Source organism: Garra rufa, chromosome 10 (genome assembly GCF_049309525.1).
Source record: "Garra rufa chromosome 10, GarRuf1.0, whole genome shotgun sequence".
NCBI classification, from domain to species: Eukaryota; Metazoa; Chordata; class Actinopteri; order Cypriniformes; family Cyprinidae; genus Garra; species Garra rufa.
The window spans coordinates 12,259,055-12,331,143 of record NC_133370.1 but is presented as its reverse complement, the minus strand read 5'-3'; the positions used below and the strand labels follow the sequence as shown (position 1 = coordinate 12,331,143).

The 72,089-nt window shown below is 36.0% G+C and overlaps 2 protein-coding genes across 3 annotated transcripts in view; both read left to right on the top strand.

Annotated features, from left to right (window-relative positions):
* klhl24a (kelch-like family member 24a) overlaps nt 1-14,091 on the top strand; it is a 30,777-nt gene extending 16,686 nt beyond the window's left edge. Inside the window, exons 6-8 of the mRNA XM_073849316.1 lie at nt 6,812-7,000; nt 13,214-13,402; nt 13,497-14,091. Of these exons, the coding sequence (XP_073705417.1) occupies nt 6,812-7,000; nt 13,214-13,402; nt 13,497-13,697 (579 nt within the window). The 3' untranslated portion in view covers nt 13,698-14,091. The remainder of the gene's footprint in view (nt 1-6,811; nt 7,001-13,213; nt 13,403-13,496) is intronic.
* A 6,798-nt stretch (nt 14,092-20,889) lies between these two features.
* On the top strand, nt 20,890-70,298 carry yeats2 (YEATS domain containing 2). Of its 2 annotated transcripts, none has more exons than XM_073848489.1 (31): nt 20,890-20,969; nt 21,381-21,498; nt 21,575-21,672; nt 21,912-22,004; nt 24,442-24,669; nt 26,020-26,132; nt 27,537-27,698; nt 28,865-28,976; nt 29,488-29,532; nt 30,459-30,663; nt 30,980-31,204; nt 33,678-33,839; nt 37,753-37,847; nt 43,479-43,661; nt 45,529-45,769; nt 47,041-47,202; nt 47,300-47,418; nt 47,704-47,838; nt 49,597-49,779; nt 49,895-50,231; nt 52,588-52,722; nt 55,160-55,246; nt 55,359-55,536; nt 56,873-56,949; nt 57,256-57,335; nt 57,427-57,628; nt 64,248-64,486; nt 64,578-64,652; nt 66,658-66,731; nt 67,357-67,434; nt 69,052-70,298. In XM_073848489.1, exons 2-31 carry the CDS (start codon nt 21,399-21,401, stop codon nt 69,092-69,094), a joined length of 4,266 nt encoding a protein of 1,421 aa, XP_073704590.1. In that variant the 5' UTR covers nt 20,890-20,969; nt 21,381-21,398; the 3' UTR covers nt 69,095-70,298. The 2 variants fall into 2 exon arrangements, with proteins under 2 accessions (XP_073704590.1, XP_073704589.1); XM_073848488.1 differs by having other exon boundaries at nt 47,704-47,850.
* Nucleotides 70,299-72,089: the final 1,791 nt, after the last annotated feature.

Genomic DNA, 72,089 nt, shown 5'->3' with positions numbered 1-72,089 from the left:
TTTGTTTTGTTTTAGCCATCCCCATCCCTGTTTGTTCCGTTGTTTTTCCTTATCACAGTTAGCCCTGTATTGAAATTTCCTCAGATTTTTTCTTCTTAGTAATTATCTTGATACACTTAGCGTTTGCTCTGCTTTCAAAGATAATTTCATTCTTAGATGTTCTTTAACAATCTCCCATTGCAACTGGTCTTATTCCCTTATTTATTTGAAGAAAACAATTGTACAAGATACATACATAAACATATGTATACCCAATTGACAAATTGTTGCAGTTCTTAAGCATACCAGTCAAAAGTTTTTGAACAGTAAGATTTTTAATGTTGTTTTAAAGAAGTCTCCTCTGCTCACCAAGCCTGCGTTTATTAGATCCAAAATACAGCAAAAACAGTACAATTTTGAAATATTTGTACTATTTAAAATGGCTCTTTTCTATTTTAATATATTTTAAAATATAATTTATTCCTGTGATCATTACTCCAGTCACATGATCCTTCAGAAATCATTCTAATATTCTGATTTGCTGCTCAAGAAACATTAAATATTATCTTATTGAAAACAGCTGAGTATAATTTTTTTTTTTTTCAAGTTTCTTTGGTAAAGAAATATTGATGAATTAAAATATTTAAAAAATATTGATGATGATGATGATGATGATGATGATAATAATAATAATAATAATAATATAAAAAAAATGTTTCTTGGAAAACAGAAAAACTATGTTTGATAGCATAACTTACGTGATTTCATTCCATCTACCTGTGTGTCCATCCATCATTCTCTTAACTTGTTTGTGTAGTTCTGTATAAAATGTCGTGCAAAGAAGATGTGGTTCCAATTCCAAGTCTGATTCATTTATTTTTTGTGCCAAGCAAAATTGCACCTTGAACTAGACTAATCACAATATTTTTATCATGGGAGGAAAAGCACGTTTGACATTTTGCTACGGATACAATTACTTTTCTTTTAAGAAAAGTGAAGTCAAAAGTTTGAATACACCTTGCAGAATCTGCAAAATGTTATTTTACCAAAATGTTATGTTGTTATTTTACCAAAATAAGAGGGATCATACAAAATGCATGTTATTTTTTTATTTAGTACTGACCTGAATTAAATATTTCACATAAAAGATGTTTACATATCATAGAAAAAAATAGTGGAATTTATAAAAATCAGAAGTTTACATACAATTGATTCTTAATACTGTGTTGTTACCTGAATGATCCACAGCTTTGATTTTTTGTTTAGTGTTAGTGAGTCCCAGTTTAACTGCCTGCTGTTTATCCTCCAGGTCCCACAAATTCTGTTTTTTCAGCATTTTTGTGTATTTGAACTCTTTCCAGCAATGACTGTATGATTTTTAGTTCCATCTTTTCACACTGAGGACAATTGAGAGACTCCTATGCAACTTTTACAGTAGGTTCAAATGCTCATTGATGCTTCAGAAGGAAAAACATTGCAATAAGAGTCGAGGGGTTAAAACTTTTTGGATTTGAAGATCAGGGTAAATGTTACTTATTTTGTCTTCTGGTAAACATGTAAGTATCCTTGTAGCTGTATGATATTTAGGCAAAATAAGAAAAATGTACACATCTTCGTTTGGTTCAAAAGTTTACACCCTTGGCTTTTAATGCATCATGTTTCTTTTTGAAACATCATTTTCTTCTTATTCTTTGGTGAATAAAATGTTCAGAAATCTTTTGTAATATTATAAATGTCTTTATCATCACCTTTAATCAATTTAAAGCATCCTTGCTAAATAAAAGTATTAATTTCTTTCCCCCCAAGCTTTTAAAATTGGTTTATTTTATAATGTTACAAGAGCTTTTTATTTCCAATAAATGCTGAATCCTGAAAAAAAATGTTTCTTGAACAGCAAATCAGCATATTAGAATGATTTCTAAAGAACCATGTGACACTGAAAACTGGAGTAATGATGCTGAAAATCTAGCTTCGGTCACAGGAACAAATAATATTTTAAAATATATTCAAATAGAAAACAGTATTTTAAATAGCAAAAACATTTCAAAATGTTACTGTTTTTGCTGTACTTTAAATCAAATAAATGCAGGCTTGGTGAGCAGAGACTTTTTTAAAAAAACATTAAAAATCTTAGTTCAAAAACTTTTGACTGGCAGTGTATGCAGTAAGTTAAGCAAGATAAATAAACTTTAGGTTTTTACAGCACAAAACTTTCCATTATAATAAGTGCAACAAATGTAAAAAAGCGTGCAGATGCCACAATTTAGTAGCCAGGCTTTTAGTGTGATTTTTGGACTGTTATTATGATCAGATGTTTACAGCTGTAATCAGATTGTGCTGTTGCCATTTAACTGATTATTACGTAAAAACTAGCTGCCCCAATTATTGTGTGTTTTGTTTGTCTTACGCAGAATCATGCTTCACTTCCTTTGAATTGTTTATGGGCTTTTCATGTTTCATAATTTATGATGGTCTTTTGTTGTTTTAATTTGAGAGTTTGTAAATCTCTTGAACACATGCATTTTATTACACATGCAGGGGGTACAGCATTCTGCCTGCTTGGATGTAAGACATGTTTTCTGTTCATACACAGAGAGACACGCACAAAATGCTCTCTCGAGACTTTTTTTTCTTGGAAAATAGTTGTTGTAATTCTCTCTTCCTGTGTGTGTGTTCGCCCAGTGCCCATCCTCTTCTATAGTTGTTTACAGACACATTTGCTTGGTTTTCAGGATGTTTGTAGCTCTTTAGAAGGAGGATTGAAATTAGTTTCCATTTTAAAGAAAATAGTTCACCCAAAACTAAAAGGTTTGCTAAAGGTCCCATATTGTCAAAATCGAAATTTTCTGGCTTTTTTCATGATAACTGAGGTCTAGGGGCTATGTAACTACCATATGAGTTTCAAAACAGTCAATCCACAGTAAACTGCACACAGCCTGCTTAAAGTAGCTGTTCATTTTCACGAGCCGCTGTGACTTCCGCAAAGATGTGACGTCCGATCTACTCAGTCACCGCCTTCAGTCACCACCCCCAGCACCAATCACGTCCCACCCTCCTTTTGTCAAACCCAGACAATATCGTGTCCATAACATTGCTAAGCAACAACAACACGAAAACAAGTCGAGAAAACCCTGTTCAGTCGATAGATGTCGAAACTACATCATTGCACAGGCTTCAGAACAACGTGAATATAAGAGACCAGTGGCACGTCAACTTCAGCCTCTTTCACACAGCGATTCCGGTAAATACACGGATAATGTGTCCCATGATTTGTTCCGCAGTTGTTTGATTTGGTTCATTCACAGTTGTTTTCCGGAATCTGTGCGTGCTTTACACACAACCCGTAAAGACATGTGACGTTTGGATGTGAGATGTAATGCGACGCGTACGTTTCACTAAACTGAAACTAACCTGAACAAACTGTGCTTCAGCGCTGATAGTGAGGAGCTGGCTCTGCCTGATGATCGCTGCTTCATTCCACTTTGCACGTATTTTTTTGTTGTGAAGAGTCGCATGATAATGTGCATCATCACTACAACACTGCCTTTATGGTTCTGGCTTTTGTTCACATAGCGCTCGTTCCCGTAATTTTCCAGAATCAGCGCGCATTGTGAAAGGGGCTTTACTAAAGCAACAGTTATGTAGCTTACTGCATTCAGTGTTTGAAAAAGAAAAAACATTAATGATCGTTCTGAAATATCCTGTTGAGTATCAGCAGGTTAGGCTCTGGGCTCGGCTAAAGCATACATGACCGTAGTTAACTGTGGTTGGCCTGGCTGTGCGTCACTCAGAAAACAACAGGCCAATCAGAAGAGAGGCTCATGAATATTAATTAGATGGACCAAAATCAACCTGTTTTTTACAGATCTCCTAAAAAAGGAGCTGTAAAAATATATTGAGATGGATTTTGGCACTTATACTGCAAATATATATTCTTAAGGACATCAACAACTAAAATAAACCTCCAGAAATGTGTACAATATGGGACCTTTAACATTTACACCCTCATGTTGTTCTGAACCTGTTTGACACAAAGACATGAGGGTGAGCAAATTATGCTGCAGAATGTACATTTCAGTGAACTATCCCTTTAAATACTTTTTTCTTTTATGCATTTCAGTGTGTGTGTGTGTGTGTGTGTGTGTGTGTGTGTGTGTGTGTACCTGGTATTCATCACATTGTGGGGACCAAATGTCCCCACAAGGATAGTAATACCAGTAAATTTTGACCTTGTGGGGACATTTCTTAGGTCCCCATGAGGAAACAGGCTTATAAATCATGCCCAATGAGTTTTTTTGAGGAAGTAAAAGTATGCACAATCTTCTGTGAGGGCTAGGTTTAGGTGTAGGGTAGGTGTAGGGCGATAGAGAATACGGTTTGTACAGTATAAAAACCATTACGCCTATGGAATGTCCCCATAAAACATGTAAACCCAACGTGTGTGTGTGTGTGTGTGTGTGTGTGTGTGTGTGTGTGTGTGCCCATGTTTGCATTCAAGATACATTGCTAAGTTCAGGTGGTGACCCCTTGATGAATGATTCTCTTTCTTTGACATTTCAGTTTTAGTGTTTTGCTGAAACATGATCACCTACACACAGGGTAACAACTACAGTTCAAGCAAGATAAGAGAATGATGAATGCATGCACAGGAAAACTGTTTGATAGCATATCTTACGTGATTTCATTCCATCTACCTGTGTGTCCATCCATCATTCTCTTAACTTGTTTGTGTAGTTCTGTATAAAATGACTTGCAAGTTTTTAATGTGCAAAGAAGACGGGGTTCCAAGTCTGATTAATTTCTTTTTTGTACCAAGCAAAATTGCACCTTGAACTATACTAATCATAATATTTTTATCATGGAAGGAAAAGCACATTTGACATTTTGCTACGGATACAATTACTTTTCTTTTAAGAACAGTTGAAGTCAACAGTTTAAATACACCTTGCAGAATCTGCAAAATGTTCATTATTTTATTATTATAGTGATAGTGAGTTCCAGTTAAACTGCCTGCTGTTCTTCAGAAAAATCCTCCAGGCCCCACAAATTTTTTTTCAGCATTTTTGTGTATTTGAACCCTTTCCAACAATGACTGTATGATTTTGAGTTTTATCTATTCACACTGAGGACAAATGAGCGACTCATATGCAACTATTACAGAAGCTTCAAATGCTTACTGATGCTTCAGAAGGAAAAACAATGCAATAAGAGCCGGGAGTTTAAAACTTTTTGAATTTCAAGATCAGGGTAAATTTAACTTATTTGGTCTTCTGGTGAACATGTAAGTATCCTTGTAGCTGTATGATATTTAGGCAAAATAAGAAAAATGTACACATCTTCTTTCGGTTCAAAAGTTTACACGCCTGGCTTTTAATGCATCGTGCTTCCTTCTGGAGCATCAGCGTTTGAACCTTCTGTAATAGAAAGTGTTGGAAAGTGTTTAAATATACAAAAATGCTGAAAAACTAAATAATTTGTACCTGGTGGACTTTTCTGATTAACAGTGGGCAGTTTAACTGTTCAGGACAAACAAGGGACTCATGAATAACTATCACTAAACAAAAAAAAAAAATACAACTGTGGATCATTCAGGTAACAACACAGTATTAAGAATTAAGTGTATGTAAACTTCTGATTTTTATAAATTCCACTATTATTTTCTCTTGTGGACTATATGTAAATGTCTTTTGTGTGAAATATCTTATTCAGGTCAGTACTAAATAAAAAAAGAACATGCATTTTGTATGATCCCTCTTATTTTGGTAAAATTAACATTTTGCAGATTCTGCAAGGTGTATGTAAACTTTTGACTTCAACTGTAAGTATATGTTTATGGATTACAGTGAAATTAATGCCATTTAGTCAGTAAAGGCAGGGTGGGACGGGGTTTAAATCATCAGAGAGTGTGAATAGGGGAACTTTAGCCTCTCAGGTCAGAGGTCATCTGTCTATATGTGTGTTTACCATACACATGATCTAAGGCCTTAGGCAACTGCGATCTGTTTCTCCTCTCTGTTGAACAGGTTTCCTGTTGAACAGCTTCAATGTGGGTCAGTGTCATTATGTTGTTATCGTGGCCCCTCCACACTTCCTCTGCTGTGTCAGTTTAAGGATGAAGCTGTATGTGGAGAGGATACAACGAGTGTTTGTCTTTGAACGGCTGGAGAGAAACACCAGCCATGAGCTAGGGAAATGTGATTCTTATGTTAGATCTCTATCACTGTTTATTGTTCTGGTAATATAATGATTGACAATTAAGTGCACATTAAAAAGAAATAGATCATTTCAAGTATGAACATTATGACCCACACCCAGGATATCCATGATATAGTTGAGTTTGTTTCTTAATCAAAACTTGGATTTGGAGATATGTAGCATCATATGACTTGCTCACCCATTGGTCAAACTGTTGACAAAAACATCACATTAAAAAATTACCCACTAACCCTTAAGCCATCCTAGGTGTGTATGACTTTCTTCTGTCCTGGCTCTCCCAAGCTTTATAATAGCAGTGATGGCTGTTGAGATTTTGAAGTCCAATAAAGTGCATAAATCCATCATAAAAAGTACTCTACATAGCTTCGGGGTGTTAATAAAGGCCTTCTGAAGTGAATCAATGCATTTGTGTAGGAAAAGTATCCTTATTTAAAACTTTTTAAACCATAATCTCAAGCTTCCGCTAACTGATATGTGCGTGTTTACGAGAGAGTGGTGTTCTAGCAGATCTTGTCTGAATCAGGAGAGAAATAAGCACAGATCAAGCGCTGTTTACAAGATTACCATTTTCAAATATATACATGTATACGTACTTATCTATGTATATATCTTGCAGGTGTATGCAGTTGGAGGTTATGATGGGCAGTCTTGTCTCAGTAACGTGGAGGTGTATGACTCATTCTCCAACCGCTGGACTGAGGTGGCCCCCATGAAAGAAGCCGTCTCCTGCCCGGCAGTCACTAGCTGCGCTGGAAAACTGTTCATCATTGGAGGAGAGCCCTATGAAAACAGCTGCTCCAATAAGGTGAGTAAGAAATGGTGCCAAACACACACACAATGTGAAGTTAGACAAAGCTCATCTATGAAACTAAAAGGCTTTGTGCTTTGGTCTTTGTTCTGTATCTAAAGCACAATAATGCACTTAATGCTTTGGGACTTTTCAATGCTGGCAGAACCTTCCTACAATAGTGCTCTTGAGTAAGGTGTCTTGAAAAGGAAAATCTTTATTTATTTTTTTTTTTTTTGTTTATGAAAAACAGACGTAGGTGAGGCATTTCATCAAATACAAACTGCTTTTTTGTAGTGCTGCCCCTTAATATTTGACTAACCAGTAGTTGACAAAAAGAGGCTTGGTTCGGCCAAAATTTTATTAGTCGCTTAGTCACATAAAAAAATCCAGTCACGCAGTCTGTGACAGACAAATCATTAACGGCTGGTCTATGTGGAAATACAGTACATCTGGCAGGACATGCAAATGCTCACCTATCGTTCAAAGACCTCAAATATGGCTTTCTATCTGAAATATGTAAGTAGTAGCAACTTGGCAGAAAAATGTGCGCTATTGAAGTGTCTATGTGGAGTGTGGAAGCTGAGCAGTAGCATGATAGATGGAGGCACCGGTGTGGTCACTAGCTCCTAAAATACTTCGTCATTTTTGCTCATACAGATAAGAGTAATACATCTTTCGAATCTGTAAAGATTTGTTTATTTATGTGCACTCACAATAACAACGAAACGTTGTGCTTTTGTAAAATAATGAAAACAAAGAGCATACGCTTTCTACCGTCTCGGTCTCTGTGAACTTGAGTACGACACTTTGAAACTCTGTGTATACTTAATTAACATATATAAAAAATATATATATCTATATCACTACTGCGGAGATGACGAGTCAGTGTCTCCAACTTTAAGCCAAAAACAAAGAAAGCACTAGTTTATCAATAAATTATTAAAACGTTAATGCATTCTCCTTACTGTTTTTACCTGACACACTCATAATTATTATATCTGTCGGTTCCCTGTTGCAATTTTTTTTTTTTTTTTTTTGCATGCTCTTGATTGCTTATTAGGCTATGTAGGCAGTTAAAGGCTCATTTTTATGATTTACAGGGTTTATTAATAAACTAATAGTCGACTAATGCTTAAAATGAATGACTACTAGTTGACCAGAAAAATCTTTAGTCGAGGGCGGCAAATGTACTCTCATTTCTCATTTGCTGAAACCTGTCCATCTGTTACATGCAATAACAACACGTTCAACTTCACGAAGTCTAAATGATACTGTCATCTGATTTTCCTGTTTAACATGATGCCTGTATGGAGCAAATAGATCAGAGCAAAAGAAAGTTTAACCAACCTGTCACACAGGCTCTACTCTGAGGGGTGTACGTAGACTAGGCTGAATTGGTTTGTTGGTTTGGCTGGTAAAGCTGTTTTCCCAGCCTGACTAGCTGAAATATGCACCGAAACCAGCTAACAGACCAGCATGATCAGGCTTGGAGACATTTTTGATTTGGTTTCATATAGATAATTTGTCACTTGAGTTTTGTTTTGGTTTTTGGTTGCAGTGCTTTTTTAGGAAATGGCTACCCATCTAAACATATCTTATATGTGACCATGGACCACAAAACCAGTCTTAAGTAGCCTTTGTATATTTGTAGCAATAGCCAACAATACATTGTATGGGTCAAAATGATCTATCTTTCTTTTATGCCAAAAATCATTAGAATATTAAGTAAAAATCATGTTCCATGACGATATTTTGTAAATTTCCTACCATAAATATGTTGAAGGTTAATTTGTGATTTAATAAATATGCATTGCTAAGAACTTCATTTGGACAACTTTAAAGGCGATTTTCTCAGTATTTAGATTTTTTTGCAAACTCAGATTTCAGATTTTCAAATAGTTGTATCTATACATCATCTATACAGTATCTATACCAACCATACATTAATGGAAAGCTTATTTATTTTGCTTCAGATAATGTATAAATCTCAATTTTAAAATAAATTGACCTCTGGTTTTGTGGTCCAGGGTCACATATTTGACATTTGACTTTAATTTAATATTTTTTTTTTTTTTTTTTTTTTTTTTTATTAATTATGAAAGAAAGGAAAATCTTACTCACCCCAAACCATTGAACATTCGTTTATGAGAGGGGTCTTGCTGAACTCACCTGTAACGTCTCTCGTTTGTAACCCCTTAAATATGGGCATCTTTTTGAACAGAAGGGCTTCAAACGGCAGATGGGTAGTGAATGAGTTCGTTTGTGCAGGTGGTCTATAAACTAGTGGACAGGTGGGCCTGCGTGCTGAGCTTATTGTCCTCAGACACTGCTGCCATCTCGTGTAACATCTCACATGGGTTTTTCTCATTGATTTAACAGTGCTCAGATTACTGCATTCTTTACTTGCCATCTGGAAGAGAAAGAGAAAGAAAAAGGAAAAACATGAAAGGGAAGGATCTGATATAGTTTAATACAAAGCTCCCTTATACAAAATGTTGCATGTTCTTCCATATAAGTGCTGCATCTGTCATCTGAGAGTTTTCAAATGGTGTCTCTTCGACAATATATCTTTACACTCTGTCAGTGTGCTTGTCTTCAGTGACATCCATATTGTCAATCTTTCTTGAATCTATACATCAGCCAGCACACAGAAAGATTGTTTGCACTGACGAATGCAAATATTAGATTTAGTTTGTTCTGGTTTTTCGTCCTCAGGGTCTGTTCTCTGGTTTCAGCTCATTAAATAGGACGCTGTGCTGATGACTGAGGAATTTTCAAAGAGATTCTGACTATGGTGTTTGATCAACATTATATACCTGTATATTTGTGTATTCAGGAATGTTCGTGTTTAATTTCTGCACATCGAAACAAGAATATATACACTGTTGTTCAAAAGTTTGGGATCTGTAAGGTTTAAGCTTTTTTTAGAGACTTTTCATATGCTCATCAAGGCTGCATTTATTTGATCAAAAATCCAGAAAAAAACATTTCAATGTAAAATAACTGTTTTCTAAGGGAATATATTTTGAAATGCAATTTATTCCTGTGATCAAAACAGAATTTTCAGCATCATTACTCCAGTCTTCAGTGTCACATGATCCTTCAGAAATCACTCTAATAATCACTGCTTCATATTTAGTTGGAACCTGTGATACTTTTTTCAGGATTCTTCAATAAATAAAAGGTTAAAAAGAACAGAAGTATTTTTTTAACAATATAAACTACCATTTAAAAGTTTGTGGTCAATACTTTTCTTTTTTCTTCTTTCGTATTAGATTGCTGAAAAGTGATAGCAAAGACTTTGTTATATTTTTAGAAAAGATTTAAATTTTGAATATATACATTTTTGAATACTTTTTTTCCCCCCCTTTTTATTCATCAAATAATCCTGAAAAAACAATCATATGTTCCAAAAAAATTACATTGCATCACAGGAATAAATTATATTTCAAAAATTGGTCACACTTTATATTAGGTGGCCTTAACTATTATGTACTTACATCAAAAAAATAAGTACAATGTACTTAATGTGGTCATATTGCATTGCAAAATACTTTTGCTTCTATTAAGTTGGGATATGGGTAAGGTTAGGGACAGGTTTGGTGGTATGGGTAGGTTTAAGGGTGGGTTAGGGTGTAAGGGATGGGTCAACAGTGGTAATTACAGAAATTAATTACAAATGTAATTACGTAGAGGCTTTTAAAAAAATGTAAGTACAATCTAAAAACATGTATGTACACAATAAGTGCATTGTACCAAATGATTAATTTAAATGTAAGTACATAGTAGTTAAGGCCACCTAATGTAAAGTGGGACCCAAAAATTAAAATAGAAAACCATTATTTTAAACTGTAATAATATTTCATATTTATATAATAATATTACTAAGTGAAAGCAAAATTAAGGAAATGCAGCCTTGATGAGCATAAGAAAAAGATGATTCTGAATAAAGAAATAAAAATTGTTCATAAGCTGAAAAGTAGAAATATTTTATGAAGGTTTTAAACTTTGTTTGTCAGCTAAATAAAATAAGTTCTAAATAAGTGGTGAAATTACTGAAAAATATTTCTACATAGAAATACAAAACAAAAACTAATATGACAAAATATGATACAATGGCAAAAGTTAAAAAAAAAAATTTACATTTAGAAAAGATCACCTAAAAATATAAAATCTGTCATTACCTTTATATCGTTCAGTGGCGGTTCTAGACAAATTTGACTAGGGGGGCCAAGAAGGGGCCAGTGTTTAACCAGAGGGGCACATTAAAAAATGACAACAAGTGGTATTTAAAGATTATAAACTTTATTTTACTTTAAAATCATACAAACATTTTAGGGATGCTCATATTGACCGTTCACTGTTAACGACAGTAAGAATTTTAACCGATTTTTACTATAAGTTAAACGGTTTAATTTTTTTACGTTTGCTGCATGGTGAAAGAAAAAAATAATGTTTACTCAGGGGCGCGTGTCGACACGTGCAGTGCGGCTGTTTAGACATATTTTGATGAGTAAGCGCCTGCTTTACCTTCTCTTAGTGTAACTGATGTAGTAGCCTATGTGCTGCACGATAGCAATGGCGATGTTGCGTTATCAGAGAGTGAATCCGTGAATAAATGAATTCAAATTCTGAATTAATTATAGTCTTAAAAGTGCGCGCTCCCCTTACAATCACTGGAAAGCTGTCACTCATACATTACTGTAGTTCATCGCAATTTCTCAAAGTTAATAAAAGGTAATAAAATCACATTTACACAGTACAATTAATCTCTTATTTACATCATGTCTACACTTTCTTTGTTTTAATGAGAGAGTTCTCAGAGGTGTAGAATTTCAGCAGAACTGAACCGGCACTTGATCATGAACTAACAATGAACAGCTGTATATTTTTATTAACTAACGTTAACAAAGATTTTACAAAGCCATTTACAAACTTGATTTAATTATCAGTGTGAAAAACAAAAGTAACACGGTTATGTGCAAGAACAACAAGTCACTCACGAAATGAAATTGTTTTGCTTACCTTCGACTCTTGCAACAGGAGAAATAAATCGTAGCTCCTCTATCCAAGAGTACTTCTAATTGTTGCTGCAGTGTTTGTGTGCGCCGCTCTAATTTACCCATGTAAGTAGAACGATGCGTCGCATTAGTTCCGCTTTTGGCGCTCGTGTGTAAAACCATAATTAATTAATTTTTTTTATTTGGTCAGCACGGGGGGGCCACAGGGGTGGCCAAGGACATGTCTACAGGGGCACGGGCCTCCCTTGGCCTCCGTGTAGAACCGCCACTGATATCGTTCCAAAACTGTAAGAGCTTTGTTCATGTACAGAACACAAATTTAGATATTTTTGATATGAATAGATAGAATAGACAGCAAGTTAACTGACATGTTCAAGGCTCAGAAAAGGGTACGAAAGGACATTGCGTCAAAGACTAACATGGAAAAGAAGAAATGGTTGAAAAAAGTCATCGTTTTTGTTTTCCTTGCGCACAAAAAGTATTCTCGTAGCTTCCTGTCCTTAATATATTTCTGGGCCTTGAACCTGTCAGTTGTGTTGATGTCTATGCTGGGTCAGAAAGCTCTTGGGTTTCATTCAAAATATCTTAATTTGTGTTCAGAGGATGAACAGTCTTACAGGTTTGGAAACACACAAGGCAAGTAATTAATTACAGAATTTTCATTTTTGGGTGAACTATCCCTTTAAAGGATAACTATGGCCAAAATGCAACCTGGGCTGTTTTTTTTTATTGTAAACGAGACAAACTTATATCTAAAAGCATAATTACGACAAAATTATCGACACCTCTTGACTGGCAAGATGGCCGCGAGTGGAAACTCAAACAGTGAAAGTGAGTTGTTTTTAAAGCTTTCTTTTTAGTAAACTCTGTGTACACAAACAATGTTCTCAATGCTCGAGTTCATGTATAGAGACCCAGGCGATACTTCGAGCAAAGTTTCATGGTGTGTCGAGCCGCCTTAGTGTTGTAAAAATATCGATTTTGATGCGCTCAAAGTTATGCCCTTAGAACTCCCATTCACCGGCCACTGACCACAAAACGAAATCACGGTCAAACGGCTTGTTTGTCGTAATTATGCTTTTAGATATAAGTTTGTCTCGTTTACAATAAAAAAAAAAAAAACAGCCCAGGTTGCATTTTGGTAATAGTTATCCTTTAAGGCTTTTCAAGATTATAAAACAATCTAACCTTCTTTTTTGTGTTTCAGGTCCAGTGTTATGACCCAGAGACAGACAGCTGGGAGCTAAAGGCTTGTATTCCCTTCACCAAACCCAATATCTCTGCCGTTTCTCTCAATAACCTCATCTACGTGTGCGGGGGCCTCACCAAATCCATCTACTGCTATGATCCTTCACAGGACCACTGGATGCATGTGGGCCACACCTTCAGCAGACAGGTACCTGAAGCCTAGTGAAAACCTCAAAGTTCCTGACATTTAGTCCCATATACAGATTTTAATATTGTATGTCCTGTCTATGTGTGTGTTTTAGGAGAGTTGCTGTATGTCAATTTGCAACGGAAAGATTTACATCCTGGGTGGACGAGGAGACAACGGTGAAGCCTCTGACAACGTTGTGTGCTATGACCCAGGCTCTGGCATCATCACATCCACGGCTGCGATGTCTCGTCCCATCTCTTACCATGGCTGCGTTACCATACACCGTTTCAGCGAAAAACAACACAAAGTCTAAATGCATCCGCAAACGCACATGCAAACATGGAGCTGTAGACTCTTACATGCATATACAGTCAAATCATCTAAATAACTTTGCATCACTTTTTGAGTGATAACTGATATTTTTATATACATGTACATACACTGTAGGTGTAGGACCATGTTGAACCGCTACAGCTGATTTTATCATCATGTCAAAGCTGTTATTACCTGTAAGCCAGCAGTCATCTGACGTTTTTCTGGAACAAGGAAGTATTTAAAACATATCCTTCCTCATAACTGACATACATTCAGAGAATGGTGATCTGATGGAGTAATCACATAGATGCTGTGATGTCTTTTATTGATAAAAAGACAAAGACAAATGCTCACTTTCTGTACTTGTTTTCATTATTTTTGGGGGGATTTTTTTTTTTTCGGCCGTGTTGTTTTTTTTTTTTTGTTTTTTTTTTTTTTTATATACAAAAATTTCTGTTATTTTGTGTTTGCTTTGTAGCATTTGTCTTGCATTTTGACAACGATTGTCAAGTCTGCAGACAGAAACCTTTTTTAGATTTGGTCTTGGGTTGATTTTATTTGTGCTATTTACTCTTTTTACATATTATGCTTTCTGAGCTTGTGTAATAAAAAAGCACTTACAGTTGAGGTCAAAAGTTTACATGCATATTGCAGAATCTGCAAAATGTTAATTATTTTAACAAAATAAGAGGGATTATACAAAATACATTTTATTTTTATTTTTTATTTAGTATTGACCTGAGTAAGACATTTCACATAAAAGACGTTTACATATAGTCTACAAGAGACAAAAACTTTTTGAATTTGATGTTCAGGATAAATTCAACTTATTTCTTCTTCTGGGAAACATGCAAGTATCTTCTGTAGCTTGAAAAGGGCAAACGTAATTTTTAAAACAATATTATATTTAGGCAAAATAAGAAAAATGAACACCTCTTCATTCTGTTCAAAAATTTTCAACCCTGGCTCTTAATGCATAGTATTTCCTTCCGGAGCATCAGTGGGCATTTAAACCTTCTGTAATAGTTCTGTAAAAGATGGATCTCAAAATCATACAGTCATTATTGGAAAGAATACACACAAAAATGCTGGAAAAACAAAGAATTTGTGGGACCTGAAGGATTTTTTTGAAGAACAGCAGACAGTTTAACTGTTCAGGACAAACAAGGAAATCATGGACAGCTATCACTAAAAAAAATAATAAATCATTCTGGTAACAAGACGGTATTAAGAATCAAGTGTACGTAAACTTTTGAACAGGGTCATTTTTTTAAAATCCAACTATAATTTTCTCTTGTGGACTATATGTAAACATCTTTTATGTGAAATATCTGATTCAGGTCAGTACTAATTAAAAAAATAACATGCATTTTGTATGATCCCTCTTATTTTGGTCAAATAATTAACATTTTGCAGATTCTGCAAGATGTGTGTAAACCTTTGACCTCAACTGTATCTACATCATCAGACATGCTGTATGAGGTTTTCATTATCAGGTTTTTAAGCATTTGAAAATCTAAGGCTGGAAGCCACACACCTCAGCTCTGATTTTGGTCAATGAATTGTCACGTCAGGTTTTTATAGGTTCTTGATGAACCGTACAGCTGTGAAAATGTTTTTTTTTTTTTTTTGTTCCCTTCTGTGTATCATAATTGTATTTAAGTGTTTCGTTTTCTTTAGAGTGACAACCATGACGTGCCTTTCTGATCTTTTTTATTATCAGAGCCCCAATCATGCACTTGTATGGACTAGTGTTCGTAATACGTCTCAGTGTAAATATATTCTACCTTTTCAATGTTGTCTGTGTTATTTTATGTTGTGCTTGGTAAAAATGTAGATAGCATCGGAATTTTTTGAGTTAAACTGCCGGAAATGTTTTTGTGTTTGCGTGTTCAAATTAGACTAACCTCAACTAAGATAACTGCAGTCTCTGCTCTAGTACTTATCAGTACTGGAAACAGACATTTACCTGACATTTACATCATTTTCTGTAATTCATCAGAAAGTGTCAGGCAGGATGCTGGCAGCTAGTTTAACCAAAGCACTGCATCTCCTGCATTTCTGCCTGCAATTACAAAGATATAAGTGTGTGTGTGTATATACTTATTTATATATTTTCATATACATAATATTGATTTGCCCTTCGATCATTTTGATTATTACCTGTTTTAAACTTTTTGTAAATGCTATTTTGCCAACATACTGTATGTTCCATTGTGCTATTTTTTTTTTTTTTTTAATATTTGACAGTTTTCCAAATCCAGCTTTATATTGTGTTTGTCTGGGACATTAATGGTCCAAGCTCTAAATTGGTTTCCAACTATAACCTGGTAATTTTGTTGCAATAAAATTTCTGATTATTTCATTTCAGTGGAATAAAACTGTAGCTGTAATTGAGCCTGAGTCCAAAGCATAAGAAATACTGGACATTTTTCAAATGCAACAATAATAGTAATCCTTACCTTGTAAAACTGCATAAGTGCCTCAATAAAAAAAGAGTTCCTTTGCATGGATTTATGTTGTCGTTTCATGTAACTGTTCATGAGAATATCTTGAAGCAGAAAGAAATGTGTTTGTACAACCCACTTAGTTCTTGTGGTTTGTGGAAACAGGCATTCCTTGGAGTTTGTGTATTATTCAGCTTTCAATGGAAATTCCTCAAAAAGAAACCAAACCTATACTTTCATACTCTGTTGGAGGTATGTCATGTTGTAACAAAACATAATCCCACTTATAATTAAAAAAACCCTCTGCCTTCCCATTCTGAGCAGTTGCCTAAGATCTTCATTGTAAAAAGAAAAAAAATACATATTTTGTAGTGTACATAGTACATAGAACTATACCTATATACTGTACACTGCCATTCACAAGTTTGAGATCAGTAAGGTTTTTAACTGTTTAAATCGAGTCTCTCAAGTTCATCAAGACTTTATTATTTAAAAATACAGGAAAAACAGTAAAACTGTGAAATATTATTGCAATTTCAAATACTGCTTTCTAATTTTCATATACATTAAAATTTAATTTATTTCTGTGATGCAGCGCTGAATTTTTATTAGCCCTTACTCTGGTTTTCAGTGTCACACAATCCTTGATAAATCATCATGCTGATTTATGTTGAAACTTGTGCTGCTTAATATTTTTTGGAACCTGTGATGATTTTTCGTTTGATTCTTAAATAAAAAAGATAAAAAGAAAAGCATTTATTCAAAATAGAAATCTTTTCTAACAGTAAGTCTTTATATTACTTTTTATCTATTTGACATCCTTGCTGAATAAAAGTATTAATTTCTTTAAAATAAAAAAAATCTGTATATTAGAATGATTTCTGAAGGATCATGTGACACTGAAGACAAGAGTAATGAGGCTGAAAATTCAGGTTTGCTTCACAGGAACACATTATATTTCAAAGTATATTAAAATAGAAGTGCTATTTTAAATCGCAATATTATTTCACAATATTACAGGTTTTTGGATGTTTGATTAAATAGATAGCCTTGATGAGCATATGAATCTTCAATAAAAAATAAAATTTAAAAAAAACATTAAAAATCTTACTGATCCCAAACATCTGAACGGCAGTGTATCTTTGCTTAGAAAGAGGGCATTTGTTAAATTTGTTAACACTGGAGCCATGACCATCTTTGGTCAAGACTTTTATGTTCAGTCCAAACAATTTGCCCTGTACATGTAAACATGCCTCAGCCCATGCCTTGGCTCAGACTTTTGGCATTAACTCTGCTAATTTGGTAATTGTAATGATCTTACAACAGAGTGGAGAGTACTAGTGATATTGATAGCTGAAGGCACATGCAAATTATCCAAAATAATATATTTTAAATCAGTATTCTGTTGAATCTTTATTAAAGCTGACCCCTAAAACCTTATTATTTTCTTTAACCAAGAGCGAAAGGCAACCGAAAAGAACAACCTGTTTGACTCCTCACAAGGTTTTTCGCCACTGTTGCTTTTAGTAAAATCTGATTCCAGCTAAGTGAAATTGTTTGCTCTGGCGTGTCAAAAATAAAACTTACTGACAAGTTTCCTTTTTGGACGGAAATATGGGATAAGAAGCAACAAGCATGATGTGAAAAATGTGAATTCCTGTAATGTTCGTGTTTTCTTGAGCAAAGAACAAAGCCCCTCAGTCGATGAAGGCTGAAGTGTTGATTTGTGGATGTGTAAAGAGCTGCTTGGAACACAATTAGGTGCTATTTTAAGAGACAAGGAAAAGGTAAAGAGTTAAATGTGAAAATGCAAATACCTAAGTGGACATGGCATTACAACTATGAAAATGGTACGTTTGGTACCTATCATTATTTTTTTTTACATCATGGTACACAACAGTGTTATTTTGGTCACTTTAAGATATAATATAATATTTTAAATGAGTTTTTATTTTTACATGTTACATTTTCAATTTAATTTGAGTTTTTTTTTTTCATATATGAATATATCGTTTTTATTTATTTTATTTCAGTTTTAATTTGAGTTAGTTTAGCACAGGGGTCCCCAAACTAAGGCCCATATTTTGAAAATGTTATTTTAAATATATGTTTTACTTATATCATGTCGGTATTTGGTAATAAAGGTTGGCTTTCGAATTAAAATTTCCCTTAGTTATTAATCTAATTATTTGTTAAATTCACCAACAGTGATGACAAAATGACTCAATAGCATTTGAGGTGAAACTTGTAATGCTTGAGGGACAAGTGCAAAAGCAAGACTCAATTCCCAGTTACCCAAAGGTTTTCAGCTGAGAAACCAATGGCCCCATTCTCAGTTGAAAAGTCTGTGGAATGCTGAAGGTGGAGTTTGACGTGTGATTCAAAAAACACAGTGGACCAACACCAGCAGATGACATTGCACCCCAAATCATGACAGACTCTGGAAACTTAACACTGGACTTCAAGCAACTTGGCTATGAGCTTCTCCACCCTTCCCCCAGACTCTAGGACCTTGGTTTCCAAATTAAAAATACAAAACTTGCTCTCATCTGAAAAGAGGACTTTGGACCACTGGGCACCAGTCCATTTATTCATCTCCTTAGCCCAGGTAAGACGCCTCTGACGTTGTCTGTGGTTCAGGAGTGGCTTAACAAGAGGAATACGACAACTTTAGCCAAATTTCTTGACAAGTCTGTGTGTGGTGGCTCTTGATGCCTTGACCCCAGCCTCAGTCCATTCCTTGTGAAGTTCACCCAAATTCTTGAATCAATTTTGCTTGACAAGCCTCTTAAGGCTGCGGTTCTCTTGGTTGGTTGTGCATCTTTTTCTTCCACATTTTTTCCTTCCACTCAACTTTCTGTTAAAGGTTGTATCAGCGATTTCAAGCCTGAAACATAAAGTGTCACTTTCAGCTGACCTTTCTTCACAATCCGCTCGCTGCCTGCCCCATAAATTGTCTGTAAAAAAACGCGTCTCTGTGGTCAGCCTAGGGTGCGAGATATGCCAAAAAAACAATCGGTGCTACCAACGATTCCAAAGATAAACAAACAGTGTTCCAACCAATCACCATCAGGGGGTTGGTGTTGTGGACTTTCGCTCTGCCTCCCTCACATCCCTGCACCAGTATGAAAGTCCACAACACCAACCCCCTGACGGTGATTGGTTGGAACACTGTTTGTTTTGCTGTGGAATCATTGGTAGCACCGATTGTTTTTTTGGCATATCTCGGACCCTACGCTGACCACAGAGATGCGTTTTTTTTACAGACAATTTATGGGGCAGGCAGCGAGCGGATCATGAAGAAAGGTCAGCTGAAAGTGACACTTTATGTTTCAGGCTAGAATCGCTGATACAACCTTTAACATGCTTGGATACAGCACTCTGTGAACAGCCAGCTTCTTTGCCAATGAATATTTGTGGCTTACCCTCCTTGTGAAGGGTGTCAATGATTGTCTCCTGGACAACTTCCAGATGATTGTGTAGCCTAGTGAACCAAACTGAGAGACCATTTTGACAGCTCAGGAAAGGAAACCTTTGCAGGTGTTTTGAGTTGATTAGCTGATTGGCATGTCACCATATTCTATTTGGTTGTGATAGTGAATTGGTGGGTTTTTGTTAAATGTGAGCCGAATCATCACAATTAAAAGAACCAAAGACTTAAACTACTTCAACCCGTGTGCATTAAATTTATTTAATACACAAGTTTCACAATTTGAGTTGAATTACTGAAATAAATGAACTTTATATATCTTTTGAAAAGAAATATGTGTGGTGCATAACAAATTAATAACTATTCTAGCATTAAAAGGTATAATAAATACAGGTAAAATCATAATAAAATAATAATAATAATACTAGTAGTCAGTCCGGCCCATGGAATTTTCTTTTATAAACCAACCCAGCCCCCATTAAAGAAAAGAAAATTATGTGGCCCTCTCAGAAAAAAGTCTGGGGACCCCTGGTTTAGCACATCACTAAATTAAAATGAGAAATGTTGCTTAAAATTTACCACAACATACAACTGATTAGCATCTACCACTATACGGTGGTTTTGCCACAGTCATTATAAGTAGATGCCAAAAAAAAATATATATACTTAATACCAGAGTAGTAGATGTGTGCCTTTTACTTTTTAACATGCAGATGTTGCTGTAAAAGTAGTTTTCAGCACCACCCTTTGATCAGGCAAGGATATAGCATGGCCTAACTAGGAATTAGGTTCAAAATTTCCATCTATTTTCTAGTATATACTGTCTCCTGGCGGACTGTATTTCTCAGAAATACAGAACAGTTTATTTGCTCCTGGCAGATCCGAGAGATGAACTGAAAGTTAAATGTGTGATGTTAATCATCAAGTAGGCATGTGTGCGTTGAAATCTGAAATCTGAGTTTAAAAAAAAGCAAATTTTAAAAATATATAATTAAAAATATTTTTTTTAAATAATATTCAGTATAATATTGAGTTTCTTAAATAAATTTTATACTGTGAATGAAAAAAATAAATAAAAACAAATTGTTTTTTGTTAAGTTACCTCATTACTTTTGTTTCTCATTAATTAAAGTACTGTTAGATTTAGTTTATTTATTTATTTATTTACACTGTTTCCTCTAAATATTTTCACGAACCCACTGGGGGTCCCTGTATCCTAGATTGAAACCCCCTGCTCTAGCTAATGTAGGCCGCGCGCTCGCTGCGCTCTTTCCTAAGCGTGAACGCGCCCTGCACGCGTTCGTGTGTCCGCGCGAGACTTTCGTGTGCGCGAGACCAACCGAAGCTAACGGCTAAACACCTCAACGTTAAACCCCTCACCAGCAAATTCAGCGTAGGTTTAACGTGTAAACAAACACACAAACCACTTTTATGCGTGTTTACGTCACGTTTTACGCAGTTCAGAAAAGTGTCAGTAGTGAGAGTTTTGCAATAACTGCTTAAAAAGCTGTTGTTTTGTTTAGCGTAGTGTATGTGTGTGTGTGTCTGTCATATTAGCAGCGTTTTGTTTCTGTTTTTAGTTATTTTTAAACCTCTGCAACAACAAATAGCAATTTGTCAAGGAAATATAATAACACTTGTGTGCTCGCATACTTGGGCTGTGTCTCAAAATCTAGCAAGTTGCCTACCGCATTTTTAGACATTATAAGCAAGCAGGTAAGCAGCTAGTTTTTGGGACTCAGCCTCTGTGTGCCTGTGTAAGTTTGTTGTTGTTTATGTGGGATGTTGTATACTCTGTCTGCAGTCCAGCCAATGAGTGATCATGTCTGGGGTGAAAAGGAAAATAGAGGACAAAGATCCTGACTATGAGGACATCACACAAGTGCAGGAAAACAAGAGGAGTAAAGTGGCAGAGCAGAATGGTAAGACTAGGCTCCTAAGAATGATGTGGAGTATCACATAAGTTGTTTTATAATCTGCTTTTTTGATTTTTAACAGCCCGTGAAGCTGCGGTGCAGAAGATTGAAGCGATCATCAAGGATCAGTTTTCTCTTGAGATGAAGAATAAAGAGCATGAGATCGAGGTCATCGGACAGGTCTGTCTAATAACGTTACTCACTTTATTTCAGAACTAGCAGTGCTTTGTTAGACCAGAAGTACTTTAATCAGCAGTGTAACATGTACTAAGTAACTGTAATAAAAGTTCAATTATGATTACAGTGTCAACCTTTAATTTAAAAGTCAGAGTGTCTTGCCTTAAACATACTTGAGACAAAGTAAACAACTAAAGCTACATAAAAATCTGATATATTGTTGTCTGTTTTTACTCTCCCAGAGGCTGAATGAGGCCAGGAGAATGATGGACAAGCTCAGAGCATGCATTGTCGCAAACTACTATGCCAATGCTGGCCAGCCTAAAGTCCCTGAGGTAATCTATAGAGATTAGATGCATTTTGTCTATAGAGGGTTTGCACTTACATCACGGTTTGGTCATTCACCCGGATGCGTGACCATATTGGTGATTATTGGCACAACAGCATGGATTGCATGGTTAATGTACAATTGAATACATTTTGTGGTTATTTATGCTGTCTAAACCATGGAAAAAATGTATGGAAGCTGTTAAATCATATAGAGAAGGACATAAAAAGCAGGAAAGAGTGCAAAATTTTGACAAACTAGTTAATAGGTGGTAAATATGAATACAAGCATTTTATAAGCATTAGTATTAATTAAATTTTAGCCCAATATTTCACCTACCTGACTGGAAATGATAAGAACAAACACGAATGTTGTCAAGATTCTTGCCCTGGAAATCTGGTTCAGTTTGGTCAACCACAAACGCCTTTTGTTCCTCAGTTTTTTGCACTATTTTCTTTTAATTTGTTACAACTTTTGGCAGTCTATAGTACTCCAAATATTTTTCCTGGTCCGACTGATTAGTACAGCCCAAAACATGACAATAATTGATCATTTTCAGCAGCAATAATCAGAAAAAAATAATCAGTGGTGTTGTGTACGTTCAGTGTCGCCAATATGGCCGATTGACAACGTGTCTTGAAAACACACTATAGCAGTGGGTCTCAATTCCAGTCCTCGTGTACCACCGCTCTGCATATTTTGCATTTCTCTCTTATTTAACACCTGATTCAGATAACCACCTCAGTAGAAGAGCTCCATGCATGAACTGTGTTGAACTGATTCACAGGGTGCCTACACAATGTTCTTTGCTCCCTACTCCATGAGCACGGGAAATCCTTTGAAGTTTACTTTCTTCAGAACATTCATTCATGGATTTGTGGTATGCCACTGCCTGCAGCGCCTCCACACAGATGAAACTTACTAGAGGGGTGTGACAGTATACGTTTGTAAATAGATACAATTTAAATTCACTCGGCCTCGCACACGTTATTACTCTTTGAATGGAACATATACGCTCCCTTCGATCTGGATTCATGGCAGAATATCCTGTCATGTCCACTTCGCAGAGCACTTGCGGTCGAATAGAACAAATGTCTGAAATGATGAGAGATACATACAAAATGTGCAGAGCGGTGGTAAGCGAGAACTGAAATTGAGAACCACTGAATATAGTAAAACATTGAGTTCCAGAAGTTAAAATGCCATTCATTTTCGCCATAGGGGAATTAATTTTAAATTATAATTTATAAATGATTAAAGACAGGACTGCTATAATCTATAAGGTTGTTAATCAATATCATATGCCTTTGTTAAAATGATCAGTCAACATTATTTTAATTGTTTAATTAAAGGATGGTCCCCCAAAAATGAAAATTCAGTCATTAATTACTCACCCTCATGTTGTTCCAAACTCGTAAGACCTTCGTTCGTCTTCGGAACACAAATTAAGATATTTTTGATGAAATCCAAGAGCTCTCTGAGCCTCCATAGACCACATTCAAAGTCCAGAAAGGTGCCAAGAACATTGACAAAATAGTCCATGTGACATCAGTGGTTCAACCATGATTTTATGAAGCTATGAGAAAACTTTTTGTTGTGCAAAAAAAGAAATAACTTTCTTTATCAATTCTGTTCTACATCAGCAGCATGCGATTGTGTACATGCTAGGAAAGTGTGCCCATGCATCGTGATACTCTCCATAACAGAGCTAGGCTGACGGAGAGGTGAAGAATTATTGAATAAACTTGTTATTTCTGTTTTTTTTTTTTTTTTTTCACAAAAAGTATTATTGTAGCTTGATAATATTAAGATTGAACCACTAATGTCACTGATGGATTATTTTGTCAATGTTCTTGGTACCTTTCTGGGCCTTGAACATTGAAGGACTCTTGCTGTCTAAGGAGGGTCAGAGAGCTCTTGGATTTCATCAAAATTATTTTAATTTGTGTTTTGAAGACGAACGAACAACTTTGATGATATTTGTATCCAGAATAAGCAATAAATCTCTCTTCTCTCTCTTTCTCTCTCTCCATCTCACTGTATAAAACTTGATTTAAAAGTTCAAAACTATATCATTTTTTGAATTTAATTATTATATTTAGTTTGATTAAATTATTTCTAATACTTCATGAGAGTGTAGTAGTTCTTCCCTTATTGAAGTCGTTAAGTACCTTGTACCTTTGTATTTTTGTAATTTTGTGATTCACCTCAGAGCGTGGTCATAGCTTGGTTTGGTTTATAACTACTTTTTCAATATCTTTGAGATTTGATTAAATGGGAAAAATACTTCTGGAACTAATGTAGCTAAAAAAAAAAGTGGGCAAGCACTGTTGCACTTTATAAAATACAGACTTTCCTGCATGAACAAACATCCAGATCTGTTGCTGCTTTGTTCCTCTAACTCTAAGCCCAAACATTTGATTACTGATTTCATTTGTTTCCAGGCCTCTAAGAGTGACCCATCTGTGCTGAACCACCCTGCCATAAAACGCTTCTTGGATTCACCCTCCCGCTCCTCATCTCCACTGAACCAGAATTCAGAGACGCCATCACAGGTCCAGTCTGAGACCGAGTCTCTCAGCCTTCACGGGGAGGCTGGGGAGAGGGAGACGGACAGTGGGAGAGAAGACGGCACTCCACGTGAAAGACGCCCTGGCAGGAACACAGGAAAGGTTAGTGGCCTACACAGTGTCAAAACTGCAAAACCCTGTTGCATTTGTAATAAAACAATTAAACTGCAAGAGATTCTAAAGTATATAACATAAAAAAATTACTTAAAGTTTACTCACACTCAGGCCATCCAAGCTACAGTTGAGTTTGATTCTTCATCTGAACAGATTTTTTAAAGTTTAGCATCCTAGGAGTTTTATGATCCTGTGCAGTGAATGGGTTCCGTCAGTCAGAATGAAAGTTCAAACAGATGATAAAATCATCACAATAATCCACAAATAATCCTTATGATTCCTGTTCATTAATTAATGTCTTGTGAAGTAAAAAGATGCATCTGAATCAAGAGAGAAAAATGCACAGATCAAAAGCAAAAATGTTTTTAAGCGAAAAGTACAAAACAGTTCTAAACAAATATGTAGGCACATTTTTGATGTAGGAGGACAGTTTCTAGTTTCAACATTATTTGTTCTTCTGACATTCCTCTTTAAAAGAAAATAAGTATCATATTTTTGCAAACTGACCCACATTTGGTTTTTTACTACTGGAAATGTGTACATTTTAACGATTTACTCCTGGAGCCATATTGAAATTCCACTATCTCTGGAACCAAATCATATAGGGCCTTAAAATTAAAGATGGCAAAAGGAGAGTTTCTTAAGACCCAATATCTAAAAAGGCAATAAGATATCTTTAATACTTCATGAGTTACACACATGCAAACTTTAGAGAAAAAACTTGAAAAGTGCTGTTTCCCCTTTTGAATGGTCAGCATTGGCACATAATGCATCAAAGATTTGCAAGTCAACAGATTTTACTAACTGACCTTTATTATGCTGCCATCTTTCTGAAGTCATTTTTACTCCCCAGTAATTTGACTCTGAATCTCAGGTGAAAATTGCCATTTTGACCCCCCTTTACAAAACAGCAGATTACTTGGTAGATATTCATCCATGACATTTAATATTTTGGCTTTCATCACTATACATGTCTATATTGCTTCAGAAAAAAATATTAGCAAAATCAAAAATTTGAGCCAGGGAAGTTTTTTTTTATTTGTTTGATTTGACACGAAAGGACCCTATAAATGCATTGAATTGCTACAGAAACACTTTTTTTATTTATTAATATTTTTTTTTTTATTCATGTTTGTTAATTAATGTTGTAGAACAAAACACGAAAGTCTGTTCAAGTAATGTTAACCAGTGTTCTTATTTTACCCGTAATTTGAACAATGCTAAACTAAAACCTCTTCAGAAATCCTGAAGGATTGCATTGCTTCAAAATGCTACAGAACCGTTACTCTGTGCCTACATTCCTTGACAGCAGTATTTTTTTTCCATTCCCATTTGTAGGACACATTTGGCGTGCCAACATCCTTAGAACAGCATGTGACTTACCACACTACAGGAGAGGAGGCTTCTCGACTCTACATGAAGAAAACCATCGTTGTGGGCAACGTATCTAAGTATGGAGCATTATGTTTGTCCCTTTGCCCTTACTTTACAGATTTTAGTTTTACTATTTTAGCACAATTTCTGCTGCACATATAGTGTGAACCCTGGGTGATTTGGAGAACATTTAATCATTTGTTTGTAGTGTAGATCAGCTTTATTCCAACAACCAGAGGCAGTCTGGCCTAAATCTTTGTTATTGCACTAGAGAGTTTTGATTTAGCACCTCTGGGATGCTGACTGATGTTTGTGCTCTTTCTCTGAACAATGCTGCTGTGCCCTTGAGTAGAACACCTTATTCTCGGCTCTGCAACCTTACAGCTATAGTTTACCAAAAAAAAGAATATTCTGTCATCGTTCTGTTATTTTTATGTCCCCCTAATGTCATTCTAAACCTATATGACTCAATTTTCTTTTGTAGAACACAAAAAGAGAAATATTTGTCATGAATATACCAAGGTGAAATGCAATGTCAGTTTTTTTTCTTTTTAAAAAAAGTATTGTACAACTTTAGAAGACTTTGAATATAGTACAGCTGCAGTAAGGAGCTACATAAAATTGCATGGAATAGTGTGATTGATACATAAAGAAGAATGACATGGTTATTAAACGATGACAATTTTAGTTTTTGATCGAACAAATGTTTTCTGCTTCTGCGTCACAAGAAAAGAAAAACAGCTGCTGAATGAATGGTAGCAGTTTGTTATTTTGGACAGATGGTTTGTGAGAAACAGTATTTATTTCTCTGAGCTTGTATTAATTTTTAAATGCATCACTTTCTCCGTAAAATCTCAGTATTATTTCTCCGGAACCCAATAAACCTCCACTTTGGCACAAAGCTTTAGTTTTCCCTAGGCTGTGATCTAACCTCATTTATTCTGCATTATCACACAATCCTTGCCTACTTTACCTCATAAAATCCACTTAGAGCATGTGAGAGAGACACAAGTTTGTGTCTGCATATGAGCAATGATACAAGCTGATTTTTTTCTGCCTGCAGAGCTACTAAAGATTTTTATGAGACTGTTTACTCCAGGACCAGTGTGCAGAAAAAAAAACTCAACATCTCAAGCTGTTTGTCTGAATAAAGAGTCTCTGAACGGCTCTACATTCTACATTTATGTGTGTAGCAGATGCTTTTTTCCCCAAGAAACTGAAAATGAAGTCCACAAATCACATTACTGAGGCAGGTAGCTGAGAATGCACTATGCATGCTGAGCTGAAAAGAAACTCACAACATGTGCAAATAAAATTTTATCCTTTCTGCTACTGAGTACCTAGCAAAACTACTAAATCTTGAAGAAGAGTGTCATTAAGATTTTCAATATGTTTAACATATGTTTAAATACAACTGCATAGTTGGCTGTTCTAAGAGTTACTGGGAGGTTTACACTGACTTTTTTTACACTCTCTTGCAGGTATATTGCACCGGATAAACGTGAGGAGAACGATCAGTCTACTCATAAGTGGATGGTGTATGTTCGAGGTTCCCGTAAAGAGCCCAGTATCGATCATTTTGTGAAGAAAGTCTGGTTCTTCCTGCATCCCAGCTACAAGCCTAATGACCTTGTGGAAGTCAGGTGTGTTTACTTGCCTCTCCTATTGATTGGTTTGATTCCATCACACCATTTAGCCTTTTTTAGACTAACTGTCTTTGGATATACACTAATTATATTTTCCACCAATTTCTGAGAATATCTTTATTAATGTAAATTGCATGTAGAACTGAGAGAGTGATAATTTTTCTAAACTTTGTGTTCGGTAAGATTTCTTAAAAAAATGTTTTTGAAAGAAATCACTTATGTTGGATTTATCTGTATCTGTTTGTGAGGTCAAAAGTTTACATACACCTTGCAGAGTCTGCAAAATGTTAATTATTTTACCAAAATAAGAGGGATCATACAAAATGCATGTAATTTTTTATTTGCCAGGGGTGTAAACGTTTGAACAGAATGAAGATGTGTAATTTTAAATTTTGCCTAAATATCATATTTATTATTTTTTGTTTAGTAGTGCCCTTCAGAAGCTACAGAAAATACACGTTTTCCAGAAAAAAAATAAGTTAAATTTACCCTGATCTTCAAATTCAAAAAGTTTACACCCCCAGCTTTTAATGCATAGTTTTTCCTTCTGGAGCATAAGTGAGTGTTTGGACCTTCTGTAACAGTGGCATATGAGTCCCTCAGTGTGAAAAGATGGATTGCAAAATCATACAGTCAATGTTGGAAAGGGTTCAAATACACAAAAATGCTGAAAAACCAAAGAACTGAAGGATTTTTCTGAAGAACGGTGGGCAGCTTAAATATTCAGGACAAACAAGGGACTCATGAACAACTATTACTAAACAAAAAACAACACAGCTGTGATCATTCAGGTAACAACACAGTATTAAGAATCAGGTGTATGTAAACTTTTGAGTGGGGTAATTTTTATAAATTTAACTTATTTTCTCTTGTGGACTATATGTAAACGCCCTTTATGTGAAATATCTTATTCAGGTCAGTACTAGATAAAAAAATAACATGCAGTTTTGTATGATTCCTCTTCTTTTGGTAAACTGATTAATGCACTTGTTGCTAAAGTTGTTTTTTTTAACCAAAGAAAAAATACTGACTGCACATTTTTCAAAAATCAGCACAAAACTGCCAGCGCCCTCTAGTGGATGAGCATCCTTGTGGTGCATTTGTCAAGTTCAGCCTGCTGAGGGACAAAGTCTCTCTTTAAACTCTTGTTTGTTTGTGTTTAGTGAGCCACCGTTTCACCTGACCCGACGAGGTTGGGGAGAGTTTCCTGTCCGTGTGCAGATTCACTTTAAAGATCAGCGGAACAAACGTATCGACATCATCCACCACCTAAAGGTCAGACACTTACTGACCGCTTGCATACACACTCTCTTTGAACCCTTTTGTTGCCCTTTTCATCTTTCCTTTTCTCCGTCTTTATCTTTCTCTGTACTTTTTAAGCAAAATTCAAACAGTAGATGACATCCCCTTCAGTTTCTTTCAAATTTACTCAGAGGATTCCATTTATTTTGTGTGTGTGCAGATTGTACATGGTAGAATATGTCTGTACAAATCCATCATTTTATGCGGGGTTCTCTGAGTCTAAAGGTGAAATGGTCGATTTTATAAAGCATTCTGTCTGTTGATATTTCCTTTCTTCTTCATCTGTTGTCACAGCAATCCCTTTTGTTGTAGGTTAAAATAACAAAGATAAAATAAAGATTAATCGAGCTGTCAAAAACTAAAATAAAAGATTGCAGATTAAAGCACTTTTGTCCAGCCATCAACCTCTTCGATTCTCTGCAGCAAAGACAGTTGAGTGCTCTTTAATGTTTCTGTTATTTATCTTTTATTTGTTCTCCCACAGCTTGACAGAACATACACAGGTTTACAGACTTTGGGAGCTGAAACGGTAAGACACACTGAGTATCCTAATCTTTGCATGAAACTGCAGCTGTGCTCATAAGTTTTCACACCCCTCTTTTTAATAAGTTTACATAATTATTTATTTAAAGAGATGAGATCCTAAAAATTGAGTTTTCTTTTTATTACGTACTGCTCCACAGAAGCACAGCTGTTAAAAAAATCAGTGAACAGACATTACTGCACAAGGAGGAAACATACAATATTATGAACCAGCCGTAATTAGTGTAAATTTAGTATTATTTGTCTTGTGGAATATATGTAAATATCCGTTTTGTTAAACAGCTTTAGCAAGATTGCAGATGTTTGGTTATGTACACATATGTATTACATAAGAAATACATAAGATATAGAATCCAACTAGCACACAAAACAGGTTGAAAGACTGAAGGGACTGTAAACCCTCTAAAAAAAATAAAAACATTGTGTATGTCTGTCAGTTACATACCTAAATGGGCAAAGAACAGAAGTCAAGGTCTCGGCTGTGAATATAGTGATGAAAATGCCAGTCTTCAAGATGGCTGCAAGCACAAAACTGGAGTTATGAGTGAACGTGTCAAAAGAAGATTGATTGTTGTTGTTCACTCGTAGCAAAGTAAAAAAGGGAATAAAATGTGCTTTCTGACCCTGGTGCCATAGCGTAATTAAATGCTTTAACCGTGTAACTGATTGTCCAAAATGTGTGTACAATGTGTGTAGAAAGTTATAAAAACAAAATGGTGAAAAAGATGAGGGTTTCTTTTAAGTTGCAGAACTCAGGGATCAGAAAATTACTTTTCAACCAGGGCACAGTGAGAGTGCAGGATTTTATAGCTCGAAAATGATTTTGTGATGACAAGCTTTATTACAAGTGTCAAATATATTTTGATTCATCTTTAAAATGCCAGTTTTTCTCTTTCTGTTTCGTATTTCCAGGTGGTGGATGTTGAGCTCCACAGAAACTCACTAGGTGATGACTTCATCCCCTCTGCCCCCTCATCTTCGTCGTCGTCATCATCTTCCTCTCATCTGCCGTTTGTGGGCGGGTCTGGATCCTCCTCCTCCACAGCTGTCCAAGGCTCTCGGCGGCTCTCCTCTCCCTCTCACCACACTCATGATGATCAACCTAGCTCTGATAGAGGTAGACAAAACATACACAAATGCTTGTCTGTCCCACAGAATGCCACATAGTAACACAAAAGAATTACGCAGTCTCCTGCTGCGTCTTTAAAATGGGATTATTTTGATTAATAGGATTAGTAGTACTTTTTTGCATAAGCAGTGGAAGCTATGTTTTGAAAATTCATATTCAACCTTTATTGTACATTCCTTTCCTAAATTAGTTGTATGGAAATGCATTTTGTGTTCGTGGCGACAACTTAAGCTGGTTCCAAAAAATATTTCTTGGATTTGAATGCATGTAAATGAATTATTGATTGCCGTCCCTCTTATTTTAGTTCCAGGTGTGACCGTCAAGAGCGAGTCGGTGCGCTCTTCATGTTCTGAACGAAATTCACAGTCAAATAGGTCTGAGAAAATCACCCTTGGTTCCCACGGAAACTCTGCCTTTCAGCCAATCACGGCTAGCTGCAAGATTATTCCACAAGGGCAAGTGCCCAGTCCCGCCGAATCACCTGGGAAATCATTCCAGCCGATCACGATGAGCTGCAAGATTGTGTCTGGTGAGTCTCACAGGTGCACCAAGAAGGTAGAGAGCAGAGCAGAGTTGAAATGCAAGCAGTAAAATCTTCTATATACAGTCTCTTTCATGTTGCTCTGGCTTTTTTTCTGCTGGAGGTTTCGATTTTCTAGAGAAAAGGAGACTGTCAGAACGTTGTGAAACTTCTCTGTAATGCATTATAGATTTGCTGTCAGTGTGTGACAGCAGATCTAAGAGGAGCTCAGTCTGATATGTCTTAGTATTGCCTTGCCAGACCCACTCTTTATTAAGTCTGGTCCACATTTGTCTTATTCTGACTAAGAACCATTCGCTTATGCCACCATATCACTGACTCTGAAATGTATGTACCATTGCTGTGTTTTGCCCCCTAGTGGGAGCCAAACTCAACTTTTAAATTGGTCAAGAAGCAGTTATTCTTTTCACTTTCTTACTATGGTAAAATTAATGAACATATCAACAAAAAATCACATGACTGCCAAAACATCAAAAAAAAAAAAAAAAAGTTTAAAAAAAAAAGAGAAGTTCACTTCAATAATGAGAATTTCCTCCTAATTTACTCACCCCCATGTCATCCAAGATGTTTATGTCTTTCTTTTCTTCAGTTGAAAAGAAATTAAAAGAGAAGTTCACTTCCATAACAAAAATTCACAGATAATTTACTCACCCCCTCATCCAAGATGTATTTTCTTTCTAAAGAAATTGTTTTCAGGAATGTTCTCCATATAGTGGACTTTTGTGGTGGCCACGATTTTGAACTTCCAAAATGCAGTTTCAGTGCAGCTTCAAAGGGCTCTAAATGGTCTCAGCCAAGGAAGAAGGGTCTAATCTAGCAAAACGATCTGTTAATTTCTAAAAAAACAAAAACAAAAAAAAAACATGCAATTTATGTACTTTTTAACCTCAAATGCTCATCTTGTCTTGCTCTGGGATGTGCAAGCGAACTCTGTGTGATCCGGGTTAATACAGTTAGGGTATGTTGAAAAACTCCCATTTCATTTTCTCCAACTTCAAAATCGTCCTGCATCACTGCAGAAGTACCAACCCAGAACCCTTTACAAAAAAAAGGTAAAACGGCGATGAAGGACGATTTTGAAGTTGGAGGACAAAATGAGACAAGAGTTTTTCGACATACCCCTAACTATATTGACCCAGATTACACAGAGTTTGCATGCGCATCACAGAGCTAGACAAGACAAGCATTTGAGGTTAAAAAGTATATCAACTGTACATTTGTTTTTTCTAGAAAATAACCGATTCACTAAATAAGACCCTTCTTCCTTGGCTGGGATCATTTAGAGCCCTTTTTCATCTGAATTTAAACTGCATTTTGGAAGTTCAAACTCACGGGCACCATAGAAGTCCACTATATGGAGAACATTCCTAAAACATTTTCCTTCAAAAAACAATTTCTTTACGACTAAAGAAAGAAAGACAAGAACATCTTGGATGACAAGGGGGTAAGCAAATTATGTGTACATTTTTGTTCTGGAAGTGAACTTCTTCTTTAAGGTTTTTGAGGAAAACATCACAGGATTTTTCTCCATATAGTGGACTTCAATGGTGGCCAGTGGGTTGAAGGTTCAAATTGCAGTTTCAATGTAGCTTCAAAGGGTCTGTATGATCCCAGGTGAAGAATAAGTGTCTTATTTAGTAAAACGATTGGTCAAATTGTAACAAAAATACAAATTTCTATACTTTTTAACCACAAATGCTTGTCTTGCACTCGCTCAACCACACATTACGTAATCATGCACAGGTGACGTAGGCGAAAGTACCGACCCAGTGTTTACAAAGTCAAATGCAAAGGTAAAACAATGATGTTTGACGATTTTGAAGTTGGAGGAGAAAATGAAATTTTCACCCTACCTTTTTGAACCAAATTAACCACGCATGATTTTCCAAACGTGATTACACAATGCGTGAAACGCAGAGCTTGTGCAAGAAGAGCCTTTGTGGTTAAAAAGTATATAATTTTTTTTTAAAGAAAGTGACTGATTGTTTTCCTAGATAAGACCCTTATTCCTTGGCTGGGATTGCGTATAGACCTTTAATGCTGCATTGAAACTGCAGTTTGGACCTTCAACCCTTTGATCCCCATTGAAGTCCATTATATGGAGAAAATTCCTGGAATGTTTTCCTCAAAAACCTTTATGACTAAAGAAAGATAAACTGAGAAATACTTGACTTGCATTAACATGACTGTGACTTATTCAAATTCTGTATTCTCTGACACTTGGAGCATCCAAAAGCCAGCAAGTCAGTCTCGAGTTTGCCATTTTAAGGAAACTCTGAACATCAAACTCAGCTGGCTTGCAGTATAAAGATAAGACAAGAATAGAAGACCATTGTAAAGATGTGAATCTGCTCTGTAAAGCATTATGGATTTGCAGTCTGTATGTCTCTGAAACATAATGAGAAATTTATGAGGAACACACTATAAATCTAATCATAGAAACACAATGTTTTTATTCCAGGCTCTCCTATCTCCACCCCTAGTCACTCTCCTCTCCCCCGGACATCATCATCCACGCCAGTGCACATGAAATCCAGTCCCTCGATCATAAATAACCCCTACATTATTGTGGACAAACCAGGGCAAGTCATTAATATGGCTGCATCGACATCTGCAGCTACAGGTACATACTCTCCCACATCCCTACATACAGAGTAACAATATATCGCTTTTATCAAACACTAAATCACATCTCCTTCTTGTTGATCTGAATTTGTCCAAACAGATATTGGTTCTGTTTCATCTCATTTATATTCAACATCGAACAAATTCTGATTGGCTATTATGGTTGTTGTTTTGTGGTAACAGTGTGGTTTTAGCGAGGACAGCGAAATGACTTTTTGTAGAAATGTCGCATCGCGTGTGGGGAGGACACAGCGAGAAAGTGTCAGGAGTGATTGATGAAGACAAAATCACAAAGTACAAGTTCCCCCCTTAAGTTTACCTTTTTGTGCTCTCTCTCTCTCTCTCTCTCTCTCTCTCTCTCTCTCTCTCTCTCTCTCTCTCTCTCTCTCTCTCTCTCTCTCTCTCTCTCTCTCTCTCTCTCTCTCTCTCTCTCTCTCTCTCTCTCACTCACACACACACACACACACACACTCTGTGCTTCACTCTTTCCCATGACTCATGCTGTGGGTTTACAGGCCATCATAAGACCGGGTTGCCATAGCGACCACATCACTTAGAGTTTAGGAGTGTGTGGAGTATGCAGTTAATATAACATTACTGTGTGTGTGTGTGTGTGTGTGTGAGAGAGAACAATTTCCACCTCCATGGGTGCACAACTGATGTGCTTCTCGCAAATGCTGTATCACCTATGACTGTATTCTGGCACCTCGGTTAACATTTTTACAACACACTCACACACACAGGGCTCCACAAAAACACACCTACATGATCTCAGGGAAGATGAGTGTGTGTGGGTGGTCAGAGCTCTGTGCTGAGGTGCTAAAGCACCGTAGTGACCATTAGAGATGGCCGTAACAGGAACAAACGTACAGATATTACTGATGACTGTTGTCATCATAGTTATCATTTTTCTTTCACCTCAGAAAATTGCTTAAACGAATCTTAGATTTTCCTTAAAAACTTGCATAAACCCTGCTTATACACTACCAGTCAAAAGTTTTTTTTTAAGATTTTTAATGTTTCTTTAAAGAAGTCTCTTTATAGACATTAATACTTTTATTTAGCAAGGATGCTTTAAATTGATCAAAAGTGATAATAAAGACATTTCTAATGTTACAAAAGATTTATATTTCAGATAAATGCTGTTTTTCTGGACTTTCTATTCATCAAAGAAACCTGAAAAATTCTACTTGGCTTTTTTCAACATAATAATTATAATGAATGTTTTTTTTTTGGAGCAGCAGATCAGAAAATTTATAATCATTTCTGAAGGATCATATAACTCGAGTAATGATGCTAAAAATTCAGCTTTCAGCTTTAATATCACAGAATAAATTACATTTTAAAATGTATTCAAATAGAAAAAAGTTATTTTAAATAGTAAAAATATTTGAAAATTGTAGTTTTTGCTGTACTTTCGACTAAATAGATGCAGTCTTGGTGAGCAGAAGAGACTTCTTTAAAAAAAACTAAAAATCTTACTGTTCAAAAACTTTTGACTGGTAGTGTATGTTGGATGCTCAAACTGAAAACAAGCCTGTGATGCACTAATGCTACCTAGGTACAATAGGACACGTGATATAAACATTTGATTTAAACATTTCAGTGGATCTTTGATTGCTAAAAATTTTTCTTTGTGTGCATCTCACAAAGTTTTAAAACAGCCAATCTTTTATGACGCTGCTGCGTTCTGATAAGGCCTCTGCAGAATTCATACAACGGCATGAAAATGAGCCGTTAATGAAGTCTGAACATCTAAGAAACAGCTGCTTTGAATTAAAACTAGCACCAACATATAATATATTCTGCTACATGCTTTTATGAATTATTAAGGCATTGCCCAGAAATTAAGATTTCCTACAGGGAGAATGTATCTTTATTACATGAAGATGAGTGGAGCTATTTCACTGTCCTGATTCTTTCAGTTGTCTGTGGGAACTTGTTTAAAAATAAAACTCATAACTCAAACTTATAGAAACAAAATATTTTTTTCTTTGAATCAACAGTTTGTTATGAAAACTGTCGTCATTTTAATTTCTTTTCCTAATTGAATGAAAATGAATTTGACTTTAAATCTTAGAGCGTCAGAGCAGCTTCTGAAAAGCACTGCATGTATGTTTCGAGCAAGATCCTTGTCTTTGTGTTACTGGAGAACAGAGCTTAAGAAAAACAGGCTGTGAATCTGGAGAAGAAGCTGCATGCCAACCATCCTGGGGGATGGTGCATTATGAGATTTGGAGTAAATAAGCTCCTTTGTTTTGTCAGTTCACACAGATGTACTGGAGAAATTGAGCACAGAAGAGCAGAGCTGCAGTCTTAACACATTTAGGTTAAACAATGAGTTGCAGAGTAACTCACTATTCCATTCTGCACAAAGATGCAGACGAAAACCTTGGATGCAAATTTTTTTTAAACCTCTAGGGAAAAAGTCTTAAACCTGAGCAAAAAGCACTGTGACAATGAAAAGAAAAGAAATCACTCTTAACACATCTGTGAAAGGGATCCATGGAAATGCATGTTACTTTTGGTTTGGCTGGTCTGCAAAAAATAATTTGAAAAGGCCTTGAAATGAAATGGAAATTTACCTATTTTGTAAATGCATTTAATTTGTGTTTTTGTAAATTATTCATACTCTCATGTTTCATTTTTATTTATTTACAGTTGAGGTCTTGTTTATTTTAGCAAAATAAGAGGGGTCATACAAAATGCATTTTATTATTTTTTTAATTTAGTACTGATATGAATAAGATATTTCACATAGAATACGTCATACACACATAACATACATCCACAAGAAAATCATTTATAAAAATGACCCCGTTCAAAAGTTTACATACACTTGATTCTTAATACTGTATTGTTACCTGAATTATCCACAGCTGTGTTTTTTTGTTTTGTTTAGTGATAGTTCACTAATCCTGAATGGTTAAACTGCCCGCTGTTCTTCAGAAAAATCCGTCAGGTCCCACAAATTCTTAAGTTTTTCAGCATTTTTGTGTATTTGAACACTTTCCAGCAATGACTGTATGATTTTGAGATCCATCTTTTCACACTGGCAGCTGAGGGACTATTACAGAGGGTTTAAACGCTCACTGATGCATTAAGAGCCAGGGTTGAAAACTTTTAGAATTTGAAGATCAGGGTAAATTTAACTTATTTTGCCTTCTGGGAAACATGTAAGTACTTGCTTCTGAAGAGCAGTACTAAGTGAAAAAATAAGAAAAATACACTACTTCATTCTGTTCAAAAGTTTACAGCCCCTGGCTCTTAATTTTTTTTCTTCTAAAGCATCAGTGAGCGTTTGAACCTTCTGTAAAAGTGTCCCTTAGGTGTCTTCATTGAGAAAAAGATGGATCTCAAAATCATACAGTCATTGTTGAAAAGGTTCAAATACACAAAAATGCTGAAAAACCAAAGAATTTGTGGGACCTGAAGGATTTTTCTGAAGAACGGCAGGCAGTTTACCTGTTCAGGACGAACAAGAAACTCATGAACAACTATCACTAAATTAAAAAAAAAAAACTGCTATGGATCATTCAGGTGACAACACAGTTTTAAGAATCAAGCGTATGTGATCTTTTAAACTGTGTCGTTTTTAAAAATTCAACTATTATTTTCTCTTGTGGATTATATGTAAACATCTTTTAAGTGAAATATCTTATTCGGGTCAGGGCTAAATAAAAAAATAAGATGCATTTTGTATGATCCCTCTTATTTTGGTCAAATACTTAACATTATGTACACTTTTGACCTCAACTGTACCTATTTTTTTGTCAACACCTTGTCATTTTTAATCAAAATGTCGTAACTCAATCTCCCAATTGACTTCTCTCTGGTGACGTACTTCATTAAGCTTCTGAACTGTGTCATACATATTTGTTATATCTGCTGTTTTCATGTCTTCATTTCAGGCAGTCCGTCTGCCAAGCAGAGCAGCACAGCCCATGGTGCTCGATCACCTGCTCCCAAAGTTCACACCAGCAGCTTCCTGTCTTCTGGCGTCAAGGTAAGACTGATAGTGTGTTTAACTTTCTGTGAATGGATTTATTCAACATAACTCGCATTTAATTGCAGTTTGGGATTTTACTGCTCAAGTCCAGCCATGTATTCAAGTCTTTTAGGTACTGGTAAATGTGTTTTACTTCCCTTTAGCAATATTTTCTTTCATATTCTGGCAGTGACTTGATTTATTACCAATGCTTTAAAACGGTGAGCATCTTTCTCATGCTCCTACAGTAAAGGGTGGGTGGATGAGAATAGAATATCAGCAGAAATGATGTGGCTATTGTGAGTGAAATCACCTGTAATTGAAAAATACAGATGTAGACTGTTGAAAACAATGTGGCACAATCAGTTTCCCTTCAGGCAGATTAGCATGATGAATCAGTACACATTTGTGTTCAGAGAGAGCTGTAATGGAGCTTGTAAGAGGAAGGCATTCCTAAACAGGGATTCATTTGTCTGTCATTGTTCTGTAGAGCTATATTAATATGGGCTCTGCTGTTCTTTACATTTATTTACGAAGTGAAACAATAATGTTTGACTGAATCATATTCGACACTTAAAGCAGTAATAGGTTGTCTGTCCTTCTGTTGAACTGAAGAAAAACTGACTCAAATTAGGCGATGATCTCTCTCTGTCTCTCTCTATCTGGGTTATTCTCTGAGGGTGTTTCAATGTTTTCTGGACACTGCGGGCTAAATTAACACCGGCAGTTATTAATAGTTACTGCCAGGCGATGCAGTAAGAGGTCTGCAGCAGCTGTGTGTGTGTGAAGGTTTAAAATGGGACATCTATCTGTGGCGTGATGCTGCTGCTTTGCGCAAGCTGTGCAAAGGACAGAAGTATTCCCAGAGCACACACACACTCATGTGGACATGTAGTGGGTATGGTCCACAGATGTTTCTTCAGAACAGTCCAAAATAATTTGTACTTGTGTTTGGGTTTTCGGTAAGATTTTTGAACGAAGTCTCTTCTGCTCAGCAAGGTGTTTATTTGAATAAAAATACAGCAAAACAGTGATATTATGAAATGTGTCCCTGGACCACAAAGTCATAAGTGTCAATTTATACATCATCTGAAAGCTAAAGCTGAATAGTATGGTTTACTATTGCTAAATACTATTGCTACAAATATACCCGTGCTACTTAAGACAGGTTTTGTGGTTCAGGGTCAAAAAAATTATAACAATTTGTGACAAAATTTTCAGCAGCCATTACTCCAGTTTTCAGTGTCACTTGATCCTTCATAAATCTGAATTAGGTGCTCAAAAAACATTTCTTATTGTTATGAATATATTATGAATTATGAATGTTGCTAAATATTTTGTAGACCGTGATTTGAAATAGAAATCATTTATTTGAAATAGAAATCTTCTATAAAAAATGTATAAATGTCTTTACTGTCACTTTTGTTCAATTTAATGCTTAATTTTTTTTGGATAGTAGTATACTTTTGTCTGAATGCTTAAAATTAGTCTAGGTCACATGCAAACACCTTTAAAAGGATAGTTCACCCAAAAATAAAAAAATACCCCATGATTTACTCACTTTCAAGCCATCCTAGGTGAATATGACTTTCTTCTTTCAGACAAATATAATCGGAGTGATATTAAAAATAAAAAATGTCCTGGCTCTTCAAAGCTTTGTAAAAGCACTGAATGGCTGTTGAAATTTCGAAGGCCAAAAACTTGCATCCATCTATTATAAAAGTGCTTCACATGGCTCTGGCAGGTTAATAAAGGTTTAGAAAGTTGTAAATATGGATTTTTTCTTAAACAAGTGCATTGCTTCACTTCAGAAGGCTTTTGGAACCGTGTGGAGCAATTTTTTTTGATAAATTAATGTACTTTACTTTAGCTAGGACATTTTTTTAAATTTAAATTTATTCATCTAGAAAAAAAGTCTCATACATGTAGGATGTCTTGAGGGTGAGTAAATCATGGGGTAATTTTTGTTTTTGGGTGAACTATCCCTTTAATACCAGGATGCCCCTCATGATGTTTAAGAGAATGAACAGGGTACTAGTATCTAGACAGAAGGTGGAGACTTTTAAAGGTCCACTGAAGTGCCTTGAAACACTCAGCGTTATTCTATGAAACAAAAACATATCACCCAGCCCCGCCCACTTCTTTTGAATAAGCCAATAGCATTCCATTTATATCTGCTCGGGCCAGAGCCGTTGAGCTCGGTAAAGCCGCATTTGTAAGCTTATGACAGCCACAGACTAATAAATTACTCCATAGATTCAATATTAAACTCTTGCTAAAACAAAATAGTGATCATAATCATGCTGAGGCTGTGTAGTTTAATACATGCCGATCGCGCTTATGATCTACTCTGTGCATCGCGTCTCTGGACCAGAGCCAAATGCGGAGTAGATTGTGCGTGCTGCCGTGATTCGCGGGACACAATGTGAAACCAGACCTCATTTGCCCCCATGGAAAGCACATTCACACTGTCTGAATCGTTCTCTATCGCCTACATTGCGCACTACATGGCATTCATCATACAGAAAACACTAACACTGTGAACAAGTGAACACTCAGCCGCAGTTTCAGTGTCTGTTTATAGTGTAGGGGGCGGGACGCTACGGACTCTAGAGAGCATTTGATTGGATAGGAAGTTTGATGAGAAGCTGAAGTGCATATCATCAAAATCGTTGATTCATATTGGTGGAAGTGACTAGACTGTAAGCTTTGAATGTCCATATCTTGTAAACGCGAATTTTGTCTTTGTATTGAAGCACACTAGCTTATAGATAATCTTAAGGCTAATATATTCATACTAAAAGCCAAAAAAAACTTTAATTTTGATTTCAGGGGACTTTAAGCCTGGAATACACTACGCGACTTTTGCCCCGATTTTTCACCGATTTACAGTCTGGAGAAGTTGTGGCTAGTTGCTGAAAGTCAGAGCAAGTCTGCAGATTTGAGTTGACAGATTCCATAGAAAATTGTGTAGTGTATGATGGTCACAGACTTCGATTTCTTTTAGCTTCAGACTTCCATATCCATCCAGTCGGAGGATATCAAACAAAATCGGTCAAACAGCCGATTTTAGAACACATATTGTTTTCATTTGTTATGCGTCTCCTAGCAACAAGGCGCACGTTTCTGCATGAGTTTGTTGTGATCGGAACGACTTTAATGTCTGCTACTGTATTATCCTCAGTCGTATAGTGTGCAATGGCCAGTTTTCCTCTGTCACTGTTTACAAAGTCGGTAAGTGTATGATGCCTATTGTATAAAAAATCTGTTCAGATTTTAAAAGTCGTGTAGAAAAAGAAAAAGTTATTTAAATAAGTTAAGTATGAGTCAAACTTCAAAACTTTTGACTGGTAATTTTGCTTTGGACTGGTTTTTATGAGAGATATGACAGTGATGTTGAGTTTGTATAGACCAATACGTAGTAGATGTCACAGTTAACGTCACTTGCAGCTGTGCGCAAATAGTGGTGGCAGAAAAACACTGGTAATAAGTGGAGTGAAATAGGTGAAATCCGTTGAAATAAGAGAAAAAAAATGTGCCTTTTGATGCCAAAATCGGAATTCAAATAATTTTTATAGAATACTGTTATCAAAGACGTTTTTGAAGATGAAAACTGCTATGATTATTCTACTTTTAAAGCATAAATTTGATTTAAACAATATGTCTACATACTATTTACTAGAGTTGGGGTACTCGGACTTGTACCCGGACTCGAGTCCGGTCTCGAGTACAATTTTTAGCAGACTCGGACTTGTCACGGACTCGGATACATTTTGACTCGGACTTGACTCGGACTCAAGCTTTTAGGACTCGGGAATTATTGCCGAGACCAGCCGAGTCCAGGGACAGTTGACGGAAATGACTCGATGCATTATCACGAAAGTGACATTCAGTATTTGCACGTGTTTAAAAGTCTTGCCAGTACTTAAAAGCCTGCTGGTTTCTTTGCATACACACACCCAAAGCGTGCTCACCGAAAGCGCCTCTCAGTCAGCGTGGAAATGCTGAATTAAGTTTTCTTTTGCATGTTATTGCTACACACTTACACGAAAAGTCATGTCAAAATGCACTGTCTTTGAGAGTATTCATGCAAATGCAGTCGGTTTTGTCTTGAGTGAATTTGAACAGTTATGTTGAAATACAGATGTGTCAAAATATATGATCTGTGCGTCCGGTCTTAAAGCGACAGCAGCATAAACCTGCAGCAGGAGACTGCATCATATTACAGTTACCTATTTTATCTCACAATTCAGATTTTTTTATATATATATATATATATATATATATGTATGTTTTTAAGCTGAGGGGAAAAGGGATAATGTCTTTTCTAATCAGAATTGTGAGATATAATCTCGGAATTTTGAAAATAAAGTCAGAATTTTGAAATTCAAACTTAAACTCAAATTTACTTTTTTTTTTACTCTTTTATTCCCTGGCTTCCATAGACTGCTACTTAAAAACTGTCATTAACCCCCTACAGCCTCATTTTCATCCAAGAAAAAAAAAATTAAATGCCATCTACCCTGTCTAAGGTCTTACCATTCGTCATATAAAACCCAAAACACAGCCACAATCAGAGATAAGAGGTGCATTTTCTGCTCCGCAGGTCTCATTCACTAAGCTTCCTACCCACCCCGTTGAATTTATACATTTACTATATAACAACAAATAAAGTCAAGTCCTGTCCTGCCATATAATTTTTCACATTCTAAAAGCTGTTTTACTCTGAAATATGTCACAATACATTTAGCTATTACTTCTGTTACATGACTTTAAAGTTTGCTGAGCAGGACACTAATTATGAGATGGTGTGAAATCAAAAATCAAAATGGCAATATGCAATAGAGGTTTGCTTTTGTTACATTTAAATAGTAATTGCTTTATTCTAGTTGTAAAGGTTAAAACAAGGTTAAGATACTGACAAACAGTAGTGTTCAGTTGGACTCGGATTCGACCCATTTGGACTCGGACTTGAGTCCGACTCGCCCCATTTTGGACTCGGACTCGACTGGTTAAAGACTTGGACTCGAACCCAACACTAGTATTTACACATGCTATTAATGGGAGTTGCATTGCATTAGCTCTACAGTTATAGCCTGACATAATATTATTTTAAACCTATTACAATTAACATTTTACATAACATTGTTTTATTTTATGTCACAATTAGTTTTTTCTTATCAGAATTGTGATATTTAATCTTGGACCTTCAAAAATAAAGTCAGAATTTTGCAATATAAACTCAAATTTACCTTTAAAAAAAAAAAAATTATTACATGGCTCCATAGACTGCTGCTTGAAAACCGTCAACCATATAAGCTCCGCCCACAAAAAATGCCATCACTGTTTGCAAACACTGAATTGGTCTATTGGTTTGCATTTTGCTGTTGGCAGGAGAGGTGAGTCTCACTCAAGTTCACCGAGTTCATCTCAATGCTCATCCTCTCCCTCAGAGAAGCATGTGTTTATTTTACCCAGGGGAATGTGTGATTCACTAAATTAACTTTGGATTGGATCACACATTCAATATCTCTGAAAATATCTTGGTTGAAATTGAACCGTGAATCAAACTGATAGCTTTTCAGTGCACGTCTCACTGTAATATCACAAGAACAGAATAATAAAAATTCTCTGTCTGTCTGTCTTAAGGTTATAATCAAGCAAGAACCAGGAGAGGTGCCCACCCAGCCGTCACCACAGCAACAGGTCGTCTCCACAGCAACATCCCAGCAGCAACAACAGTATGTGACAGTGAAGGGCGGTCACATGATAGCCATGTCACCGCAGAAACAAAGTGGGGCGGGGACTGGAGGAGGTGCCACGCCCAGCAAGGTTTTTATGAATATTTCATGTTTTTTGTGTTTACCATTATGACAATGTTCATTTTTACTATATATAGACTGTTTTCAAACCAAATCCCATTGTTTTAATCCTGTCTGTTTTTTTTTTATTAGTTAGTGAGCTGTTTACCTAAACATTTGAGCATCATAGCTCAAAGATTGTTCAGGTGCACCCATACTGTCCAAAAATAATGTGTAGCTTGTTCTGTATTTCTATAGCTTCATCATTTAATGCAGGTCATCCTGTCTAAAAGAGTTTTTGAAACTGGAGTGCGCTCTGGTCATGCAGTCTAAACATATCTTAGGTCATTGTATCTCTGTGGACTTCCTACTCGTCTCTTTACTGCAGGCTTTTTAACACCTGAAAGTCAAAGTCGCTTGTACATCCTGTTTAGAGACTATCTATAATACAGCATTCTGTGGAAAAAAGACATCTTAACTGCCTAACTCTGCTTCAGAGACTTGAGCACATTTATTGCATTACATTAATTTTTTATATTACTCCTTAGATCTCAGGGTTTTAAGTCAAGCCATTTTCTAATTGAAATAAGCTATACTTGCATATTCTACAGTTTAGAGTACTTTTTGGATAAATTAAGCAGCACAACTGTTTTTACATTGATAATAGTGAGAAATGTTTCTTGAGCAGTAAATTCCGTATAAGAATGTTTTTTAAAGGATCGTCTGACACTGAAGACTGGTCTAATGATGCTGATAATTCAGCTTTGCATCACAGGAATACAATATATTTTAAAATATACACTGCAAACTAAACGTTTGGAATCAGTAAGACTTTGTGTTTTTTTCTTATGCTCATCAAGGCTGCATTTATTTGCTCAAAAAATACAGAAAAACTGTAATATGGAATATTATTCCAATTTAAAATAATAATTTTCTATTTTAATATACTTGAAAATATAATTTATTTCTGTGATGCAAGGCAGAATTTTCCTCAGTCATTACTTAAGTGTCAGTTTCACACGATCCTTAAATCATTCTGATAGGCTGATTTGTTATCAGTGTTGAAATTTTTTTTTGTTGCTTAATATTTTTTGGAACCTGTGAAACATTTTCAGAATTCTTTCATGAACAGCATTTTAAATATAAATCTTTTTAACAATATACACTATTGTTCAAAAAGTTTAAGGGTCAGTAATTTTCAGATAAAAAGTGATTGCTAGAAAAGGTGTCTATTTTAAATAAATGCTGCTCTTTTAAGCTTTTTATTCATCAAAAAACTTATGTTCCAAAAAAAGTACTAACTTTTTTCAACATTGATAATAAATCAGCATATTAAAATGATTTCTGAAGGCTCATTTGACACTGAAGATGGGATCAGTGCTGCTGAAAATTCACCTTTGCATCACAGGGAAAAAAATATGTTTTAAAGTATTTTAAAATACAAAAACATTATTTTAAATTGTAATAATAATTCAAAATTCTGATCAAATAAATGCCTTGATGAGCAGAAAAGATTCCTTTAAAAAATCCACCCAATCCCAAACGTTTAAACAGCAGTGTATGAATATAGAAAAGTTATTTAAAATTTTTATATATCACAGTGTGACTCTTTTTTTTGGATTTTTGAACAATTAAATGCAGCCTTGATGAGCAGAAAAGATTCCTTTAAAAAATCCTACCAACCCCAAACCTTTGAACAGTAGTGTACTTAACTGTTTGATTATACTTCGTTTTAAAAATAAAAGTAAAGGAAAGATGGTGAATAAATATTTTATAAACTGCATTTTGTACCGAAGGGAAATCAAAAGTTTTACATGTACTAATTTATGATGGCTCAATTGTGCATTTTACAAGTATTTCCAGTTGCAGAGTAACTGTGCGTGTGTATGTTTATGTAGGTGTTGGGGATTCCACTGGGCTCTGCTGTCAAGCAGGTCTCCATGAGCAGTGGGCAGATCTTGGTCGCTAAGTCCAGTCCCTCTGTGTCCAAGGTGGTGGGCCAAAAGCAAGTGGTAGCACAGGGCGTCGCTAAGGCGATCGTCAGTGGAGGAGGCAGCAGTGCAAGCGGCATCACGGGACAGCAGGTGCATGCTGTTTCCAAGGCAGCAAGTGGGTCTGGAGGAAGTGGCAAGAGTGGAGGTCAGAGTACACACTTTTTCTTGACCCTCATCATGCAATGAAGTGACCCATATAATTCATTAGATCTCTACTCTTCTGTGTCTGTGTAAAACAGTTTGCACTACAAACCAGTGTGCTCATAATTAAGATAATATAATAAAATGATATAAGACAAACCAATTTGCAAGATCAAGCAGCAAAACAGGCTGTTTTGTACAGCTTAAAATAGCTGGATGTGGATAAGACAAAAAGCCACACCCATAAAATGTACAAATGACCACGCCCACTTTTACAGAAAGAAAGATTTTGGACTAATCAATGAGAAACCTCTCTAATAAAGCATTTTTGCATCTGGTTTGTAGAGATGCATAAACATGTATCTGAATGTTGAAATGTTTGCATGTATTCATTTTTGGAAGGTGAAGTGTGTGCATGTTTGCAAAGTTCAAAAAGCATTTGTGTTGCCAGGGATGCTAATTAAGATGTTCAGAACATTAGTGTGTGGGTGAAAGTACAAGATTTTGCATTTGTTTGTGTGTTCGAAGAAGTGTTTGTCAGGCTGATCAGCAGATGTTGTGCTGAGAGGGGAATTTCACAGGGCTAATCTAAGTGTGTGAGAGGCTCTACTGCAGTGCTGACTAAACCATTAGGAAACACCATTACTCAGTCAGACACTTGTATCTCCCTGCCGCCACAGGGGGAAACAGGATTTAGTTTGATAAATTTTAAAGACACCCATATGTGGATGAATATTGGAAGCTTGTTAGTGGTATATGAACTAGACTTCAAGCTGTATTGCTGTATGTTCTGTTTTGGACAATGTTGTACGCTTTGTTTGCATGTTATGAGTCCACTTATATTGTCAGTAAAGATTACACCAAAATGAAAGGGTTAGTTCACTAAAATATGATTATTCTGTAATTAATTACCCTCATGTTGTTACAAAAGCGTAAGACCTAGATATTTTTGATTAAATCCAAGAGCTTTCCGACCCTGTTTAGACAGCAACACAACTAACATGTTCAAGGCCCAGAAAGGTAGTAAGAACATCGTTAAAATAGTCTGTGTGACATCAGTGGTTCATTATTACAGTCTTTATTTTTGTAAAGTTTCATGTTTTCTAAGCTAGCAGTAACATTCAGTGTGAAACAGGTCAAATTGATGTTCACTGTTCTCTTTTTTTGTCCAAATTCAGATTTTATTTTCTGATACTATGCTATTTCCAACTTATTTCTATTTTGTTTAATAATTGTTTTTGTGGTGATTTGTTTTTTTTTGTTTTTTTGTTTTAGTTATGGCCACTCTACAGCTACCAGCAAATAACCTGGCAAACCTGGCCAATCTGCCTCCAGGCACCAAACTCTACTTGACCACCAACAGCAAGAACCCATCGGGCAAAGGCAAACTCCTACTGATCCCTCAGGGAGCCATTCTGAGGGCCTCACACAGTGCAGGTCAGACATACACTATCATGTAATTGCTTTGGAACCACTGTCAGTGTCTCTTTCTGTATTCAGATAAACATCCAACAAGGTTTATCTCTGTCTGTAGGCCAGCAGTCTCAGAGTTCTGGTTCTGGAGGGTCACATTCCTCCAGTGGGTCCTCAGGGTCTGGCAGCCTGCCTTCCAATTTATCCTACACTTCTTACATCCTCAAACAGACTCCTCAGGTAAAGTCTTTGCTGTAAATCATTTAAAATCAAGATTTTAACATGCACTAATGCTGTAGAATTCATTCGGACATACTAGTTGTTTAGTTTGCTCACTTTGTTGATTAGGCTCATTCAGTAACTCTCACTTAGTATTTAAATGTACTCTATTTAATGTGTTTAGCTCAGTGGGTGATTTTGTTGTCTAAAGCAATGTCCAGTCCAACCAAAGACACACACACATCCCAGAAGCCTTTTTTCTGTCAGTTTGGATTATGTTGACAAAGTCACTGTCAATTTTTTCAGGGCACTTTCTTGGTTGGCCAGCCAGGGAGTTCTGGGAAGCAAGGCTCTGGTGGTCATGTTGCCTCAAGTCCTGCATCCAGTTCCCAGCAGGCCATTCGGGTCACAGCTGGACAGAAGGCAGCCATTTTGGCTCAGGTCTGTAACAAAGTAAGGATTCGACAACACAAAATCTTTTTTCTTTATTCTTCCTTGTCTACTGTATATATAGTTATATAGCTACAGGGATATGTGATTTTAAATTATTAGTTGATTTAATAAATAATAGCTTCACAAGAGAAAATAATAGTTGAATTTATAAAAATGGCCATGTTCAAAAGTTTACATACACTTGATTCTTAATTCTGTGTTGTTACCTGAATGATCCACAATTGTGTGTTTTTTTTGTTAAGTGATTTAGGATAGTGTTTTGTTTAGTTCATGAGTCCCTTGTTTGTCCTGAACAGTTAATCTGGCCGCTGTTCTTGAGGAAAATCCTTCAGGTCCCACAAATTCTTTAGTTTTTCGGCGTTTTTGTGTATTTGATCCTTTTCCAACAATGACCCTAACCCTAATGATTTTGAGATCCATCTTTTCACACTGAGGACAACTGAGGGACTCATATGCAACTATTACAAAAGGTTAAAACATTGATGCTTCAGAAGGAAACTTATTTTGTCTGTGTAGCTCATGTTGTAGGTTTGATTTTAGATGCAGATGAAAGATGTTTTATCTTTATTTCACAGTACCTGACCCATTTAACTTTTAATTACATTCAGAATACAAGCTCACAGTTCTTGAAAAATGTCATTTCTTTTTGCCGTGGTGCTGTAGATAATGCACCCGAAGATGTATTCAGCAACAAATTAATTTCTTGCTGAAACAGTCATCTGTATTTAATGAGTTAGCCTTAATAAAATATAGAAATAAAAAATGTTAAAAAGCACACACCCAAACTCGGTGACTCAGTTTAGATACTGAGTGTTCAGGGGTTTGCCATTATTTCCTCCCTCTTCGTCATCGATTTCTTGCTCTCTTTCTCTCTCATTGATCTTGCTTTATCTCTACTCTTTCTTTCTTCCACTTGCTGCACTTTCATTAGTGTTACACAACGCCTCTTCTGAAGAGCTCACACTCTCTAGAGCCCTTTCTCTCTCTCTCTCTGTGTGTGTGTGTGTGTGTGTGTGTGTGTGTGTGTGTGTGTGTGTGTGTGTGTGTGTGTGTCCTGATTATAAGATAAAGGCTAATGAGTATGCCTGCAGCTGACATTTGAGCTGTAATTCAACCTGTAAACACACACTCATGGGCCTTGCTTCCTTCCTTCATTCTCTTACTACCTTTCTTCTTGTTGCTTAATTATCCATTTGAATCATACCCTCATAATTCTCTTCATAAAGTGGAGCACATAGGGAGCCATGAAATCTTGTTATAATTTTCGTTATCTCCCCTAAGCACAGGTGAGACTTAATCAAACCTCTTTTGGTGTGTTAGACTTGCTGGAGATTGTTTGTATGCAGTAAGATAACCATACATATCGATCAGTGCCTGATCTACTTCAGTACTCTGAAGTCATGGTGTTTGCATTTGATGGAGGGTATTTGCTGTGAGCTTAGGAGCAAGTGAGAAGCAACATTAAAGAGAAAGACATGCAAGAATGAGTGTGAAAAACAAGTTAAAGCCTGCTTTCTGTATCACTGCTTATGCTGTTATGTAAGGGAGTTACTTGCAGTCTTTTTCTCATTCTCTTTTCAAGCCCAGTGAAGCAGTATTGGCATGAATATTAAAGTCCATAATTGCCAAAAACACACTCTAAAAAGGGACTGTAGGAGAATCTCAGTGTAGATTGTACTTTGTATGTTTTTTAGAAAAAAGAATGGGGTTTGGGTTTTCAGCTTTCTTTTAATATTTGATTGGCAGGTGGTGGGTGGGTCTCAGGGTTCTCAGGTGAAGCTGTCAGATGGCTCAGTGAAGATGGTAACAGCTGCCGCAGCAAGTCACCTAAACAAGCCCGGCACAACCACCCTGAGAATGACGGGAGGTGTCATAACTGCCACAAGCTCCACCCCATCCACACCCAGTTCCACACCCACCTCTCAACCGGTAACTCTCAATTGAGACAAAAAATGCTCATGCTGAAACCTCATTGTGTTGTGCCTTGATATATTGAAGTCACTTTGTCCATTTATAGCCCTTCTAAATGTATTTGTCCCTACAGTCAGCAGAAGCCACTGGAGGATCATCCTCTCAGCCGTTCCCTCAGACGGCTAAAGTGCCACCGCACCCCCCTTTGCTTGTAGCTGCCAATCAAGCTGCGGTGATCAGTGCAGCCAAAAGTGCCAGCTCTGCCGCCAACACAGCAAAGAGTTCTGCCTCTGGCACTGGTGCCGTAGTCACGGTCGCAAAGAGCGTCAACATGCCTCTCATTAGTCTGTCAAAGGGGGCGGGGTCGTCTGTAGTGGGCGGGGCCAAAAGCTCGAGCCCCTCACTGGTCACTGCAGCATCACTGATTGGTGGAGGAACGGTTAGCGGGAAAACTGCTGCCACCATCTCAGGTAACCAGTCTTCTGCCTGTCCAGAGGTGCACCTTGTTTAAAAAAACAACAGGGATAGTTCACCCAAAAAATACAAATTCTGTCATTAATTACTTACCATGTTGTTACAAACCTGTAAGACCTTTGTTTATTTAACACAAATAAGATATTTTTAATGAAATCTGAGAGCTTTCTGACCCTGCATAGACACGGTTAAAAGGGTTAGTTAACCCAAAAGTGGAAATTAGCCCATTATTTACTCACTCTCAAGGTATTCTAGCTGTTTATGACTTTCTTCTTTCAGACAAAAGCAGTTGGAGTTATATTAAAAATTATCCTGGCTCTTCTAAGCTTTATAATGGCATGGGTGGGTGTTTCTCTTCTTCAGTCCGAAACAAGTCCAATAAAGCACATCCATCCATAATAAAAAAAAAAGCATCTCATATGGCTCCGGCGGGTGAATAAAGGTCTCCTGTTGTGAATCGATGCGTTTTTGTAAGAAAAAACAAAAGCATAATAATCACTTTAATCTAGCTTGTGCAGTTCCAGATGAATGACATGCGTTGTGTTGTCAGAGGATTTCGATATAAGCCAAGAGGAGACTGGTTTTCTTTTGCTCCTGTAAACAAATGTTTTGTGTGAGATTCACCAGCGCATGCGCAATGCATACGTCCTATGTTATCTGCCTGTAGCTGCTTCTGTGTACAACTGTCAGTGCATTCAGATTAAAACAGTGTTGTTTTCGTCTACGATGACGATGGCGAAATCATTTCGTTGACGCCACTTTTTTTCATGACGATAACGAGACGATGACGAGATAAAAATGGCTCGTTGATGACTAAAACATGACGAGACGTGTGTGAGTTTTCGTTGACGAGACGAGAATAGACGAAAATGTTAGTGGGTGGTCCGTCAGACGTTTAAAATGCATGACATTTCCGCTTATTGTGCATGCCAATTAAAACTTAAAAAGTATCCCTATGGCAAGCCGTTTTAGCATTAAATACTCTTTGCTATACTAGTATGGCAAGCCGTTTTAGCATTCCATCCTTGTTTGTCTTTTATGTTCTAAAACATTCCTTCATTATTGTAATTATTGGTGAAAATAGTCGATCCGGAAGCTCACATTGTGTTGAACTATAGATCTGCTATTTTCAGAACTTATAAGTGACACTCCCCAAGATACTTACTGACCTACATTAATTTGTTAAAAGACTACTTTTTTCCCTTTTTTTTGACTAAAACTAGACTAAAACCGTTTTGACTTTTCGTCGACTAAAATTGGACTAAAACTATCACATATAGAAGTGACTAAAATTTGACTAAAACTAAGAAGCATTTTAGTCCAAAAGACTAAGACTAAATCTAAGATGGTTGTCAAAAACAACACTGGATTAAAATGATTATTATGCTTTAAATGTGGATATTTTTCGTGCAAAGATGCATTGATTCACTACAGGAGGCCTTTATTCACCCACCGGAGCCATGTGAGGCACTTTTTATTATGGATAATGCACTTTATTGGACTTGTTTTGCATTGATGAAGAGAAAAAACCCATGCATTGCATTATAAAGCTTGAAGGAACCAGAACAATTTTTGTTTTTATAACTCTGAATGGATTCGTCTGAAAAAAGGAAGTCATATACAGCTAGGATGGCTTGAGGGTGAGTAGATAATGTGCTTACTTTCATTTTTGAGTAAACAAATCATTTAAGGCCCAGAAAGGTAGTAAGGACTATTTTAACAGTGTCCTTACTAACATTCTGGTAGTAAGTGCCATTGCTGTGTTTGCAGGGTCAGAAGGCTCTCGAATTTAATCAAAAATATCTTAATTTGTGTTCTTAAGATTAACAAAAGTCTTCTGGGTTTGGAACAACATGAGGGCATTTAAAGACGTGAACTATCCCCTTCGCAGGCACACAAAATGAAGGAACTTCTGTGTGTGCCTTGCTGCACACATCACTACACTATTGACAATAGACAATGGCCTGTGAAATTTCACCGCAATATCGTTAATGTAACCACACATTTAGAATGACAAACAGCTAAAGCTCTCACAGTCTCCCACAGGCATTTAAATTGGATCACAAATGTCTTGTTTATTCCCATCTGGTGGCTGAATGCTCTGTCCATTAGCTTCAAGAGTGAAATAAATATTTGTAAACACTCAGAATCAGGGGTGGGTGCTATGTCAAAGTTATTAACAATTAACATTGTATATTAGAGATTTGTGCATAGAAAAAAAATCTGTGAAAAACCATGATATATTTTTGGATAATGCGAGCCATCCACCCCTAAACTGATTTAATTGCTTGAAATGCTTCACATGTTCATTTTTGACCATATTTTGGGTTTCAAATGTCACCTCGTTCACAGGTATGTTGAAGTTGCACCCAGCTCAGTCCAGTTCCCAACAGACGGTTCTCACCATCCCAGCCAATCAGCTGAAGCAACTCAGCGTAGGCAGTGGGTCCTCAGGGCTGCAGACCATTTTGATGCCTGTCGGCAAAGGTAACATCACCCCGTTTCTCTGATACCCACACAACCTGACTCACACTCCTGATCTCTAGTGTCCTGAAGGCTTTTGAGTCTGTAATGTTGTCAAGTTAGACTTCTTATTTTCAGCTTCAGGTTCTTGTTAACTGCTTCATTTTCAAAACCTAGAGATGTTAGAGAACTTTGCTGGCAACCATAAGATTGTAGGGTTGAGTCCCTACAAGTGGTGATTTATGAAAGGCACTCTTATGTGTCAAGGTGGGCTGTTTTGGGTCGTGAAGGAGTTTTAATTCTTTCAGCCTTCGTGGACTGACATTTTTGTCAGCGGTGTTAAGCCTGCCAGATTGTGTTTATCAGAGGTGTTTGTTTTTGTTCAGCATTCATCAGCGATGACAGTAATAGGTGAACAGAGCTCCAGAGACACTCTCCTGTCAGACATGGTTTTCATTTTCTCATTTTGCGCTCTCTTTAACTGGTTGCTAGCCTTGTTTTAGATTGATCTGTGCAGCACCATAGCAGCAGAAGCTGCCTCAGTTTAGTTTATGTTGAAGGAGTGCAGTACTTGAACATCAGAGCAGTAAGACAGACTATTTCCTGTAACAGTACGCAAGCTGTTGTCATAGTGATGGATGGAAGTATGGACAAAAATAATTGTGAGATTACAGGATTCAGTAATTGAGAAATGGCAGGCTTGAGTGCTCTTAAAATTTATGAGAGACAACAGGAACTACATGAATCAGCACATAAAAAAAAACACTTAAATGCTACCTTAGTCATGGCTTGAAAGATCATTGTTACTAAATTAGCACTGTGGGTAGGCAATATAACCGAAATGTTATTTCACATTATGAGAATTTACCTGATAACAATATATAACTTATTTAGATTTTTATCTTTGTTTTTTTTTAAATAACAGTAAAACAATGATACAAATAAAACTCTGGTAGAAAGGGTCTGTTTTACAGTAGTAAGAAATACTATAGAAACTAAATACTGTAAAATATTTAATAATCAAATAAAAAAAATACATTCTTCACTGTATAAATTAAATATACATACATTAAATCCTATTCATGTATAAAATCAATCTTACATGTCAATAACTGTAAGCTTTACTGTGCTGTGAGGATATATTTACATACCATGATATAGCAAAATTTCTATCAATAGGCTCTTTATGTCGTTGCCATGCAACAGATGAATAAATAAGTTATATCAGTACTTTACCTTGCTCTCCCACTCTTGTTATTCAAGGCTACACATTATGCTTGTGTCTTATGATCAGAAAAACTTGAAGCAATTTTTTCTAGCAATTAAAATGCTAGAAAATCTTCCCAAAGGACCCCAGATTTACATTTTTACATTTATGTATTAACAGACACCCTTATTCTAAGCAACAGATGATTACCAATGTATAATAGATTAATGCTGCAAAATAGTATTGTTTAATTTGTTTTATGGCTTGTCTAATGGCCCATAAATAATAAAGTCAAAGTTAATTTACCCTTGTGTCTTGAGTCATTGGGGACTATCCAGAAGAGATTTTCCCTTCAGGTCTAGCAGTGCCCTAGAGGATGCTATTGATGTGTAGTTAGCAGTAAATTGGTATTGGTCCTAATTAAATTGTAACTTTGAATCTTGATCAAACAGTTTTGTAACAGTGCTTGCCAGAAAAAAGGCATCAGGATTGTACCTTACTTCTCTGTAGCAGTCATGTATTCTGTCTTTAATAAATATAAAAAAAAAATATATAAAAAAAATTATATATATATATATATATATATCTCCAAAAATGCACTGAAGGTTTTTTAATGTTTTTTAAAGAAGTCTTTTCTGCTCACCAAGCCTGCATTTATTTGATCCAAAATACAGCAAATACAGTGAAAATGTTGAAATAACTTTTACAATTTAGAATAACTGTTTTCTATTTGAATATATTTTAAAATGTAATTTATTCCTGTGATCAAAGCTACATTTTCAGCATCATTACTCCAATCTTCATTGTCACATCAGAAATCATTCTTATATGCAGATTTGCTGTTCAAGAAACATTATCAATATTTAAAACATTTGAAAAATTTTTTTTAGTATTTTTTAAATACAACGATCCAAAGATCAGCATTTATCTGAAATAAAAAGCTTTTGTATTTTTACATATATTTAAATAGAAAACAGCTATTTTAAATAGTAAAAACTTTTTTCGCTGTACTTTGGATCAAATAAATGCAGGCTTGGTGAGCAAAAGAGAAAAACATTAAAATTCTTGCTGTTCACTGTACTACCACTGTGCTATTATATTGTAAGGCTATACACTTCCGTTCAAACATGTGCTCTTTAACAGAAACACACTTTACACTTTTCATGAATAGAAATTCAAAAGCAATTTTTTTTTAAACAGAAAACTTTTGTGATTATACAAATGTCTTTAATGTCTCTTTTGGTCATGTTACAGTCATACAATCTGGTGCTAAAGGTGCATCTGCCAGCAACACAAGCACGAGTGGAGCTGCTTCCTCAGCACCCACACCAGTAGCTCAAGGTGAGACTTGCTCACAACCACAGCCATACATAATGTCCAGACAACAATGTCCAGAAGTTACATGTATAATCATTCAATCCATTGATTTCTTTCTTTTGGTGTCTTTACATAGTTAAAACTGAACCTGGTTTGGTTAGCTCCACGTGTACAACTCCAGCACCCCAAACATCTGCCTCAGCCTCTACAGCACCCACCTCTGGTCCCCTGCCGACAACCCCCACATCCACAGATGCAGCTGCTACTATTAAAGTAGAACAGGGCATAGAATCTACAACACATGAACTTATCAAGTAAGAAGCACACTCACTACTGTCTCTCAGTCCTGACCCATCTAAATGTCAGATTTTCCCCTAAGGATTCTGTTTCTGCAGTGGGGCACCAACCCCACAGACATGCATGTTCGCAATTTTGAATTATTTAATTGCCTGTTGCCATACTAACAACTAGTCAGCAATAATACCAATGTTATTCTCATGACACCTCATTGAGCTAATACTGATGTAATTCTCATGACATTTTGAGTTGGATTTCACCAAAAGTAATGACTTGCAGTTTCTTAAGAGAATAAATAGTTCATTCATTTATCTCTCTGGCCAATTCTAAGTGTGAGTAATTTTTCTAACCAATTCAAACTCATAACTAGGGCAGGATGATATGACCTAAAATGCATAATATCAAAATCTTGATTAATTGAATGCTTTACCTCGAATACAATTAATGAATGATTATTTTTAATTGTTTAATTTTATTTTGCCCTCATAGTTATAGATCAGACTTATGATTGCCCTCTCAACGATCTACCAGTCAGTAAGATTTTTGATGTTTTTTTTTAACGAAGTATCTTCTGCTCACCAAGCCTGTGTCTGTTTGATCTAAAATACAGCAAATGCAGTAATATTTTGAAATATTTTTATTATTTAAAATAACTGCTTTCTATTTGAATATATTTTAAAATGTAATTTATTCCTGTGATTAAAGCTAAATTTCATTACTCCAGTCTTCATTGTCATATGATCTTTCAGAAATTATTCTAATATGCTGATTTGCTGTTCAAGAAACATTTTTCAGGATTCTTTGATGAATAGAACGATCCAAAGATCAGCATTTACCTGAAACAAAAAACTTTTGTAACATTATACACATTATACACTATACCATATATTTTGCAAGGATGCTTTAAATTGATCAGAAGTGATAAAGACATTTATAATGTTACGAAAGATTTCTATTTTAAATAATTGCTATTCTTATAAACTTTCTATTCATCAAAGAAACCTGAGAAAAATCTACTCAGCTGTTTTCAACATCATAATAAGAAGAATAAAAATGTTTTTGAGCAGCAAATCAGAATATTAAAATAATTCCTGAAAGCTTTAAAATCACAGGAATAAATTACATTTTAAAATATATTCAAATAGAAAGCAGTTATTTTGAATTGTAAAAAGATTTGAAAATATTACTGTTTTGCTGTAATTTGGATCAAATAAATCCAGGCTTGGTGAGCAGAAGAGACTTCTTTAAAAAACATCAAAATCTTACTGTTCAAAAACTTTTGACTGGTAGTGTATTTTGAAAGCTTGTAATATTTGTGTACATATTTTTAAATAAAATGTCAATCTCTCTCAGTACGGAGCACATTGAGAACATGACACAACTTCTGACGGCTATAGTGAAGAAATTCCCTCTGATTGTCCCTGAGAAAAGTAAGTTTGACCTCATTTCGAAGACTTTAAAATCATAACTATTTTCTAAATGCAAAGTTTTGGCTCTGAGAAAAAAAAAATTTTTTAAGTGTCTTATCCTCACAGAGGCATTTACTTGATCTCAAATGCATTAAAACAGTATTATTATGAATTGTCACTTAAAATAACGATTTTCTGTTTTAATATATTTTAAAATGTATTTTATTCCTGTGATAACAAAGCTGAAAACAGTAGTCAATTTATTCTGCATAAAAAGAGTGTATTTACACTAGTCCAAACTATTTAAATTTGGTGTGTTCTTTACAGACGAGGACTCTCATCCATTCTGTGCCACTTCTGTGGATCAGTACTACTCGTGGAACATCGGCAAACGCAGAGCTGCTGAGGTACAGCAGTGTTTGTGTTTTCATCTAGTCTGCATTTGTAAGCTCTGTTCGATTGTGTTTGTTAACCTCATTTCCCTTTCTCTCTGTGTAGTTGCAGCGAGCAGTGGCTGTGCGCCGTGTTTGCGCTGATCTGTTAGAGAGGACACCTCGGCTTCAGGCCCTTACTCCGCCCAAAACTAAAGAGGTACTTCGCTGGTGCCGTCTGCGTGGTTACACACCCCCTGACCCTGAACCCCAATGCACAGAAGAGGACTCCATCGAGGACATACTCACACAGATCGACAGCGAACCCGGTGAGTGTGTAGTTTGTTTATGTAACGGCACACATGCTTGTGTGTGTGTGTGTGTGTGTGTGTGTGTGTGTGTGTGTGTGTGTGTGTGTGTGTGTGTGTGTGTGTGTTTTGAACCCTTGGTTGAGGTTAATTCATCATGGCCTGTGTCTCTCTCAGCTATACAGAACTTTGACTTACACAAGACTTGGCACAGACAATGCAGTAGTGTTCTCTCTTTCTCTTTCTCTTTCTCTCTCTCTCTCTCTCTCTCTCTCTTTAGTTTTCAGTGATGGTGCATTAGCCTGTATAATGATGAGATAATAAGTATTCATACTTCATAGTTGGACATGAATTAAACTTAGGCATAGCCCCGCTACAATCCCTACTGTGCCTACCTAGACAGCATTTGAAAGCATCTTAGATTCAACTTTTATGCATAAAGCTGCAATAGAATACATTGAAGCAAACCGTGGAGAATTCAAGATGGGAAATGTTTTATTCAGTACTAAAAATGATTTCCCTTAGTTACATCCAGTGGACTGTTTCACCCAAAATAATTTTTTGGGGGGTTTTTTTGTGCCATGAGAGTGGTGTCATTAGCTCAGCTAAGTGCTGACATCATACTCTATTGGAATCGACTTTCCATTAGCATTAGTGCACCTCGCATGAGCGGTATTTGTTGGAATGAGTAACCACTAATGGAGATGTTGTCCATGCTGAGTGTTTTAAAATCAGTCACTAATGAGGTTTATTTTCAGCTAGCATGCTCCCTTGGAAAATATCCTGTGTAGACAGTAGACAGAGAGGAGGTTCACTAGCCTTGTTTGTTGTACTATTTTCTCCTCCCTTTAGGGCTGTCCCCGAATAGTCGAAGATTCGATGCATCGATATGCGGAGCCTGATTCGACCACCGATCTCACAGTCGAATCTTCGCGGGTGAAACGAGCATCATACCATTTTGCCAATATGGGGGTGCTCAATGTCTAATTGCACACAGAACTACTGGTTTTGTACGGTTATATTAAGTTATATACAGCCTTTGATTATGATAATGCAGTAAAAACAAAAGTGAAAAGAAAGAAGCGTTCAGTAAATATTTTTAACGTGTTTGTGAATAATTCCAACCACCCCTGTGACAAATTTAATTTTCACTTTCTCTGATGCATGACGAGATGAGGACCATCTTGACGCGTTTTTGCAGTTGGAGGCGCCTCTTTTGAATGGTTTTCTGTTGGCAGTGAGCGTTCTGTGCCCTGTTTATGCGCCCCCGGCTGCTGCGCCTCGCGTTTTGCAGGAGCGCTCTGAGCGCCTGAAGTTGAAAAAAAAAATCAACTCTGAGCGGAAAAACACCCAACGTCATTCGCGTTCTTTTCCATTGTCCAATCGAATGAATGGAGATGCGGGTCTTCTGTTGTGATGGCGAAAGTTTACCGTTGCTTAAAAAGTCCGGAGACTGCAAGAAATGGAGGAGAAACCTTTGGTGTCTATCGTGGGTAACCCGGAGCTGTATTATTTAGGGTTTCTGCTAATATGACAGTTTACTTAACAGCAAAAAACTAAGTTAGAGCGCTCGCGCTATAATCCTTTGAATTGACTGACAGGACAGCTGTTTTGGTCGTTGCTTAGCAACATAAAAAAACCGCAGCACACTGCTCTTTCATTAAAAGTCACCAAAAAAGGCAGTGCTGTGCGCCTCGCGTTTTTAGAACTAAAAGACGCGTTCTGTGTTTTTATTTAAACCTAAATAAGTTTGTCTGTCAGTTGGCAGGCAGTTTTGGTCGCTTGTAAAATAAAATAAAAATAGTTTTACCCTCCTGCTGACTATAGTGTCGTGCCCCTCCCAACCCATTCACACACGCACATAAGATGATTCGACTATCGGTCGACTATAGAAAGATTCGAAAATTCTGATTCGACTATGAAAATTCATAGTCGGGGACAGCCCTACCTCCCTTATTGTCCTCAGCGTCCGTTTATGTGCTTTCTAGGTTTGCTATTTGTGGTGTTGTTCAGTGTAAAACACTCTTAGATTTGTGAAAGGCATGATTTACCTGTAAACTAATAGTAATAATTAATAATTATTAGGCATTTTATAAACAATAATAATTAACTATAATTAAATAATAATAATATTACTTGACTAATTATAATAATTATTAGGCACATTATAAACTTACTAAAAATAAATAATAATGTTATTGTTGTTATTATTATAATGCAAAATACAAACTAAAAACAAATAATTATGAATCATTATTAATTAATTAATTAAGCACTTTGTAACTTAAAAATAGTTATTAAGTCTGATTAAATAATAATATTTTTACTTGACTGACTATAATAATAATTATTTGGCATATTATAAACATATTAAAATATATAATATTATTATTATTGGGCTTATATGTTATAAACTTTTTATTAAAAATTACTACTACTACTAGGGCTGCACGATTTAGAGAAAAAATCTAATTGCGATTTTTCTGATCAAAATTGCGATTTGCGATTTAAAATGCGATTTACTACTATTTCATAAAAGAGCTACAAGTTTGATATGGTGGTTTTAACAGCACCAAAGAAAGACCAAGCATAATCACAAAGTATGCTACACTGTTCTACTGTTTATTTAAAACCTCTTAAACATTATTGTCATTTTTTAAATAAAGTTGTCATGACAAATTAAGAAAATAACTACAGTATCTTAAATAAAATTGAATTAACAATTAAAATGATATAATAAAATATTATTTAAATCTTTTAAAATAAAATATATTATATTATACAAAATTAATTAATAAAAATATTATATATTTTATTATATAAAATCCTAAAAGATTACATACATACATACATACATAAATAACATTATTTTATAACAAAATATAATTAAAATCTTTTAGGAATCCAAACACACTGTAAACTATTTTACATTAGTAAAACACTAATGATAACCTACATTAAGAGACACTTTGTTGGGAAGTTGAGCCGCTGCTCCCGCTCATCTTTTCCAAATGGCGTTACCGTTATTTGCTCAGTACATGCAGTAGAGACCTGCACTCCTACGAGAGTATAGCGGGACCCGACGCAAACGAATGCGGCGCGGAACATAACTTGATGGGAGAGTGCGGCTGTGCGGGACGCGGGAAAATAAAATGATTCGCGGGACTCCCGCAAAATAGAAATATCTAAACAAAATATTAAAAAAACAAAACATTGTTATTCATCTATTGCATAAAAGCAGCAAGAACAACTAGTATACAACTTACAGCTATGATTAGTAAGCACAGGGATAGGCAGTCATCAGAGCTGTTTAAGTTAGAATCCACTCACTGCTCAAATGTTCTTGCACAGTGCTGAATATTGCGTGCTCACGAATTAAAACACACGAAGTGTAGACATTGTGAAAGATTCATTGTGCATACTATTCATTGTAGAGCTTGATAAGTTCGCATATAAACTGAGATATCAGCTTTAAATGAGCTGTGTCTGCTTGCATTTTCTGTTAAGAATAACAGTGGTTTGTGAATGTTGATGCTTAGCCTATAGGCTATAACAAATATTTTTATCGGGGACGTTTATGCTGGGGTTTTGTGAAACTTACGAGATCTGTTTCATGTAAATTCAATTGATGTACTGAAAAAACAACAACTATAAAGGTTACTTTTATGCGGGCTTTTGCGGACAGAAGCGGGACAAAACATGAATGTCGAGGCGGGAACGGAACGAGATAAACATATTTCTGCGGATGCAGGACTGAAAAATACGTCCTGTGCACGTCTCTACTTGCAGTGTTAAAATGCCCCCTATTGGTTAAACTCTGCATCAAACGTAATATAAGCATGAAGATGTAATATGCACATGAAGCGACCTGTCAAAAACGATTTATATGCTTGTTACCACAGTTGATAATTAATCGAAATAATCGCAGCTCTTGCGATTTGAAAATCGCACCCTTTCAAATCGCGATTTCGGTTTAAAAACGATTAATCGTGCAGCCCTAACTACTACTAATAATTATTAACTAGGTTTACCGAAACCAATACGGCACCGGTACCCATATGACCGGTATGTACCGGACCGAAACAGAACGCGAATTTCGGTGCCTCATTTCAGTGCCTGAACTGTCTATTGAAATATTTGTCTTCTGGTGTAAGAAGCACTGATTTGTCAACATGCATGATCGCTAGTTAAATTTAAATGCTGCATTCATGGGGTGTCAGAATGATCGGAAAAAAAATATTTTATAGTTTTACAACAGTTTTGTGTAAAGGGGGAAACACGTCAAACTTAAAGGTCCCATATTGTCAAAAATCGAAATTTCCTGGCTTTTTTCATGATAACTGAGGTCTAGGGGCTATGTAACTACCATATAAGTTTCAAAACAGTCAATCCACAGTAAACTTCACACAGCCTCCTTAAAGTAGCTGTTTCTTTTCACGAGCCACTGTGACTTCCGTAAAAATGTGACGTCCGATCTACTCGGTCACTGCCTTCAGTGACCACCCCGAGCACCAACCACGGTCCCACCCTCCTTTTGTCAAACCCGACAACATCGTGTCCATAACATTGTTGAGCAACAACAACACGAAAACAAGTTGAGAAAATGCTGTTCAGTCATAGACATCGAAACTACATCATTGCACAGGCTTCCAAACAACGTTAATATAAGAGACCAGTGGCACGTCAACTTCAGCCTCTTTCACACAGCCATTCCGGAAAATACACGGATAAAGTGTCCCATGATTTGTTCTGGAGTTGTTTGATTTGGTTCATTCACAAAGTGATTTTCCAGTATCTGTGGATGCTTTACACACAACCCATAAAGACATGACATTTGGAGTGCTTCATCACTACAACTGCCTTTATGGCATTTGGTTCTGGCTTTTTTTCACACAGCGCTCGTTCCCGTAATTTTCCGGAATCAGCACACATTGTGAAAGGGGGCTTTACTAAAGATTTACAAGATTTGCTCTAGTCTATGCATCCCTGCCTCTGCTGAATTATTTTTATTCCCGGTGGGGATAAAACATCCCGTGAAGCTCTCCTACATCCTGATGTAAATCGTCTAAATCAAATTTTTCGCGATCAGCGCTTTTGTTCTGAATCAAATTATTCATTGTACTTGCTTTTATGTTTCATTTTCAGATGAATCAAATCAAATGAATCAAATGATTCGCGATCCGATTGGAGCGCTTCGAAACAGTGAATCATTTTGCGACGCAGTTTTTTACTTATTTGTAAATAGTTTCAAATAGTTTCAAAAAGCTCTGTTTATACTTTACTCACTTTCTCTATATAATTTATTCGTTGTTTGCAATGAAATCAGTACAATTAATAGGCCTAACTTAAGTTTTTTATGAAATTATGATCACATTAGACAGTTTTCGTATTAAAAACATTTCATGACATGACATGTAACAAATTACACTAACAATTTGGTCAACCTCCCACCTATAGGAAGAGAAAAAAGGTTTTCAAAAGCATCCCCCCTGAGCCCCCTGGTTTAAACTAGAAGGGAGACAGATCTGACCACTGGGCATGCGCACACCAATCTAACATTATTTTTATCACACTGTACAGCAATAATACTGTTTTTGTGTTATAGTAAGGGCTAAGTTTAGGGTTGGGGTAGGTGTAGACGTTAAAAAAAAAACACAATCAAATAGGTAGAACAATTAATTTCATTGTTAGTTTCCGGTCTGAGCTGTATCCCTTCTAGCCACAACCCTGCCCCCTGCCCTAGTCATACCAGGACATGCAATAAGTCAGGAGAGATGTCCTATTTTGCCAGAGAATGCAAATATGGTAATATTTCTGCAAAAGAATTGCTGAAATTAATTTGAAGCTGTTACATTTTTGTAGTTGGGTTAGGTGGCTTAGGTTTTATTGTTGTTGTGTTTTGTATTTACTTTAATATTAATGTACACTTTAAACTTTTAATTTATTTTTGATTTTAAAGATCTTTTTTGTCCAATAAAAAGATATTCTTGTGTCATTGTGCTTTTTTTAAGAAGTATCGGTTCAGGCACCGTTTTGGCACCGGTACCGTTTTAAAAGTATCGAATTAGCACCGGTATTGAAAAAAACCCAAACGATACCCAACCCTATTATTAACTATAATTAAATAATAATAATTATAACTATTTTATAGTTATTTTATAAACCGTTATTATTATTAAGCACTAAGAAAGAATTATTATTTGTTATATTAAGGCAAAATAAAAACTAATAAATAAAAATAATTAGGTATTTTATGAACTTATTATTATTATTATTAAGCACTTTGTAACTTATGAATAATAATTAACTATAATTAAATAATAATAATAATAATACTTGACTAATTATAAATGTTAGAGTAATTATGTTAATTATTAGGCACATTATAAACTTATTAAAAATATATACAAATAAATACTACTACTACTAATAATAATAATAATAATTGTTGTTGTTATTATTATAAGGCAAAATACAAACTAATAATAATGATGATTATGATATTGAACAGAGCCATAGTGTAGATCAAAAGTGTTGTTTGTTTTTGGTGGGTTATGTAGCTCTGCTTCTTGCTTGTAAGGAGTTGTGTGCTGTCTTACACTAACATGTGTGTGTGTGTGTGTGTGTGTGTGTGTGTTAGAGTGCAGCTCGACTCTGACGGGCTGTGAGGAGTTGTCTCAACGTCTGGAGCAACTTCAGAGGATTCTGAAGGCGGAGCCTGACGAGGAGGATGACGAGCCTCTTGACATCATCAGTGTGAAAGACATAGACGCTGCCAAGGTCAAAATCAAACTGGAACAGGAAGAGGCCGAACAGGAACCCAAGTTCTTTTTGGGGCGCTGCCCATCGACCCAGTTCATCAGAGACACAGCGGAGCAGGTGAGTGGGAGACTGAAATGTTCTTTCTGTCCGACTACCTGCATCTAGACTTTCTGCTGTCATACATGTAATGATATTGTCTGTGTGTTAGATCGGCGTCACACTGCAGCAGGTGGAGGTGGAGAAGAACGTTTTTGCTCCAGTCGTGGAGACCGTGATTCTTAAGGTAAGTCTGAGAGTAATTAGTTTTATTTTATGAGAATATGACTGTAGGGCTGTTCACATTGACAACGATAACTATAAAGGTTTAATACCCCATTATAATCATCATTATAGTTTTTGGTGTGAATGGGCCTTTACATAACATTTTTGTTTAGAAGTTTTGGATCAGCAAGTTTCTTTTGCTCATCTAGGCTGCATTTATTTGATCAAAAATGCAGTAATTGGAAAAAAAAAATTCTATTTTAATAGACTTTAAAATTCAATGTATTTCTGTGAAGAAATGCTGAATTTTCAGCATCATTTCTCCAGTCTTCAATGTCACATGCTTCTTCAGAAATCTTTCTAATATGCTGATGTATTATCAATGTCGGAAACAGTTGTGCTGCTTAATATTTTGTTGGAACCTGTGATACTTTTTTCAGGATTCTTTGAAAAATAAAAAGTTAAAAAGAACAGTGCTTATTCAAAATAGAAATTTTGTGTTTCATATACACTACTATTCAAAAGTTTGGGGTCAGCACATTGTTTCTTTTTTTTTTTTTTTAAGAAATTAATACTTTTATTCAGCAAGGATGTGTTAAATTGATATATTGTTTTAAAAGATTTATATTTTAACAAATGCTGTTCGTTTTAACTTTTTATTCATCAAAGAATCACAGGAAAAATTTTAAAATCTTCATTGATTGAATGATTTCTGAAGGATCATGTGACACTGAAGTCTGGAGTAATGGCTGATGAAAATTTAGCACTGTGTCACAGAAATAAATTATATTTTAAAGGTGCCATAGAATGGAAAACTGAATTTACCTTGGCATAGTTAAATAATAACAGTTCAGTACATGGACATGACATACCATGAATCTCAAACACCAACATTTCCTCCTTCTTATATAAATCTAGTATTTGCAAAAGACCACCGAAAAATAGGTCAATTCCAACATAACACAGACTGTTACGAAACAGTCGTTGGAGATCGTTAATAGTTACGCCTCCAATATTTGCATCGCCCAATCATCGGTAATGTCATCAGCACATCAGTTAAACAACGTGAGTCACTCAAGGGACACGGTTAGCTTAATGCTAGCGCTAGCCTGTTACATTGCTATACATAGGATTTCACTTACCACATAAACAGAGAGATGACTGCACTGACGATGGTGAATGATGGAGAAATAACTGCGCTGATGATGGTTAATGATTTACAGATCTTGAGAATCACTGACGAGCTCAACTGGTGTGGTAAGAGAAGCACTCTCTCTGCATTGTAACTTTACACAGAGCACATGCATCACAGTATGAGCATCATGAGACTAAAATGTCAGCGATTCAAAACGGCAGATTCAACAAACCGCATATTAAAAGCGACTAGAGCTCCTAATTAAATATATATTTTTATCCATGTGCCAGCTATTGAGCTTTGTGAAACAGCCAATCAGAGCAGAGCTCATTAATATTCATGAGGCTTCCAAAAAACAGAGCATTTCATTCTAGAGGCAAATTCTAGGGTTGTAAATGGACCTGTAAAACCATTTCTGGAGATTTTTTTGCCCTTTCCTATACCATATACCTTCTATGTAGATATCAGAGAACAATTTAAAATATTCTCTCAATGCATTCTATGGCACCTTTAAAGTATATTAAAATTGGAAACCAAAATAAAAAATTGCAATAATATTTCGCAATATTACAATTTTTTCTGTATTTTTGATAAAATAAATAATACCCTTAATGAATTTAAGAGACTCCATTAAAAACATTTAAAATCTTACTGATCCAAAACTTTTGAACGGCAGTGTAAATGGTAGCCTCTTTTTGCCTCTTTTTGAAATTGGTCTTAACTACCATTCCACATAGCTGTTTAAGCATTACATGTGTTTTGAGTCATTTTTTTTTTTTTTTTTTACCTTCAATGAGAACTTTTTTTTTGTCATGGGTAGGACATGGTGTTACAATAGATTAGCATTTCTTAACATGTCACAGTGCTGATTGTTGTCTAAATCTCTCCATAGGCTGTGGAGCAGTTTGCCAGTGAAATCCTCAGGGAGTCTTTGGCCAATGCCCATGGAAAATCCCAACAAAACAGGTCAGTGCATCCACCCGTATGTCAGTAAAAGATTAATCAGGACAGATGGGCAGACCAGCATGATTCAGAGTAAAAGTAGTTTCAAATGCTCTTCAGTTTTTTTTGTTTTTTTCAGATAGAGTTGTAACATTATTTTGAAGAACTCCAAGCATTGAACTTTGTCTAGTGTGATTTGACTTTAATTGTGAGAGGAAGTGCTTTATGATAGTATATAATTATCAGAGCACTGAGGATAGCTTATGAAAATCTGATTTATTTGAGTGGTAGAGCAGCAGAGCCCAGCCCTGAGAGAGAAGAGATTGGCTCGGTGCTGCTCTACTTACTCAGCACATCTGCTTTCATTCACATGCCTGACACACACTGATTGAGCGTAATATTTCATCAGCCTTTTATACAGTATTCAGTGACTGCCTTTTATAGAGCACAGTTTAAAATGAGGATCAGTCAAGCAGGAACTGATCGAAGTCTCATACATTAACAGAAAGCAGCAGTTTGACAAGACTCTCAGACCGCTCATTTAATGCTCAAAGGTCAATAACCCATTATACCAAGATAGCAAATGTACCGTGAGATTTCTCGCTCTCTTTCCCATCCTCGTTTCATTCCTCTCTTTGTGTCTCCACAGAACTCCGAGAGAGATATCGGCAATGGACGTGCATCAGGCCATTAGCTCTATTCCCACTTGTGATTTTCTGACTAATAGGTAATTTTGCTCATCCTCATTTTAAGCTTTTCGCCGTCTTTCATCAGGGTTCCCACAGTCTTGAACAACGTGGAAACTAGGGCTGTTTCTAGGGTTTTTAATCAATTCTCATTTTTACGAAATAATTTTGGTTCTTAAATCCCAAGAATCAATTAGTCTAGCTGGTTTTTAGTTTGTAAAAGGAACATTGTAGTGCACCTCTCATCCATGACAGTAAGCTTTGTGCTTTGTTACTTTTGACATGAAGGTCTCAGATTTCAAATTAAAATATCATCTCCTCCGCTAGAAAGAAAACTCTTCTGCTCACCAAGCCTGCATTTATTTGATCCAAAGTACAGTAAAACAGTAACAATTTAAAATATATTTACTATTTAAAATAGCTGTTTTCTTTTTGAATATTTTAAAATGTAATTTATTCCTGTGATTTCAAAGCTGAATTTTTAGCATCATTACTCCAGTCACATGATCCTTCAGAAATCATTATATTCTGATTTGCTGCTCGAAAAAAAAGCTAGGTTTCTTTGTTGAATAGAAAGTTCAGAAGAACAAAATTGATCTGAACTAGAAATCTTTTGTAACATTTATAAATGTCTTTATCATCACCTTTTACCAATTGAAAGCATTCTTGCTAAATAAAGGTATTCATTTTATATAATTGATTTCACAAAAAAAAAAAAAAGAAAAAAAAAATTATACTGACTCCAAGCTTTTGAATGATATAGTGTTACAAAATGTTACAAAAGCTTTTTATTTCAAATAAATCCTGATCTTTGGGTCTTTCTATTCATAAAAGAATCCTGAAAAAATGTACTCAACTGTTTTAAATTTTGATAATAATAATAATAAAAATGTTTCTTATGCAGCAAATCAGCATATAAGAATGATTTCTGAAGCGTCATGTTACTTTGATCACAGGAATAGATTACATTTTAAAATATTCAAAATAAACAAAATTCAAATAAAAAGCAGTTATTGCTTTTGCTAATTAGTCAAATCTATATCACTGCTTTTGTATTCTGTATTAAATAAATGCAGGCTTGGTGAGTGGAAGAGACTTCTTTAAAAAAACATTAAAAATCTTACTGTTCAAAAACTTTTGACTGGTACGGTGTGTTCACACGGGGCGCAAGCGTCAACGCTTCCCATTGACTTTGAATGGGTGACGTCAAGCTTTGCCGAAAGGAATTGTGGATCCGTCGGCGGCGCTTCACTCGCGTTGCTCGCGGCAGAAGTTGAGAAATTTTCAACTTCTGCCGCGAGCAACGCCAGTGATGCGCTGCGTCAGCCAATCAGATCGCTCTATGCAAATACAGTGGCCAGGCGGCAGCCAATCACGTTCATCCTGTTCAAGAGCAGCATTTCATTGGCTGACGCTGCTATGACCATAAACGTCAGCCACGCCTTCCGTTAAGTGTTGACGCTTACGCCCCGTGTGAACTCACCGATAGTGTTGTTATGCTCAGCAATTGATTTTCAATATGATTTTTACAAATTCTTCTTTAACAATCTTAAATGACTTTTCAAATGCCATTTGTCAAAATGTGTGGGAAACCTGTCTCATCATTATTCCAGTTTTATTTATTTTATTACTCACCATAAACTCTCTGTCTCTGATAGGTACATGGGCATCATGGTGAAGAATGAAGGCCACGCTGACTAACTTCACTCCTTAGCATCTGACCACAGATAGACAGATGGACTGTCATACACAGACTCCTCCCCCTTACATTATGTAAAGGTGGAGAATGTGCAAGGGCTGACCAATCAGGCGCAGATGCCCTCTAACATGCCGGTGTCATAATAGAAATGAGCCATTATTACAACAACAGCTGTTATATCCAAGGGTACTGAACCCTAACAGAGCTTGATACGCAGCCTGAACAGCATTTGATTCGTATGGCTGCATCACTCTATTTATTCGTTTTTCATACTTCCTTTATGAATTCTGTGATATTTATGAACTCTGATCCAGTATATGTAACCGTCAGTACAATAACTACAGTACAGTGTTAATGAGCAGGTACAGTAGACGCAGAAGCCTCTGCTCTATTATTCTACTTTCATCGGGACCCTCAATTCCACAGGATCACATTAACCTGCTTTGCCGTTGACACAGAGCTGTTTAGCTCGTGTTAGTCTTAAAGGAATAGTTCACCCAAAAATTACTTAATGTTGTTTGAAATACTGGAGTCATAAGCATTTCTTCAACCAGTAGTGCAGACATTAAATGAGCCACTGAATGGTTAACCAGGAGAAGGTGATTTTTTTTTGTGTGTGGAGCTTTATCTGAAATCATCCAATAATTGTCTTTTTAACAAGTCTTAAATGATCGGTTCAACTTTGGGTGGAGATTAAATATCCATTTTGAGTCACATCTTCACTAGATTTCACACTAGGGCAAAGAATGTCTAAGAAAAGTCTTAATCGTGTTGTTTTCATATGAATATGAATCATTTTTTGTACATCTGTGGAATTGATGAAGGATTAAACTTCAGTGAGTATGGAAGTTGTTGTGTGTGTGTGTGTGTGTGTGTGTGTGTGTGTGTGTGTGTGTGTGTGTGTGTGTGTGTGTGTGTGTGTGTGTCTAGTGGCATTGAGGAAAATGTGCAGATAGACAGGAAGCATTGGCGTATTTGCAAAAACAAGCTATCTATTGTGTCATCTGTTTCAGTGGGCTATTTTGTGTCATACAGCTACCATCAGTTTCTGTGTCCTTGTGTGGATGGGAGAGAATGTGTTGCTGTGTTTATTCAGTGTTAAAATCTTCACTTGTCTAACCAAACTCCTGAATGTTTCTCTTTCACATTGTGTATCAAAAATAGCTATTCTTGTATTAAAAATGGTCAGTCTGCCACTAAGATGGATCCAGCTGTGCTGATTTCTTCTATTCTTTGTGCAAATGCCAGTACAAATGAAATGTCACATTGCAAAACAACAAGATGAACTTTAGAGGGCTCAGAAATAGAATGAAGTTGTGACCGTGCACTGGGGCCGCAGTGTTTATCCTGCCATTATATTTCTTTGTCTATTACATGATCGGCCGTCTACAATTTCTCCTTCGCGAAAACCTGGGCTGGATCGAGTCCATTCATAAAAACGGAATTTACATGCCAGTGAATGTGTCGATTTTTGGATGAATAAATCAAAAGTTAGTCTGTCACTTAATTCGAATCGCGATATGGACCAGTGTCTGTGAATACTGAAACGCAAAAAGACGGTTTAAATATGAATCCTGCATGCTCCATTTGCCTCTGTATGTATAAATGAATGGCGGAGACGCGGTTTTCTTTACTACACAAATACTGAAGCACGCCTGACGCTCTCGGTAATTTTCGGCCTTTGCGTTTCACATGAACAGATAAACTCTCCAGGAGTGCCGTGAGTGTCACTTCATGTGAAGTTTACCGTTTCATTTGAGAAAACTAGCATTATATCGACCTGTATTATACACACAGAAACTTCACGGCAACCTGTCAAAATAAAGGTCTGGTTTAACACGTAACAGAACTATATTAGTCTTGTATATTACTTTTGTACAGTATAATGTAGGTGTTTATATATTCCTATTTCTGGCAAATTTAAAGAAAACAATTAAATGATAAAAAATACAACAAGATTAACCAAGTAATTGTAGAAAAAAATGAGTTTAATATTAATTTTAACAGTAAACCTCTGTTTGTTTTGCCAAAAAAGATTTAATTTTCATTTGATTAAAAATAAATAAATGTTATGTACTTATTTGTTCACTGAAAGAAATGTTTTCGTTATTACGCAGAAAGTAGGCTAAAAAAGTACCATTGGCTATACTAGTCTAGCAGCCTGTTTTAATGAATGGAAGGTTTTAGGGCGAATCCCATACAGTAAATCGCAGTAAACATTGTGTTTTGTTACTTTTGATATGAAGCCAAGTCTCAGATTTCAAATTCTCTCCATTTTGTCTACAATGTTCAAACTCAAAATGCCGTTTTAGCGCTGTTTAGTGGAGCGCGTGAAGCGGGAGCAGGAAGCGCACGGCACGTCAACCGATCGTGATTCGAGTCCTCCGTATTGAGACTGTTACAACATGAATAAACATCCGAAGATATGTTAAAAGTAAGAGCACAACTTATCGAGGTAAGTATCCTGTCTCATGTAATCGCTTAATCATTGTTTCAATCGCGGAAAGACGGCAGTATAACAGTTTAAACAATATGTCACTTAACGTCACATTTAACATTAACCTTACCTCAGAAAAAAACTAATTCGGTGGTGATCATACACTTGGTATTCAGGTAGAAAAATGAACTAGAGAGAGCTATTTTGATAATTATATTCACCGTATAACAAATTCATTATCAATTTTCACCGTTCAGTTCATGTTTCAACAATAAATAAGTAAAGTTTTTATGACAGCCATCATATAAGTGTTTATATTTCAAAAATGAAGAAGAGTAATAATATAATTATGCAATTTTAAGTTAAAGTTCACTTTTAGTTTAGTATTGTAAGAATTTTACCCTTTAGTATTATAGTAATGTTGTAGGGGAGAGTGGGGACGTTGCAACATTGCTTATTTCTTCAAGCAGGAATAATATACAGTAATAATATTCATACTGCACATGGTTTATTGGCCCCTCATACTTCCTGGAAGAAATCAGTCACATGATGTGATCATT

Excerpts from the sequence above, each read along its gene's own strand:
- yeats2 (XM_073848488.1), top strand. The coding sequence starts at position 21,399 with ATGTCTGGGGTGAAAAGGAAAATAGAGGACAAAGATCCTGACTATGAG. Across the intron at positions 50,232-52,587 it reads AACTGCTGCCACCATCTCAG|GTATGTTGAAGTTGCACCCA; the intron begins GTAACCAGTCTT and ends CCTCGTTCACAG. Across the intron at positions 66,732-67,356 it reads GGAAAATCCCAACAAAACAG|AACTCCGAGAGAGATATCGG; the intron begins GTCAGTGCATCC and ends GTGTCTCCACAG.